Raw genomic sequence first — 52500 nt, 5'->3', positions numbered from 1 at the left:
GCATTCTCGGGCCTCCTCAGACTTCTGGAGCTCCAACAGCAAATGCACTGCATACTTTCAATAGGCTGAGACAACAAGGTAGCAAGTTCACTAGCTAGGGCGTCACATGAAGCTAGCACTAACCTAAGCCCCCCCCCCCCCCCCCCCCCCACACACACACACACACACACTCTCTCCATTGCTCTCCTTAACAGTCTGGAGTTTCTTCGGAGCAAGCAAGGGCTGCTGGGAACAAATGGGGGCTTTGTTCTCTAATGGGAACCATGTCGTGCACTCAAGCACATGCACGTTCTAAGAGTACTCACGTTTTCTTGACTCACACGCATAAAAGTGTCCCGTCTTTTTCTCAAAAACAATTTCAGGTCCTGGTAGTTCTGTAGTTTACCACTACAATGATTGTTTTGATTATACTTCAACTATCCATGACATTTCTCCCTCTTAGATAGAATAGAGGTATGTGGAATTTGAAGTACTTCAAATAGGAAGTGGATGACGGGAAAGACCAGTGCAGGATATCTGATGGGCACCGTCTGAAAGAGGGACATCAAGACCTTGTTTCCTGCGGGCTACAGAATCAGTTGGACTGAAACTACCAGTCTAGAGCATGTTGCTGTAACCATATACCAGTGCAGTACATTTCACAGTACAAAAGCTCATTTCACTTGGTTAAACTGAGGTTTAGATGTTCATATAAACAGTCAAAGTGATAGTTCACTTTTTTTCACCTTAGAGTCAGATGGTTCCTTTGAAAGTAGTCCATGGGCCAGGAGAAGCTGCAATCCATGAGAGTTGTTTAAAAAGCCACGACTAACTTCAGCTAACCTTAATCACAGCGAAGAGAAAAACAATTGGAGTGATGGGGGGGGGCAATTAGACAAAGTTCAATATTTGTCGACAAATCACCTCAAAGTAACTACCAACTATGTCAGAAAGTTCATTTGAGTTGATTTGGCTATGCAATTTTGAACTTCGTCTGATTGCCATCACTCCCAGTGTATTTTTGTCAGCTATGGCTAAACATATCTGAAGTTAGTAGTGGCTATTTTAACAACTCTGAACCATGGATTACAGTTTCTCCTGACCCATGGACTACTTTCAGGATAAGGAACCGTCTCACTATAAGGTGTAAAAAAGTGAACTATCCCTTTAATAATTGCTTACAGATTTACATAACAGATTTGATTGCGTAACGTCTGTATGCATGTAGAAGAGTCAAAGGCTTAGTTGTAGTGGTTTTGATGGATAGTTGAATGGAGGGACTCTGCTCTGTTTGTGAGAGAGGAAGGTCCTGCTGTGTGTATGCCCCCAATGTGCCTTCAGTCTGGCTGACAATTGATTTATTCTCCCTAAACACTGACAGGCAACTGTGGATATCACCACAGACACATCCCAGCAGTCCTCATTGGAGATGATGGGAGAAGACAAGGAGGGAGAAGGATGGAGGGAGGAGGAGAAAGAGAAGAAGAGGAGAAGAAAAGCTTGGCTAGTGTCAGGAAGTCAATCATGGTTCCAACCCAGTGGTGCCTATTGTCAATCCAGCTGAATGAATCATGTGTTTAACTAAACTTGTTCCATCTGGGAACATGCATGTTAGCCATGTTGATTCAAACAGTAGGTGTTGCAATATGTACTATGAAATGTCTAGTCAGGTCAAAAATGGTCTTAAAGGGTCTAATGAACTGGGACAAAAGCCACCTGTGGATGGATTCATTTCAGTAGCGCTTAATCCAAAACGTGACTGTGGGCTGTCTGAACACAGTGCTACTGTATAAGCCCCAACCCCCCAACCACTGCTCTCTGCTGACTGAGAGTGGGAGGATGATGAAATACTCTGATGAAGGTCTGAGCAAGAGTGTGATGAGGCTAGAGAAATACAGTTACAGTACATAGTGTAGCTCAATGGACAGATGGATAATAGTCATCTTAAAAGAACATGTTTTTTTTTTTACCAATATTTAGGTCTGATCTTTGGCTGATCATATCATATCTCATTGACACAAGAGGTGTGTTGATCCTCCTCAACTCTCAGAGTCACAAAGAGGTAGACCACACCCCCCACCCGCGACACCCTAAGAGCAAACACATTGGAGAAGACAGATATCTCTGGAAACCACAGGCATGAACGCCTGAGAATCTGAAGACGCAACGGTATCTCATCTACCCTAAGAATCTACTAGAAGCGGGTTGGCTGTGGGCTTTTATAGATAGTGCACTTACTTGTCTACACAGCTGTCAATAGGACAGAAGAAGAAACTGCCTGTTCTGGATGCTGTATTACTATTTTGGTGAATTGTTGTTCGTAGACAATAGTTTCACGTCTGCTTGGCACGCACCATTTCTCAATTGTCGGCCGTCTATGGGCGAACATGGACGAACACGTCTTTGTCTTTTGACAAATAAGTACGCAGTCATCTTTTCAGGGAATCACATCGCTAAGCTTTGTTGATAGATTGTATTATGTTCGGGGATCCGATTTATGAAGACTTAAGTCATATATGACAGTGGTAAACCTATGATGATAGTGTATTCTTACCCAAAGGGAAAACTCTGATCTAGACAACAGTATCTTTCCTTGCCCGTGTTGAAGGACTAGATTTACTGCCAACGCCATCCACTCTCTAATACAATACAGCCAAGCTTGTGCTGTCGACACATGCAGAGGAACTATTTGATCAAGAACATTTTACAAATGTAATTATAACTGTCACAATAATAACTCACCTGCCAAAACATATTTGCCACAGGGAACCTCAGGGAATAATGACGGTGGATTTGTGACACAGCAAGAAACAGCCTAAATCATATTTACACAAATAGCCCTCTAGGCTGCTATCAAAAAGTAGTCCACAGATTTAACAATGCTGTTTTATTGAACTATAATTTGACTTGCATTGGAATGGACCTCAAACAACATGGCACTGAGATTGTTGATGACATGATTTACAACATGCCAAGGGAAGGTTGAGAGTGGTATGGATAACTGACATCCTGTCAAGACACAACAACCTATGATAAGCAGACAAAGGACCTTTGTTTGCATAAGGAACATTCCAACAAGTGAGGCTTGTATCTAGGAAACTCCCATAATACCGTAGGTCCAATATTTGTATTTATGTCATATTGTAATCATCAGATTTTCCAATAAAGTAGGCCAGTGAAGTAATACGAAAAATGGAACAAAATTTTGCTAAACAAAATCCATTATTCCTGTCAGTATCGCAACTCTGGGGAAGAGAGAGATGGCACTGGATTGTTTATGCATGTTCCACATACACAGGGACACAGTGTTTAGAGAGGGATCCAGAGAGACTGATGATGATTGACCTCTGACCCCCTCACCCCCCTCCCCAGGATATCTCCCAATGCCTCTGGGAGACACATACACAACACTGTCAAAACCCTGGACCTCTGGCATAATTGAACCTTAATGTGTGAGTCTGGATCTGTCCTAATGATTGGGCCGAGGTAACGTTCACCAGGCTAATGCATTTTGGGATTTCAGCTGGGGGTGGGAGGAGGAAGAGGAGGAGGAGAAGGAGGGAGGGGGGGACCTGGCATATGGACAAAGCCGAGTTAATGCCAGGCGGTTTGGCCTAAACCCTGCAATTTCAGAAGGAGAGAAAGAGAGAGAGAGAGAGAGAGAGAGAGAAAGAGAACGAGGGAGTGACAGGGGAGAGAGGCAAACAGAAGCAATCTAAAAGGAGTGAGGTGGAGCGAGGGAGAGTGGAAGGAGAGGAGAAGGAGACTGAGCCTTCAAATGAATGCCAGAGAAAAGACAGAGAGAGGGATGTCGAAGTAAGGCCCTTTGGCACTTCTCTATATGACTGTAATTACACACCTGTCCTTTGATGTGCTAAACAGAATCCACCTCTGCCTCAATCTGATGGAGTTCTTCACAGTCCAACAATGCTGAGAGAGGGTTAGGTTATGTTCACCTTGATGACTAGAGAAAGGCTGACTTTGATGAAGTGAGATTTTCAAGCGATGGAGAAAAAAGGGAGTTTGTGCAGGCCTATCTGTCCTGTTCTTACATTGAGTGTGTGTTTTTTCATCTTCCCAAGCACATTGAGGTCTCCACTATGTGCAAATAAATCCATCAACTGCCATCAGGTTTCCACCCACCGTGCAAATACAGTATGCTGGGGCTCATCTGTCTTACTGCACCACTTGTATGGGAGGTATACGCCGGTTCTGCGTTGTTGTAGAAACAGAAGCCATAAACAGCACAGGTAGAGGGATAAATCACAGAACACGTTCGACACACACACACACACACACACACACACACACACACACACACACACACACACACACACACAAACACACACACACATACGTGCGCTCACACATACACGCACACACATACACACACATACACGCACGCACATACATACACACATGCACGTGCGCACACAGACACACACACACACACACGCACATGCACGCACACACACGCACACACACACACATGCCAAATGTAATCATTCATAGTGTTAAGTCACTGTTGGTTTTAATGTCAGGTCAATCTACCGCTTGCTCAGCTGTAATCCTGGTGTGTCCTCAGTCAAGGCACAGATTGTTTGGTTGGGCAAGCAGACACGTGCAGAGTAGCTCACTGTGTAACAGTAAATTAACTTCACTTTCTACTTTTCATTTCATCAGCTCCATATGGCTGCCCCACTTAGACCTTTATAAAGGGTAGGATGATGGATGGAACTTATATGTACACTCACAGAACACTTTATTAGGAATTACTGTACACCTTCTCATGGTGGATGTGGTGCAATAGTGTGGGGAATGTTTTTTTGCCACACTTTGAGCCTATTAATACCAATCAATCATCGCTTGAATGCCACAGCCTATTTGAGTATTGTTGCTGATTATGTGCATCCCTTCATGGCCACAATTTACCCATCTTCTAATGGCTACTTCCAGCATGATAATGCACCATGTCGCAAAGCAAAAGTCGTCTCAAACTGGTTTCATGAACATGACAATGAGTTCAGTGTTCTTCAGTGGCCTTCCCAGTCACCGGATCTGAATCTAATAGAACACCTTTGGGATGTGGTAGAACGGGAGATTCACAGCTTGAAAGTGCACTCGAAAAATCTGCAGGAATTGTGTGATGCAATCATGCCATCATGAACCAGAATCTCAAAGGAATGTTTCCAACATCTTGTGCAATCAATACCACAAAGAATTTAGGATGTTTTGAGAGCCAAGGGAGGCCTTACCCAGTATTAGTATAGTGTTCCTAATAAAGTGTTTGGTGAGTGTATATACTAGTCCTTTGTGTTAATCAATATGTGGTCTTTTATTCGTTATAGAGCAAATAGAGGATATAGCATTGTTGTTTAACACTCTATAATGCAACCATGCCTTTGGTAAAGAGTTGGGAAGGTGTTCCAACAGTACATATATATCCTAGGAAGCTCTCTTTCAAAGCATGGCTCTTTGTACAGCCAAAGTGAACATGATACGGTTAAAGATCTGAAGTGCACATGTTGGCTTGACTAAAGAAAAAACAAAACCCTGTTGTGGATACGATTTCAAAGCCTGCATGTCTCCTTTAAAGCCCATGCACACACACACACACACACACACACACACACACACACACACACACACACACAAATAGGTGATGGACCACCTGGCCTATAAGCATACTGTATGGAGGACACAGTTCAACAATACGACCACTCGAGATACGAGGGTCTTCCTAAATCAAAGTCCAATACAACATGCTCTCACTGTAAGGCAGAAGTTGAGTGTGTGTGTATGTGTGTGTGTGTTGACTGTGTCTAGCAGTGTTCCACGCTAACCTTGTGTCCTCCATAGGTGAGCCCTGACGAAAGTCTTGCGTTGGTCCACGTCAGAGAGGGCTTCTGACAGACAGATAAACACAGACATCTCCTTGAGGAGTCCATGTGTGCCTGGAGGGAATCTCTCCACAGAACCCCACATTCCTGGAGGAGTGATCCCATTCCCCGCTATGACTACCACTCACACACACACAAACACACACACACAAACACACACCCCCCCCCCACACACACACACACACTGCTAGAGAAGTCCATAGAAAACCCTGTTTTTTTTATGAATGCCACTTTAGAGTAATCCCACCCAGCAAGAAGGATTGCTTGACATTCCACAGACCAACCCAATCTCACTGTGTGTCATTAAAAAACACCACTGTGATTTCTCGCCTTGACTTGGCAGTTTTACTCACTCATAGGGGTAAACACACGGCAGTAGCCTAGCATGTGAAGGGCCGAACGCTGTGCACAGCAGTGGAGGCTGGTGGAATCAGAAATTGGAGGACGGGCTTATTATAATGCATGGAATGGAATGAAGCATGGTATCAAACACGCGTCCTCCGATGTCTACCTCCACCAGCCTCCACTGGTGCACAGTGCAGATTGTATCCAGAGAGCCCCTGTGAGGATAATGCCAACAGGTCAAGCTGTGTCAAACACATTAAACTATGCCAATTCTACCTGTTTATTAAACCTGATCTATAGCCCTGAGACATTCTGACATCTGAGAAGAAATGCGTGTGAAGATTGATTGAAGCAGGACACCCCACCCCCTACTTTACCTCATCTCTCTACCTCTTTCACTCCCGTCCTACAGTACATCTCTCTCTCTCCTCCCTCCCCTTCTCTCTCCCTGTCTCCTCTCTCTCTCTCTCTCTCTCTCTCTCTCTCTGTCTCTCTCTCCTTACCTCCCTCATGCTCTCCCTCCGTCCTCTTCCCTGTTCTCCTCCCTCTTCCCTCTTCTCCCTCTCTCTCCCTCTCTCTCTCTCTCTCTACCACCCAGTATCTTATCTCCATTCCTGGACAAGTGTTAATCAGTGTGTGTGTTTGTCTGTGTGTGTGTGTGTGGGGGGGGTGGGTTGGCGGGGGTAAGGTCAGGGGCATCAGGAGTTGCCTCCTCTCTCTGATGATACTGAAGGAATGAACCATGAAAGGAGAAGATACTTCACAACAACTGATCAGACCCACACTGCTCTACTGTCACCCAAAAATGCTCCATTTTGACTCATTACAAGTTACTCATATCCTACAACCTGAAAAACGTTCAATGATAAGGTTTTCCAAGATATTACCACAGTTGTGTTTTGGCCATGGTTTACTAGAGCCGATAAATTGTCGAAAATGAATGTCAACCTTCTCATGTAGCTTTTCCATTCAAATAGCAGATTGGGTGGGCATGTCTGTCACAGCAATGTGAGAAGAACACAGTGCTTCTGAGTGCCTCGCTCCCTCACACTGTTAAAACTTGGGGCCTCATTCGAGGTAAAAAGGTAAATGGAGTTGTCGTGGCAACTTGCTGTCTGAGCATCTGTGAGAAACCCCACAGAAAGAGATTAAACAAAATGGTTCCTCGATGGGAGCCAAGAGGAGGTTGACACCCACTTCAATCAGCATTACTATTGTGGGGAAACATTCAAAGCACGCCTTGGTGGGCCCATACCTTTTCTACTGTCACTTTCCCTATTTCAGGCCCCCCAATGTATTAAGAAAGCTTTTAAGACTAGTATCTACTTGTTCAGACTGACAGACAACAGCTTTAAACAGTTATAAGACAAGTTAAAGACTCTCAGTACTTAAACAACTGATACTATGAGGTCAAGTCATCGGAACAGCTACCCTCCGTCTGTCTTATCTGAGAGCCATAACCTTCACCTAAGTCCTTTACTTAAACCCAACAAAAAACAATAGGCTTTGCAAGGTCATTATTACTAATGTGCTCCTTCATATCGATGTTGCAAAAGATAAATACTGCATGCACAGATTGCATACTGCCCTGAATGTAGGGTATAGGTCTTTATATGACCTAAAGCAACAGTTCAAACCCTGTATGTAGCACAGAGACAGCATGTGTGTGTATGTATGTGTGTGTGTGTGTGTGTGTGTGTGTGTGCGTGTGTGCGTGTGTGTGTGTGTGTATGTGTGTGTTCTACTGTCTGACTTTGTGTGGTTCTACTGTCTACTGTCTGCCTGGTTTGAACACTAAAACCCATTCCACTGGAGAGATTTTTAGATTTTTTGTAGAGGCCATAGTGGGACCATACTATTCCGCATGAAACTGTGAGAGACATCTGTGTTAACAGGCACTTGTCTGTGCACAGGGTCAATACTCCACTCCACTATCAGCAAGTGAGCTCAGGGATGCAGACTCAAGGAGGAGGCGGACATCAAAAGAGGCCTTCGACCTGTCTCCCAGCAGGTGGGCCTTGCCTGTAATCAGCCTGATAAAAGCTGGATTGTTGGAGAGGGGCCGCTGAGTGATGTCACAGGTAGACAAGGTCTGGAATTCCCATTAGGAGAGAAGAGGACCTGGCCTGTCCTCTGTCTGTATGGCAGCTGGGTGACGTGACAGCTCTCTCTCCCAGCAGAGAGAACAAAGAAACTATTGCTGGAAACGACATCATACTCCTCTTCATCTCTCTTCTTGTTTTAACATATGGGAGTGTTCACTGATGGTCCAGATTCTTGCAAATCTAAATTCAAAGTGCACAGTGGGCAGAAAAACCCACTGAATTGACTGTTTATTGTTTCTAAAACATCAAAAACGATTGAGTCTAAAACATCCAAATCGCAGACATGTTATGGCAAAAAGCACATGACTCATACTGACTAGGAGAGGACTGTATTATGGCTGACTTGATATCAGATTTGGTGTACCACACAATTAAGTTCTTCAGATGTATCACCATGAGTTTACTCAAACACAGCCTGATCGGCAGACAATAGATAAATACGTTATTGTCCTCAAGGAGAAACATTGCAAGGCTTACTCATCATAGACTCTCTCTGGGCCCACTAATGCCAAAGCTGGGATTTCTCTCTTTTCTCTCTGTTTCTCTCTGTCTGTCTCCCTTTCTCTCTCTCCCTCTCTCTCTCTCTTAATAGGATTCCTGCACCACCACAACCTATTCAGCTTCACAATCGCAATATGCCCTTGGATTCCAAGAGGAGCCTCTGGGACTTTTCCTTTTGTCTTGTGTGACTCACCCCTGCCAGACAGTGCGTGCACCCCTGTCCCTGCTACAGATTAAGCCACAATGATATCAGAGGGAATTCAGGGCCAGTTGTTTTCAATAAGTGGAATGAGGGGGGGGGGGGGGTTCCACTGGGCCAATGTTTACCATTGGTCTGGATGATAAGATACTAGCACCCCTTGCCTTGCACATAATAGGCCAAATCCAACAATGTAATTGGTATTTCTGGAAGCCACAATAGTGTTAACCAAAAGCAAACAAGACTACAATGTATGAAATGCTATGCTTGCATAGTTTGTGGGAAAATAAATTGGCATCCTGGCATTTCAATGTGCACACTGGCCCAATTTCAGATCAAACAATAGACCTTGCACATGAATAAAAGCGCGTTTAAAACAGTTTAAAACTGACGCTAAGCATGCACCAAGAAATCCAGGTGCAGTGCCATAATGTTTTTGTGCTGTAAGGGTTTCCCAACACTGTCAATCAAGTATCTGAATGTTTTTATTGCGGTAACGCACAGAAGCCTTTTTCTACTAGCATAGAAATGCCTACGAAGTTAGTGTTTGCATAATCGCTAATCATTGTTAGCTACCTTGCCAGTTAAAGCACTGTATAAGGTAGCCGGGCAACAACAGTCATGTCTTTTTCCATTTGCTTTGAAGGCCGCTGTTTCACGTACAGAAGCTGTACGCCTCGCTTTTTTTGTAGGTAAAAGCATGTTTGGTTGACACGGCCCCCAGTAGGCATATAGCCTAACGAATTTGGGAATAATATTTTGAGAAATCAACGCAAATCTGTAAAAAGCAAGACTTTAGATGCACTAAATGTTCTGGTAACTTTTCAGTGTGGCTACCAATGCAGCTGTAGGCCTATAGCCTAATACATTTGGCAATAATATTTTGTGAGTGAAGTCTGTCATGCAGCATCATTTAATGAAGAAACTTGGCCTATATTAATACGGAAGTTGTGTAACCTTGGTTTATATCCAGTCGTATTTGTAACCAAATCATTAGTCTGTGCAAATATTTCTTATCAAATTTGGGAATCATATTTTTTAGAAATCGAAATGTCATCGTAAAAGATTTATAAATAAACTTGCTTCATTCACAGGTTTCTCCATCACTCTCCTTTTATAGAGGGGCGCGACATCGTGTGGGACATCATGTTTACTGTACATTTGTATATAAGAGGTGGTCCTCTGTGGCTCAGTTGGTAGAGCATGGTGCTAACAATGCTTATGTTGGGGGTTTGATTCCCGCTGGGACCGTATATACTGAAATGTGTACACTCACTGCAATGTAAGTTGCTTTGGATAAAAGCGTCAGCTGAATGGCATATATTATATATATATATATATTATTATAGGTGGGTGTTATTATTAAACAGCTTAACGTGGGTACAGTAGGTCACAGTTAGCCTAGCTAACAGCAGTAGGCCTATCACATAATGATAATACCATATTGAAAGTGACAGAAAATGATGATCTTTGATGTCACTGTGGCATCTCTTCCTCCCTATTTGAGACATTGGCCAGTTAACACCAGTAAGGTATTGATGGATACGAGCCTAGGGGAGGACCAATCTACAGGGAGGATAACACACCGTACACACTCGTGTTTGATACCACTCCTCATTCCATTCCTTGCATTACAATGAGCCTGTCCTTCTCCCTCCACCAGCCTCCACTGGTATCCACACTAAGTCTATCCTGACGACAGAAGGACCAGAAGGAGAAGAGAAGCAGTATTGTACACCTCTACCTAGCCCTTCAGCAGTTGACATGCAGAGTCAGGGAAATCTGAGCAGTCACCTGGAGACTCCTGGGGACCTGCTCTATTGACAGCCCCCCAACACCCCCCCCGCCCCCCTTTCCCCCAAACTAAATGTTTCCTAATTGACAGGGCTGGACGCGGCAGGGGTGTCAGCGCTCTGAGTGGTAGGATGAACGTGGTGGAGGTCTAAAAGGTCTGAGAGGTTCATTGTATTCCCATCTACTTGTCCAGAGAGGTCGTTTGTGCTGTGAAGCAGAGCCTGAGAAGGGCCGTAGGCTTTAAAAGCAGCGACGTACCGTTAGCTGCATGGAGCCCAGGCGGAGTTGGTCTGAGATGCTCCATCAACATCATTTTTTTGTCATGTACTGTATGTAAACTTATGGAGAGAGAGGATTTTTTTTTTTTTCATATGAAGCGGTATTGTTTGCAGTCTTTGCCTTTGTGCTGGTGGGTGTTACCAAACAAATGTACACACAGAGCCATCTTTGTGTCTTTCTCCCTGGAGGTTATGTAAAAAAGACTTTGACATTTCTCTGGGAGAAAGGAGCCACATAAAGAAAAGAAAGAGCCTGCTGAACGCATTGCTCGACTTTGTAAACTCTTGCTAAAGCATGGCCACCGAAGACAAAGGTGGGGACAGGAGACCAGGTCTCCCGTTACCTCCGTCAGACTTTAACCACTTGACCTTCTGTCCACCGGTCTTGTATTTGGTTACACATTGTGTGGTGCTGCTGTAAAGGCCTGTACATTTACAAATAGGAGCGACTATATCACAGTAGGATGGCAAGTAGGAGTGATAAAGAAACCGTGATGCTGTTTTCAGTGTATTTCAACAACTCAAGTCATTCTTCAAAGAATCATCTTAGTTACATTTACATTTACATTTATGGCATTTAGCACACGCCTTTATCCAAAGCGACTTACAACAAATACATTTGTTTAAGTAAGTGAATCATCTATCCATCAGTCATCATAAGATAAAGTAATCAATGCTAGGACCAGGGGCTATAGGCAGTCATAATGCCAGAAGAAGGATTTATTATAATTTTTTAGTGGAACCACAAACATATTTGACTCATTTTTCACCGTATGATTTTCTTGGTTAATAGTAGAAGTTTGTGTTGGATCATGAAAGAGAGTGTTGTGACTGCGTCAGCAGCCCTCTCCTGTCCATGCTGCCATTCAGACTTGCCATTTCATTCAGGCCGTCCTTACAAGAGGTGAGCCGATGAGAATGGAGAGAGAAAAGAAACTGAAGATGGGAGAAAAGCACTGGAACTCCTTGTCTCCTTTTCTCCCCCAATGGGAATACTTGGAGCCAAACAATCCCCCTTATTGTCTTGACTGTCTTGTTTCGTCAGTTCTGATTGGTCTGAAATGTCAGTGGTCGTTCAACCGCTTCTATATGGACTCTCTGGTCTTATAAACTGCCTAGAACTGTGATGGAGAGCTTTTCCACCTCACCTTTACCCTGTTGGGTGGTAATATGACACGTTCACTCAGGACAGAGCAGATGGGTGGAGTGGCCCATAATCAAATAACTGTATAATGTTGCTTGCTCTCATCATTCTGTCTGAGATATATTGAATTAGAGGATACAATAACTTGTCATAGCTCATAGCCCAGCTGTTTTGAGAGAGGGAAGAGAGCGAGACAGGGAAGAGAGAGAGAGGGGAGAGAGAGAGAGAGAGAGAGAGAGAGAGAAGGAGGGGGGGGTTATAACAAATATGGGGATCAGTTTGGCTCAGCATTCTAAGATGTCTAATCAGAAGATCAAAGCTAAGTGGATCTCTATTATAAAAAGCAACACCTTAGATAAAGATAAAAGCAAAGATAATTTCAACTCCCTCCTCATTACTCTCAAATACATTTTCACAGCCAATCTGCTAAAAATTCCTTCTTATTGCAGAAAGAAGCAAAATACAAATACTACACAATCCGCCAAGCTTTACTGAAATCAGTGCTTCACACCCTACAGTACACACATAGTATAGGCCTGTTAGTTCAGTGGCACAGAAAACAATGCCCAATGTTTGCCATTTTTTTCAACAAGTCAGTCATGCATGAGCACAAATCAGTAAACACTGCACAGAGCTCTGAAATTCTGTCTGGAAACACACAGAAGAAATAAGGGGGGGTGATATTTACTGAATTTGAATGTTACATGTAGGCATGCTTCTTCAGTTTAGTGCTTAAGAAAACATAACAAGCTCTGTCAGTAATTGCATCCTTCTTGGATGACGACCATTTCTGTAAAAGTGTACCCTCCCTCCCACACTCCTTCCTTGAAGAGATCTGGATGAGAACTGCACAGGCATGCAATTGGAGTAGGAGGAGGCAGAAGGAGCATTCACCTCCCCAGACATCTCTATCAGTGAAAGGTGAAAGGTGAAAAGCTTGATTGATCGAAAACAGGAAGGTTGTGCTCGCTGACATGTGACAGGTCTGCCAATGGGATCTTTTGTTTGCTTGCCCATACCGAAATCTTTTGTCAAGCATTTTCCTTTCACTATCACTTCCTACAAGACCCGCAATCAGGGTGGCCATTCATTAAGGGCTCTCCCCACTACAGGGTTAGGGTTAGGGTTAGTGGGTTAGGGTTAGGGTTAGGGTTAGTGGGTTAGGGTTAGGGTTAGGGTTAGTGGGTTAGGGTTAGGGTTAGGGTTAGTGGCCTTTGCCATATATAACCTTGAATGGCTATAGGTCATTAGAGTGGACCGCTCATATCAGATACACATTTTCCTCTGGTTTTCTTCACATGAAAACGGCTTTGTAAATGGTAAGATAGGTTGGAATGCGGGCTTGTCCCCCCGCGGTGCCCGAGCCTACCTACCCATGTGTCTGCATGACCTGTCCTGCGGCTGGACGCAGCTGTCTCTCCGTGCCCGCCCTGCCGCTCTGGTTCACACTATGTGGCACGCCACACACACTTCACACTGCTCACACTCCACATCCCCCCCCCTCCAGCTGCCCTGGACACAGAGGGAAAGAGAGAGGGGAAAGAGAGAGAGAGAGAGAGAGAGAGAGAGAAAAAGAGAGAAAGGAGAAAACACAGATAGAACAGGAGGTTTAGACACAAAGTGTGCGCCCATGACGATACCGCGGCACTTTATTCTTTAGAAGGTACATTAGTTCATCCCCTGCAGTATGCTTCAGCCTCTTGGGACAGCGAGCGTCTGGCTAGACTGATTCGCAGCGTTTTGGGAGACATATTCTGAATTGCTGCAGAGAGAGAACAGACAAATCCCTGGAGAGACAGTCTAACAGTACACATGACAGGCACAGACATGGAGGGATAAGCACAAGCCCGCTTAAAAAAATAAAGTGAGGGAATTGGAGAGTTCAAAGGGTGATAAAGGCAAGCTCAGTCTCCCACCTAACATAGATGCATATATATATATATATATATATTAATATCTACGCCCTCACTACAAATGTATTAGTGATGCACAGAGCAAAAAGTTCCCCATGTCTCTATTACATCCCATTGTAGGCAATGGTAAGCCAACCACTTCTCTCTCCCTCTGTTGCATTGTGGAGTATGTAGTTGCTGTATATGGGTGGCAGCTGCAGGCTTGGTGATAAGAGCAAAACTCTGCTTTGGGAGAGAGCTTTTGTGTCGCCTCCGCTCCTGGGCAGGAGATGACAAGATGGTGTGTATGTGTGTGTGTGTGTGGGGGGGGGGGGGTTACACAGGGACAAGGTTCAGGCGGGGCCAACCAAATAAAAAGGAACACTTATTTTTTCTTAATTTGGAGGTATAAGAGGACAGCCCCTCCTTACAATCTGAGAGCCAGTTCCACATCTTTTCGTTCCAATTGTGTGTACTTTAAAGAGGGAAACTCAAAACACAAACAATATAATAATACACACACACGCAAAGTCATATTAGACTTTACAGCCTGTGATAGTGAAACATGATAACGGAAATGTTGATATCTATATTTAGCTATATTTCATCTCATCTCGTTATCCATTCAAAGCAGTCTCTACTATACCTTCAAATATCAGAGTGTATTTTCCCTTAGTCAGGGAATATTTATTTGAGTGTTCAGATGGTCAACAGAATCTTCATCCCTAATTAACAAGGTATTGAACCGCCATATTTTTGTTGATGGAGCTGTATCGAAAAGGAACACTTCAGCAATGGTGCAGCAGCAGGCTTAAAGTCAAACTGGGACACACACGCCTTTTCCAAGCAGCTGATACACTTTGAACTGATCCGCAGGTGCAGCTTAATATGTCATCATATTCCACAGCCACAGAGATCAAAGGGGAGGATCAGTGGAAGTCAGTGTCAAGGCAAACCAAATCTGTCATTTCTAAACAATATCACAGGTAACACCTGCCCTTCTACCATACAATCAGACTCAATCTCTACAAATCCTTCTGAAATAGAGAGATATAGTGCCCTCCATAGGTATTGGAAAGAGGAAGCATTTTGTCTTCTTGTAGCTCTATACTCGGAGACAACAATTACTATGAGATCAGCTTTAATTCAACATTTTCTTTTTTCAGATTGGTTTCACCATTTAGAAATGACAACCCTTTTTAGACATAGTCTAATGGAAGTCTCCATGGCAACTTGGCTTGACAGATGTCTAGTATTGATCTAGGCTTTGCATTTGCCTTTGGAGTCAAGGAAGCCATTATGGGGCTGAAATACCAGAAAAATATATCAGAAACATAGCCAAAACCTTAGATTTATCAAAATCAAAAGTTTGTAACATCAATAAAAAAAGAAAGAAAGCACTGGTGATCTCAGCAATCGCAAACGGGCTGGTAGACTTCAACAGTGGATGACCGAAGATTGCTCACCATAATTAAGGAAGCCCCAAAAACAACTGTACCACAGATCACGGAACATTCTTCAGGAGGTAGGTGGGAATGTGTCAGAGACTACCAACCGCAGAATAAGTCACCAGCCAAACTACAGAGGCTTCACTGCAAGATGCAAACCGCTAGTTATCCTCAAAAAGGATGGTCAGAATACAGTTTGCTAAAAAGTACCTAACACAGTCTTGTGGACAGATAAGACGAAAACTGTATCAGAGATTGCAAGAGGAATGAGGTTCTTGGTCACCTCCCTGACGATGGCCCTTCTTCCCCCATTGCTCAGTTTGGCCGGGCGGCCAGCTCTAGGAAGAGTCTTGGTGGTACCAAACTTCTTCCATTTAAGAATGATGGAGGACACTGTGTTCTTGGGGACCTTCAATACTGCAGAAATGTTTTTGTACCCTTCCCCAGATCTGTGCCTCGACACTATCCTGTCTCTGAGTTCTACGGACAATTCAGTTTTTTATTATGAATAAATTAGCAAACATTTCTAAAAACCTGTTTTCGCTTTGTCATTATGGGGTATTGTGTGTAGATTGATGAGGAAAAAAATGAATTGAATCCATTTTAGAATAAGGCTGTAACATAACAAAATGTGGAAAAAGTGAAGGGGTCTGAATACTTTCCGAATGCACCTAATGTAAGCTATGACATTTTGTAGAAAAAGTACGCCTTTTTCTTTATTGACACACTGTGGTGATGTTAAACATGTGGATACTGTAGCCTTTGTTTTGACATGTAGGCCTATAGCTTGTGACAGTATAGCAATACATGCAGGTATGAATTCACAGCTGGCCACCCATCTCTATACATTATACTCTGCTGCCAACCTGTGGTGAAAACTAGAAATGGCCTTGACGTGGGTCCCCATAGTAATATAGTACAGTGCAATAATATTGCATTAATAAGGGAAACAGAAATTAAGGCCATAGATAGGCTTACTTTGTCAGATATGTAACAAAGGTGAACAGCGGTAAACTATGCTCAAGTGATGTGTAACCTTGCCTGTAGTCTAGATTAGATTCTGGGTTCAGAGATTGCCCTTGCCTGAGACTCTAGTTCCCTAGACAATACCAATACCAATACTTCACGTGCCTACAGTACTCTCTCTCTCGCCTACAGTACTCTATAATAAATCATGGGTAACATTTGAGAGGTATTGATACCATTGTAAACACTTTATTGAAATTTAAGGCAGCATGTGATAATAAAAAAGCAACAATAATAATAATAAAACAGTGCAAATGTAAACAGTGCAATTATGCTTGTATATAAGAAATACAAGTGCAGCATAAAAGGTGAGCATAGTTACTACAGCCTAATTACATATAGGCCTACTTACTAGTTTGTTACACATTTATTACATAGGGTATTACACTGGTGTTACTCTAATTGGCCAAATAATTCTAAACAATGAACTCACTGTCTAATAACTCATGTTATTGTTTCTCAGAGGAGTCATGTATGAAAGGATTTGGGTACACTGCCCTTTTTAAAAAAAAATCAATTAAGTTTAATAGATTTTGAGTTGGAACAAGGGAACAGTAATCAGTGTCACCAGAAAAGTGATGCAACCTTCAATTAAAAAGGAAGGATCTAGTTTATGTAACAATGTATGTGTACAACTGGATGTGTGTCAATTGCAATGTAAGTCTGCATGATACAATGCAATTACAATGATCCATGTCATGTCTCAAGCCCCTGTATTGACACCTGTCTTCATCTCATGCCATAATGAGCCATCAGCAGATACATAAGGCACTTGTGGTGAAACATAATGAAAGTTTTCAATACTAGGCTATACTAGTATTCCATAATAGGCTACATATGACAACCATCATTTTAAGGGATCTTAAGTTACCCTACTACATGTTTTTTAACGTGTGACAATTTAACAATGATACCAGATTTTCAAAGACTGTGTAGGTTTGTGGGAGGTGTAATTTTAGACACTTAAAAATACTTATTGCTAATTGTTTACTTCAAATCTTTACCAAATCATATATTGAATATATATTTGGTATATCACATATTACATATGTTTTAGGCTTACAAACCTTACAAACAAGCTTATGCTCATGGGCATTGGGAGGTGTGTGTCCCTTTTTGACCAATGAGATCATTTCTGGGCATTATTTCTGACCCCTTTTGGCTCAAGAGCACCCCCAGGGACAAAATACTCCATAATGTAACTTTAATCTTGATTTAAACCTTGATTTGATCAACTAACCTAAGCCAAGAAAAGACATAAAACGGGCAATCAAATCGGTGTGAGGCTCGCTCTCTGGGCCTGGGCTGATTGTTGGCTGTCCAAGGACTCCTTGAAGCACTTTGACATGGATGGGGTCAGAGAAGTGCCCATCGCCCACAGAGGTGAAGGCCAAGACGTGGATGGTGTACGTCTCTGATATCACCAGGCTCTGGATGGTGGTGACGGTGCTGTTCTGGACATTATGGATTTGCCAGTGACTCATGTCCTGAGATGGGTCCATGGTATAGTACACCCGGTATCCGTTGATCTGTCCATTGGGCTCCTCCGGCTGGTCCCAGCGCACCACCATGGTGTTAGCGGATATGATCCGGGCCTGGACGTTCCGGGGTGGACTGGAGGGGGCTTGTTCTCTGGTCTTGGGCTGGGACGTGACAGTGATCTGTGCCACCGCCTCGATGATGCCCAGGCTGCTCATGGCCACACAGGTGTAGTTGGCCGACTCCCGTACCCTGTTGAGCACCAGAACATTCCGACCCAGAGGTGTCTCGTCCTCTGGTGTCAGATCCTCAGAGTTTAGCATCCATTTGACGTAAGGCATGGGTGACCCTACTGCTACACAGGTAATGTTCACGCTGCCACCTGCCGTGATCTCATGACTGGTTGGCAGGATGGTGAAGTGAGGGGGCATGCGGCGGATTCGCACATATAGGTTAGCAGGCAACGAGTAGTGCACGCCTTCCACATTAGACGCCACGCACTCGTACTTCCCCTGGTCCGTTTCCTCGCTGTTGTTGATCTGCAGGGCCCCGGAGTGAAGCTGTTTGATTCGCCCAAGACTTGCGTTGAGGTCTATGGGCAGGAAGTCCTTGAACCAGGTGATTTTCGGGTCAGGGTTGCCTCTGGCTGCGCAGAGCAGGACTGTCACCCGGGTGAGCTCGACCACTTTAAGTTGGGGTCCCAAATATATGTTGGGGAATCCTGTCGGTAGTGAGTCCTCTGTGATGACGGACAGATTGGCGCTGACACTGACCACGCCCTCGCTGTTCTCGGCAACGCACTCATAGGTGTTCTGATCTTGCAGTGCTCGTAGGGAGCACCGTCCCGGCACCCTCGTCAAACGGAATGATATTAATGCGCTTGGAGTTCACCTTCTTCCCTTTCTTCCTCCAGCTCACCTGGGGCTTGGGGTCTCCCGTCGCTTGGCACACAAAGGAAACCACAGCGCCGGACACCCCAATCTGATCGACTGGAACTGTAGTGAACTGAGGTGGTGATAAGGCATACGAGTGGACGAGCAGCAGAGCACTGAGGGGCAGCAGGGCCGGCAGGGGAGACTACCTGCGGACATATTGCTCCAGGGCTGGAGTGGAGAGTAAGTAATTCCAACTAGTTATGGGCGGCAGATGTGTAGCACACTTTGAAATTCAGTTCTTTCCAAGAAATACTGTTGTTGCATCCGTATAAGATGACAAGTAAACAATAAATCCCAAATGTCAGCGTGCGATGATCAGCAAACGCGTGTACTCTCTCTCCGAAAACAAGGTATTGGTCACAAAGCAAATGCACATGAGAGAAAAATGCTTGCTATGGCTGACTACATTTCTAATTGGCTGAATCTTTATGTTATGTACCGTTCATAGAGGACTCGCGTCATTTCATTGGATACAAACTTGACAACGAATGATTCTATTGGCTAGAAGCTCCGAGCCTTGATCTTGGAAGCACCCCATTGGTTAAGAAAGTAGGTTAGTGGTGCAACGATCATCACAGGAGGAGGAAAGTAGGTCAGAGGGTATTCCTCTGTCTACCACCGCTCTTACTTGCCTGAATATACATGTGCTGCCCTTTCACACGTAAGTACAACTATTAGTTCCATTCTTTGCCGTTTCTAGAAGGTTTCTCTTATTCAAATGTGCTCTGTTGGTTTTCTCTACCGCATCAAGTCAGCTGCCTGTATGCCTTTGTCGAGGAGGTGCAGATATCAGCTTGGTGGTTTTAAAGGCACACTGCCATATGCCGTGAGAACATTGCGGATTTGGTTTTTGGATTGTTCTTTGAAACGTGGACAGGATTTCTGATCATTTTAATTGGGACTCAATTCCATTTCATTGCATTGGGCACTGCGCCTATGCAAGTATTCTCATGGCTCTGGTCGGGATTCAGGTCAAATTGTTGCATAAATGAAGCCATGACGTCGCCTACTATTAGGCTACCTGTTCCAATGATCTTCCATCAGCGACACATTCTCAACCAAGGTTTCCTAGACAGGTGTTGGTAGAAGAACCACAAATACTGTGGTGATGATGATTACACAACACCTATTCCACAGTGACTGCGTACTGTAGATTACGATAAAGTGTCCAGTTGATGTCAAGCATAGAAATGTAAATGGATGTGTATCGTGTGTCATATATGAACGATCTTGTCATTTGTGAACTATGTGCGGCATTTATACGACAATATTGGGATTTTTTCCCTAATAAGCAATTGTCCCCCCATGTCGCCTTCCGTCACATCACCGGTCAAGACAATGCGGGTTTCCCCTCTGGTGTCATACATGCACGACACGTCCTGGTGCAGAATATGCCATGGGATGCCATCTAGCTGCTATTAAATCATCATTTGACACATTTGTCACCATTACATCAGTAGCGTCCCTTGAATGCTCCTAGAATGACATGATTTGATGCATAATGCAATGGGAATGCAGTGTGGAGAAGGGGGGGTTATGTGAGGCACCATGCATCCACTCAGAAATTTCTGTTTTTACAACAACAACAAAAATACAAATACATTGAAATACAGTAGGTCTTAAGATGTGTAATGTGATGGACCAAGCCTGTTTCTGGTACTTGAATCACTCCTGGATTATCTCACTTTCCAATGGCCAGTCTTTTTATAAGCTATTCTTTAAAACCATGGTTAGGCAATTATTTACATGAAGTGGCTCTTATGCCTGTGTATGACATTGTAATAAGCCTACAATAATACTAGGTAATTACTATGTAACAACATGTTAATACATTGTTGTTACTAAAAGGAATATAGCAACTACTGGACCTAAGCAAAAGTATCCTTTTTCTGCTCTGATGAGATTGAATTGAACATATACTGGGAAGTGCCTACTCCAGTACTTAACCTGAACATTACCTAGAATTGATCATCATTCTTTACTGGTACCAGTTATCATGGTGCATGTTGTATCAGGAGAGGTGCCCTATTTGTTCCAAGGTAGCTGTGGACTCATCTTATAGCCTAGTAGTTAATGAACCCCAGAATAACACACCATTTGTTTAAGTCATTTAAGTCAGCCTTTTCTCATGCTGACCTCCTACCAATAGCAAACATTCGGTTTCAAGACACTTAAAAGCAAGCCACGGTGTTTGAACACACGGCCAGTTAATTTGACCATATCAGCCAGCAGGCATGTATAATTGTGTTTGTACTGTATATGATGCTACAGCTCTGTATGGTATTGCTTGTCCTATTACATTTTAGTGTATTATTGTTTGATGTTCAGCTAGCAGCTTTTTTGCTGAGCTTCCTTTTATGTCTCCCCCCGTGAGCTAAGAACATGAGAAGAAATTCACAGCATTTTTTGTCAGGCAGGATTATTATAAACATACTGGAAGCCAACAGCAAATAGGGGAACATGGAGCGATATATGCTGAAGGAGAAGAATGGAGAAATATGACCCTGTATTATTGTACATTACAGGAATTCTATACAATAGACCTATTGTTGATGTGTTTTTAGGGCATCCAGGCAGTGGAAGATGTCATCTACTGTAACCCAATAGTAATCCAAGGCTATAGGTTGTCTCAATATAATGAAGCAAACTAATAGATAGTGTTACACCTGCCACCTAAATCTAGAGTTGATCAGAGATAAAAGTGTTTGCCTATCCTCTCTCTCTCTCTCTCTCTCTCTCTCAAACTCTCTCACCTTGAGTTTTGCATGTGTTTTGTCCATTCTGTAAGTGCATATTTGACAGTTCTTTCTACCCAACACTTTGGGAAGGTGTTAATGAGGGCAGCAGTTTTTTTTAATAGTAAGTTTAATAGTAGCTCTTGAGGATGTAAACATTTCCATTTGGAGAAGGACATTTTAAAAGTGATACTATAACAGAAAGTTATTGTGTTTATGCTGCTGATGAGGTGTGTGTGTGTGTGTGTGTGTGTGTGTGTGTGTGTGTGTGTGTGTGTGTTAGTGAGAGAGAGAGTTAAAGAGAGTGTATGTGTTTGTGTGTGTGCGCGTGTTACGACACATTTTCCTGGTGAGCAGTCGGAGCACATGCTCATAAGGAGGGGGAAAGTAGGGGTGGTTTGCCTCTCCTCATATTGCTTCGAAGGCATAGGTGAACGTCTCAGGCCACGGGCAAAGTGTGAGCGTGTGAGCTGGAAGATTATCGAATTGTCCTTACTGCTTACTCTCAGCTATCAGATTAAACCTATCCTATTAAACATACTGTATGCAATGATATGAGAATGGAGGGAAACCTTTGACCTTTGTCCACACTGCAGTTCATGTTCCCAAGTACAGTAATTGACAATCCAACATTTCAAACCCTACATGTAAGTCTTCATTAGGAGACTCCTGGGCCCAGTCTTTCAAAACTTTTAGATCTAGATCTGAAAGACCCAGATTCTGTTTTGCTTTCCAAGATCATAGCTACTGTATCTGGCAGATTATGAGTAGTATTGGGGAAATCAGACAGCGCCATCTAATCCTGGACTGCAAAAAATCATTCTGATCCAGATGAAACGTTTTGATATACTGGACCCAGGAGACCTGATGAAGAAGACTTTCAGTGAGAGTCGAATCGTTGTCTTGGCAGTGAACATACTTGGGAGCGTAAACTGCAGTGTGTGGAGTGAGTCTTTTTCCTTTTATCTGAGTCTACACCCCCACAGTTGTAGATGTACGATGTTTGTTTGTTCTTTTTCTCGTGATTCTGTAGCCTCCTCCGATCTTTTCCACTGCACACACTATCTACACATCGCCATCTGCCAGCAGTCTGAGCCACCTAAACAAGCCACTTCATCAGAGCAGACTGGCCACCGATCCCAGCTGGACAGTGTGTCCCACAGTCTGACCTGACCTGTTGTCCTTCTCTCCCTTTCCCTCTCCCTCTGCAGGCCCTGCTCTGTGCCTGACCGTTGAGGAGAGCCCGCACTCTTACATCAAGGGGGGGGGGACAGCCCTCTCCCTTCACCGCCCACCCAGGTATGTAGACACACAAGGCTCTGTGTGACGTCTTTGATAGCGAAAGGCTTTGTTCAGCAGCGTAATGATTGACTGCTGCCCTGAGATGAGTTGTGGTGCTGGGTTTGCAATGAGTCACCAATGGCATTTGTGACGCACAGCCATCTCCTGTTTTGGCTTCTAAATGACCACATGAGCAGTGGGCCAAAGAAATGATGGCACACATAGTCATGCAATGGTGGCACTGGAAGAGTCGCATCAATGCTGTGTCAAATGTTCCATGTGTGTCTGTGTGTGTTTGTGTGTGTGTGTGTGTGTGTGTGTGTGTGTGCCCGCCCGTAAACCCGCCCATGCGCTCGCGTACCTAAAGGGACTAGTCGTGATCATCCTTTCTTTGTAGAACATCCTCTGGCTACAATGGCCTTCCCTTCAGAAACAGCCAGCCTGACTTACAACGGTGATGTAATTATCACCACAGGGTCAACGCTTGAACCTGAGCTTTCACAGGAAGGCTCTATGGTCCTATAACAGACCTATGGTCCTATAACAGACCTATGGTCCTATAACAGACCTATGGTCCTATAACAACACTGGTCAACGGACACCCAGTTTCAGCTGGATTTGACAAAAGTATGGGGCCTCTTAAAGGAGAGTGGCGTGGTGAAATATAGGGCTTGGGGGGGCTAACATTGGCGCAGTGTAGTAGCTTTAAAAAACGCAGTGAAAGAAAGCAGTTTTACGTCACATGCTGCTGAATCAGAAGTGCTGTGTAAGTTAACAGGCTTAGCCTCCTAGCTGACTCATAATTCACCTGACCTCGTTGTTCCCTGGCCCCCGCGCTGCTCCTCCACGCCTCCTCCTCACCTCTCTCCTCTCTCTGACTGAGTTGTATACTGAGATGGGTCTGTTTTTCCCGCCCCTTCCCATAGAGCATTCAGCATGGTAACCATACCGAAGAGGCCATTTTCTTTTTAGACACTGCGAATGATCAGAATCCACTACCATTTGCTTACACCTCGACTGATGTTTTACTTGGATTAAGTGGATGGTTCAGTTATGAATTGGTTTAATTTAAATGTATAACATATACCAGTGTTTAATAGTGTTATTAGTGCATGTGTTCTTTTTTTTTAGAGTTGACACCGATATGTTAAAGGGGGAATGCCATAGAAATGGCAACATGATTTAAAAAAAAAAAGAAAAAAAAAAAAGATATATATATATATATTGCTACTGGTTGTACGGTACAGCAGAGAGGTTCTCTTTACTGGCAGGTACTCAAGGAGTTCCTGCTCCTCTGTAGCCAGGAAACCAGAGATGTGCCATCAATTAGCTGATCTGACCTTACAACACTGCTTCCCTTTTCTTCTCTTCAGCGCAGCTGTTTTTTTGCGAAATATTGAGTAGGCGTTAGCCTTACTTTAAAAAAAAAGGGGCCTCTATTCTAAGCAGCAAGTGTTTGTTTTTTTCACGGAAGAAATGTCAAAGCAGAATGACGAATGTTACAGAGGTTAGTCTCCCTTGCCCTGTAGATTACATGGTCAGATCAGATATCTGTTGTGACACACAGCAGAGTACTAGGGGTCAGATTGTAGCAGAGATGACAGTGACGGTAACACAGGGCTCGGCTGCAGGCAAAAGTGATTGGGTTTAATTTGGTTGTAGTTCGATGTAATCACACTCCCCGAAACTGTCACATCAGATGGGGACCGGGAAAAAAAGAGCTGAAGTGGAAAAATAGGTCAGTGGAGAATCTAATTACAACGAGGAGACTTTTGAGGCAGTGGGTGGCGGGCATTAGTTCTAGTCTGATAATAGCAACAGGACATGTCACACTGACCTGAGGTGGCACTAGGTCTTTTTAAAGGTCCTTTTGTGAGCTTTGAATAAACCTGAAAGAAGGTAACAGCGTTGGCTCCCATTGTTAAAAAGCCATTTACCGGGCCCGGGAAGAAGGCCATCTGTGAGGGGGTAAGAACATCTCCTAACGAGGATAAAAGTAAATGGATTGCTTTGTTTTGTAATTGGAAGAGGTTGTGTAGGAAACTGCGAGGAGCACTCAGTGATGGGTTTACTCAGGAGACTCACTTAATCTGTCTAAGTGAGGCTGGGGACAGACCGTGGTTCTGGGTTGGATAATGGGAGCTGTGGAAAATGAGGGTTCTTTATGTAATTTGACCTCTCCCACGCACCGTACACTCTGGGTAACATTAGCCCCGTTGTGTCCTTTATTAGCCTATAATGTTCTGCATTAATCTCATTGAATAATGTACGTGACACGTATGCGTACGTATACGCGTGGCGTGTTACCGTATCACCATTATCCCAAATGACCCAGTTTTGGAACCGATGTCTTCCTTGACGTCAGATTACGTCCTTATGGTTCATGTTTGCCTGAGGTGGAGTGAATAACGCTCCTCAAATACGGCTGTGAGATTTGGAGAGAGAAAGCTTAAGCCTCTAGTTTCTACCCCCGTATGCACACGTCTTTGATCTCAAAACATGCGTATCACCTTGACTGAACTGGCTATCTACATCATCTATGATGCTCAGAGGCTCAGCAGGCTTTGTCATATCTCACGCAGCTACTCCAGTTTCCTCATGCCTCTAGTATATAAGAACCTGTCTCCCCTGCCCTGCCTTGCCTTGCAGATCTGGGTGACTCGAAGCAAGCTGCATGAGATGTTTTGAGGACAACAGCCCTTATGAATATTTGTGGTGAGTAACAGCACCCCTTCTTGAAAACATCTAGTAGGCTATACATTTTTAACGTGATGTTTCTTTTTGCTTTGACAACATACAGTGCCTACTGTAGGGCACAACCTTTTTTTATTGCATTCTGTTGCACTGATTCAGTGTTCATGAACAAAGTAAGTGTTGATACCGTATCACGACAGGTGGTTTTATTTCCGTAGATGACCTAATGGCAGACCAAAGAATGGACATTTCTTCCACGATGAATGAGTTCATGTCCCCCAGATCCACGGATCTGATCAGCAGCTCCATCAACACTGCCGGCATGGACTTCAACCGCAAGAGGAAAGGCAGCTCCACTGACTACCAGTAAGCCTGACTCCTGCTGTACCTGCCACCTGTGGACCTTGCATGTGTTGAATCTCTCCTATTTCATTCATGCCTTGGTTTCACCCCCACTAGATGTGGCTTAGTGAGATGACATTGTTTTGGTGGTCATTTTTGTGTTATTTTGTGACTGATTTGTGTCATTTGCATGGCAGTATTTTTTTTTCATTGATGGAAACAAAGGGGTCTCAAAACCAGTCAGAATATTTTCTAACTGTGTTTCATGTATTTTCACAAGGAGACAAGATAAACGTGTGTGAACCAATTTGGCACAAATGGTAGCATAGCCTTGATTTAGATATATTGTAATATATACATTTTCTTTGCTTTCACAGAATTGATGGATTTTCTTTTGAGTAAGTATCATATCAATATTGACATTTTTTAACATGAACAGAACAATAATGTTAACAGTAGTAACGAGGGTCAAATTCCTGTCTTTGATAAGGTGGCCCTCCATGATCCTTGTTTGGTCTTTGATCAGAGTATACCATTGTGTAGAGTTCATCCTTAGACAGAAGAAAGTAGACCCTGTTTCCCCTTCCTCTGCTAGAGCAAAACAGAAAACAACAAATTGTGTCCCCTTAGATCTGAGGCTTCATGGATGAAATTCCTCATCCCCAACTTAAGTCACTCAAAATTAATGCATCATGGAAATCTATACCCTGAGAGTGACAGGTCAGTGAGTATGGATGGATAGATATTAGCTAGGAGATAGACATGCTGGCTATAGGTTAGCAGGCTGAAAACTCAAAATGGAGGGAACTGAGGCTATTCAGGCAATTATATGAGGTTGGTAGAGGTACAATGGGCTGTTAACCTTGTATCGATCTATCTGTGAGAGGTTGTCTTTGTACTTCTTTCACAAAACACTTTTTCTTAGCTGCCTTCAGCCAGCAAGGTCTACCATTTGATAGCCTTCTCCAGCAAGGTCTACCGTTTGATAGCCTTTTCTTCAGGTCTTCAGAGCCTGTCGATGAAGGGTCATTGTAGGAGTAGCGAGGAAGCCACTAGAGAGCTGGGAGATGAGTATTGAAGTGGTTGAGGTTGTCTGGAGGGTCATGGTGTTGCTTATGAAAGGGCTGAGTGGGAGGGCAGAGTAGCAGCTGTGAACAATGTTGGAGGGAGAGATGAGAGGCACAAGGTATTTTGCTTTATGGAGAAAGGACTCACTTCACACCTGTGTATCATTTTGTATGAAAAATGTATTTAAAGCGATGTTCCACTCCATTTACGTCTTGTAGATGTTTTGCATTTGGATTTGATATCATCACCCACCTATCTTCAGATGCAGCTTTTGGTCAGCGTGTGTTGTCCATTGAAGCCCATTTATTCTGTAAAGATATCTTAAACACACTCCAAGCACTCGAATCAAGGATATGTTACGGCAGTGTTTTTGTAATTTGTCAGTTTTACTTTTTTGATACATTATTGATGAACCAATTTTTGAACCTAATTCAGAAAGTTCCAATCCAAAAGTTTGGGTTTCTCTTTGACAGCGTTGCGCGCCCGAGGCAACCCAATGGACTAATTATTGCAGACAAGCGCGGGAGATCTACATGCGCATTTGTCAGGAAGTTAGTCTGATGTATTGAGTATGTTTTATGTAGAAAATTGTATGTAGAAATGAAAACTGACACATTTTATATTATCGTTGGCAAAGCATTTCAGAGTTGATTTGAATGTTGTTATGGACTTATATGAAATATGGTGATTCTGACAGAAATGGAGATAATCTAAATCTACCATCAGTGCACAGAAACACTGTCTGGGGTGGTGTACTTCAAATACTAGTGCTACACAACGTTTCTTGCAATAAAGTGTGTACAAATAAACAGGCACATTCAATACAGTCACATGTTGACAAGTGCATCAATAAACTGAGCAAATAATAATAAAAAAAATAAAAAAAGATACATTACATGGATATGTCACTAGGGGAGTCAAGAGAGTTCATATTGTAGGATTCAACGGTGCTTAAAAAGTTCCTTGCTTTTGTTTTTTTCATCGCAGCCCTAGTACTCGAACAACTGTACGATGTCATTAGAGTGGAACATCCCTTTTAAACTGTTCTCATAGCACCAGAGAAGAAAACATTGGAATGGCTTGCAACTGAAATATAGTTCAGTTGAAAATGTAGCATGTCAATCAAAGAGTCATACTCCTGAGTCAAGAGTCATAATCTGTAAGAATGTGTTTGTTTGTATTTGAATTCTAAAGTAGTTCTTCTCATGTAAGCCTTGTGCTTTATTTCTGATCATTTGTCATACTGTAACATCTGCAACAGAAGCTAACTAACAGGTCTTTAAGTCAAATGTATTGTGTTATTGAGCAGTATTTCTTTGTGCTAATGTTGTTGTTGTTGCTACCCTAAAGGGATAGTATGGACACAGACAAGGACAAAAGGTAAATACATTTTCATTAAATGTTAAGGTCTGCGATTGTTTAGATTTTTGCTGTGTATATCATTGTAGAAATGGAGTACATGTTTGTATCTGCCTGTTCTTTTACCGTGTAACTGCTGCTTACCGCTGTGCTTCAGCCTAGCGACTGTAGAAAGACTGTATAAGACTCTTGTCACATCAGTACTGATCTCAACCCTCTCCTGTCTCCACAGGGAATGTGGTGATTCCCAAGGCAGAATAAAAAATGCCAGGTAACCAGATCTGTTCCCATCTTAAAGTTGTCATTTTGACAAATTAGTTTTGGGATAGTTTATTTTTTTGTCATTATGAAAATCCCTGTGATTATTTGAGATGGCGTGTTGAAGTGAAATGTTAGAAGCATACATGTGGATGTACTGTTTGTGTGTGTTAAGTGTTTCTGCGTCTGCTGTTTGTATGGCAGGGAGGCTCACAGTCAGATTGAGAAGAGGCGCAGGGACAAGATGAACAGTTTCATCGACGAGCTGGCGGCGCTGGTCCCCACCTGTAACGCCATGTCGCGGAAACTGGACAAACTCACCGTCCTGCGCATGGCCGTCCAGCACATGAAGACATTAAGAGGTGAGGGAACGAGAATCCATCGGCTGTTACTATGTTATAACTGTGTTATTACTGTGTCACGACTGCCAAATTCTCACCATGCAGATGATCAATAAAGAACATGATGATGATGATAAACCGTTATTTGTAAAGCACCAATACATCGTTAGCAGCCCAAAGGGCATAGAACGAAAGAAATCAAGTCATAAATACAAGAAAACATATGTATGCACATAGAAATACATAAACTGAAGAAGAATGAGATCTTGAAGTAAACAATATGTATTTTGTGACGCATAACAGGAGCCGCTAACCCCTATACCGAAGCAAATTACAAGCCAGCCTTCCTGTCAGATGATGAGTTGAAGCACTTGATACTGAGGGTGGGTGTCCTCACAATGTGTCGCCTGGCTACGTTTCAAAAGAATGATGAGTACACCGTATGTGTGACTCAGTGATTCATTCATTCTCTCTCTCTCCCGCTGCTCTCTCTCCCTTTTCTCCTCTCCACAGGCAGCTGATGGCTTCTTGTTTGTCGTTGGCTGCGATCGAGGGAAGATACTGTTTGTTTCGGAATCGGTCTACAAAATCCTAAACTATAGCCAAGTATGTCCTCTTCTAATATGTTGGTTTTTTTCTCCTTTTTTTTTCTTTCTTTTCAACCCATTTTTAGAACCGTCGTGTTCTCTACCTTGACGTATGACACTCTACATGACAGAGCACATGCTGTTCAGAACATGTCCATTTGTACATTCTGATTCTGTTGATGAATATACCTCAGAACAGACCTTCAGCATATTTATCAACAGATTATATTCACCCGTCACATAACATGGTCTCATCTTGCAGTCTGTGCTCTCTCTCTCTCCCTCCCTCCCTCCGTCCCTCCCTCCCTGTCTGCAGAATGACCTGATTGGCCAGAGTCTGTTTGATTACCTGCATCCTAAAGACATTGCCAAAGTCAAGGAGCAGCTGTCCTCGTCAGACACAGCGCCGCGGGAGCGCCTCATCGATGCCAAAAGTAATGCACCCTCGCCCTGGCCTCTAGGGTTACCAGGCTGTCCTGTCCTCCCCAGGCTGGGGGCTGAGCCCTGGGGGGTGGAGAGCAGCAGAGAGCAGGGACATGGTGTGCCTGGTAGAGCAGAGTAGCGCCAGGCCTAATCAGGACACATCTGCAGCTAAATAAGGCTCAGAGGAGCAGCCAGAATCACTGTGTCATCAGCCTCCTGTCTCCCCAGGCTGCTGGCTGGGCTAGGCTAGGCTAGGCTAGTACAGGGACACACCAGTCTCAATGAGGCCCCCTCCTCTCTGGTTTGCCCTGTTCCGTAGTTGAATATACAGTGATGTTTACTGTTGCACTGAATACCGTTGGGTCTGTAAATGTTAATTCTCTAAATGAAACCCTTTTTTTGTTTTTGTGAGAGCAAGAACTGGTTGGTCTAGGTTACTTTGAGTAAGAGATACATAGTAAAAGTGGTTTATGGGTGACAGTTTAAATATGCTTGGAGTATTCAATGATGCACCTCTCTTCCAGCTGGCCTGCCAGTGAAGACAGACATCGCGCCCGGGCCCTCCAGACTCTGCTCCGGGGCCAGGAGATCCTTCTTCTGCAGGATGAAGTGTAACAGACCCCTAGTCAAACTGGAGGACAAGGAATTCCCCTCCACCTGCTCCAAAAAGAAAGGTAGAGACCTCAGGCCTCGTTTTTGACCTTTTACCGCCTTGCTCCCTTAGGTCAGGATTTGGTGCTCCAGTGCTTCATACAGGACTCCCAGGTTGTGCTTAACACTCACACATGTTGTCCCTGTTTGGTTTTGTACTGATACTCATTTATATCAGTGAATCTCTGGACACCGCAGTTCTAGGATACATCACCAGTTATAACAGATGCATTATACACAATCAATATATACTGTGTGCAATATATATATGAATATAATATGAATATAATGTAATATAATGCTATATATATATATATATATATATATATATATATATATATATATATATATATATATATATATAATATATATATATATTATTTCTTTTTTTTTTTTTAAATAATTTTTAAATGTATTTATTTATAAAATGTTTTGGGAGTGGGGCAGTCCCACTCTTTTTTATCTTTTTCTTTATCGGATAGAGAGAGTGAAGAAAGTAAGGAGGAGAGGGTATGTCAGCAGGGCATGGGCCGGATTGGAACCCATGCCGACATGGGCGTACATGTGCACTGTAGACCGTGGTGCTAGACCACCGGACCACCCCAGGATAAAAAATAACGACAACGATGCGTGTGTGTCCCCCCCCCCCCCCCCCCCCTCTGCCGCCAGCCGACAGGAAGAGCTTCTGCACCATCCACAGTACGGGCTACCTGAAGAGCTGGCCGCCCACCAAGATGGGTCTGGACGAGGACAACGAGCCCGACAACGAGGGCTGCAACCTCAGCTGCCTGGTCGCCATCGGACGGCTGCACCCCCACATCGTCCCTCAGCCAACCAACAACGAGATCCGCGTCAAACCCACGGAGTACGTCTCCCGCCACGCCATCGACGGGAAGTTTGTCTTCGTCGATCAAAGGTGAGACATTTGGGATCGTTTTGTTTTTAGTATTTTTTTTTTTCTTATTCGTCTCAATGAATATGTCGAATGACAATGTTATACCGTTCTCATGTATGTACATCATATTGTCATACAAGTCATTTTCCAATATCAACCCCCCAATTAAATAAGAATCGCATTGAAATCCCGCTCGACGGCTCGTCGCCCACCCTGGAACCTAACGTCAAACGGAAAGAGGCACAAACGGGCACGCACGCATGGAAAAGGGATGTAGCAATTGGCCCTAATCAAACGGCGCCCTGGGATGGCTGGGCATCGTGACCGGTTCAGAGCTGGATTTAGGCCAACAGAAAGCTTATGCGAGAGAGAAGGGTTTTGTCAATGTCCAAATTTAGCAGCAGCTAACGGTCCCGGCAGGAGGTCAAACCGAGGCCCGGAGGGCAGACAGGATCCAGAGTAGATACGCTGCCTATAAATAGCCCTCTGCCCTCTGACATAACAATCCCATAACCTCATCACCTCACGTCACTGGCTGGTACGCAGGGAAGCTCTAGATAACGGTCACAAGGTGGAATGCGATGTGGTTTGTCATTGCACCGGTTATGATCAAACAAGTGAATTATGATTGAGTGTTATTGATCAGTTGTTCACATGAGACCTGTTACAGATGTGGGGTTATAATAAAATAAGCATCTGCTAAATCGTTGCTGCTCTGTTTCCTTTTGTAGAGCCACCGCCATTTTGGCTTATCTACCCCAAGAGCTGCTCGGTACTTCGTTTTATGAGTATTTCCATCAAGACGACATCGGGCATCTAGCAGAATGCCACAGACAAGGTGTGTATCAGTGTGTTCAGTGACCCCCCCCCCCCCCCCCCCCCCCCCCCCCAAAAAAAAAAGGTGTTTTCACAGCTTCGGTATTTGTGTGTTGGTCATTTTCAAACAGTACAGTTTCCATAGGCAGTTTTTTTTATTTTGGAATTGGCTGGTCTGGTTCCAAACCAGATGAATTGTCCTAAGGAGAGTGTGGGGCTATATCACTGTTCTGTTCTCTCTCTCTCTCGACCAAGTCAGACCAAGCGAGGCTAGCATGTGGTGTGTCAGTGTCCCCAGGGAGGCCAAGTGTGCAGATGGAGGGTTAGAATGCCTGCTGACCTCACCCCCACACCCCCCCACCCCCCCCCCCCCCCCCTTCTGTTCTCAGTACTGCAGATGAGAGAGAAAATCAATACCAACTGCTACAAGTTCAAGATCAAAGATGGCTCCTTCATCACGCTACGGAGTCGCTGGTTCAGTTTCATGAACCCGTGGACCAAAGAGGTGGAGTACATCGTCTCCACCAACACAGTCGTCTCGTAAGTACACGTCACGACGTCACGCACCCTGTTTCCGCTCTGACGACATTCCTTCCAGATCTAATTCCTAACACAAGCTAACAAAGGCATAACGGGAAGTCTTTATTTTCATTGGCCGATTGGTCGCTACAACTGACAGTGTGCTCAACACATGTACGACGCTATGACGTTGTTTTATTGACACTTGAATGCGATTTGTTCCTTTTGAACCTCTTTTATGCTTGAAATATAATGTCGAAGCCATCACGCTAGAAGTGCCTTGCCTCAGCTGAGGGAGTGTGTGTTGTTTTTATGTGCCTTTTAGTATCTTTATGACTTTTATCTGGCGGGAGCCATGGCTGCTATGCTGTGAATGTTAACAAGCAGGCCAATGAGGTGTGAAGTGATGTGCAGGCCGAGTGATGACTGTTATTCTCCCTCTCTCTCTCTCTCTCTCTCACCCTCCACCTCTTCCTCCTCTCCTCTCACAGCGGCAGTACGCTCGACGGCGCTGACCCCAGCTATCCTCAGCTCTCCGCCTCCCCCCAGAGCATGGACAGCGCGCTCACATCATGTGACGGTAAGCCTCCCTTCCTGCTCTTCTACTACGCTGCGCTCCTCTCGGGCATGACTGGGCTTTGATTGGCTGATGTGTAGTGTGTCCTAGGATGATCTCCAGCCATCCATTGTTTGTATCCTAAATGTTACTGAGCTGTCATTGGTTGTGACTAATTTTAGGGAGCTGTCATTGGTTGTGACTAATTTTAGGGAGCTGTCATTGGTTGTGACTAATGTTAGGGAGCTGTCATTGGTTGTGACTGATGTTACTGAGCTGTCATTGGTTGTGACTGATGTTACTGAGCTGTCATTGGTTGTGACTGATGTTACTGAGCTGTCATTGGTTGTGACTGATGCTACTGGTATTGGTTGTCGGTGCAGGGAAGCGGCCCCTCCAGACAGTGCCAGGCATCCCAGGTGGTACGAGGGCAGGGGCGGGCAAGATCGGCCGCATGATCGCAGACGAGGTGATGGAGATCCAGAGGTGAGGGCAACCTGGCTACCTGTCATATTGATTGTATTCTTCAACAAACGGACATACAATATGGGGCTGTGGGCATAACCATTTTGGACCCCAAGGGTGTGTTTTTGAGCGGGTGTCGGCATACGGGGCAGCGCCGGGTCCTGCTGTTCTGACCCGGGTGTTCTTGGTCTTCCAGGATCAGAGGCTCCTCCCCCTCCAGCTGTGGCTCCAGTCCTCACAACATCGGCACTCCACGCGCCACTCCACCCCCAGACACCTCGTCTCCTGGGGGGAAGAAGGTATGACGGACGTACACACACACACACACTCACACACACACACACACACACACACACACACACACACACACCTCCTACCTGGGAGGAAGTATGCTGTGGTCTCCACCGCTCGCTCGTCCAGATGAACTCATCAATGGGATATTCTGAGTCTATCCATTGGCGTCCTCCTCGCCGTGAGGTGATTCCTGAATGCTGCCGACTCATTATTGATTCTCTCTCACAGATACAAAATGGTGGAACTCCAGACATTCTCCCAGCAGGGATCATACCAGGACCAGACTCCATAGGCTACCCATACTCCAACAACTCCATATTAAGTATGTATTTTGGCCGTCTGAAATTGTATCTGCATGATGACAAAACGATGTCATATACAGGATTGAAAAGAGAGGTTTTACAGACATCGAAAGCACAAAGGCAGCTCAAAAAAAGAGGAGGAATGACAGTTTGAGTAATGCTGCTCCAGTGGTTTAATCAAGACAGTGACACAAAATAAACAACATTTCAACTTGATAATAGCCACATTCAACCTAAAATATGTCCCTCTCTCTCTCTCTCTCTCTCTGTCTCCCTCCCTCCCTCCCTCCGTAGGCGATAACTCCCACATCGGCATAGACATCATGGACGAGCCAGGCTCCAGCAGTCCCAGTAACGACGAGGCAGCCATGGCGGTGATCATGAGCCTCCTGGAGGCTGACGCAGGCTTGGGAGGCCCGGTGGACTTCAGTGACCTTCCCTGGCCCCTGTGAGACACCGCTAGACCCAGACGGAACCACTTCACTGGGCACGGCAGCAGCGGAGAAGGGCCTGGGGGGAGTGGAGGGGGCGGGGGGGGGGTCACAGTATTCACAGGGCCAGTCAATGACCGACGCCAGAGACACTACTTGACAGGGCCCATGCGAAACCTCATCGTCAGGCGAACTGATGTCACCCCCCCCCCCTCCTCCACCCCCCCCCCCCCCCCCGGCGAAGATTCTGGGCTGGGATGCGGGATTGGACCGGCCAATGTGTGTGTGTACTGTACAGTCCTGCCTCCGGGCAGTGCTCGTCCATTCGACAAGAGGAACTGTATCATAACCCCTGTAGTCTAAACATGTACCAGTTCTCCGGGATTTTTCTATGTCCGTTCACCCACCACACCGAGGCATTGAACCCAACTCTTTTTCTAATGGCATCTGACGTTGTCTTTTAGGTGTTTTTTTTGCACTACAAAAGGCATCATACATGTTTATCATATAAGAATACTTTTCTCTAAATATATATGGTGTATTATATATAAGTGTATTGTATCGGCAGTGAGATATTTTTTTTTAAATAAAACCTCTCTATCTTGTTTTCGGACTGTTTTCTAAATCCCGTTCCTAACAGTCAGATTGATATGGTAGTTTCGGATGATCAGATCACCGCTAAATCAACTGTAGAGAACAGTCGTAGTGCAGATATCTGGTTGAAGCTGTGGAAATGGGGGCGGGCCTGTGCTTCAGTACGTCCGTTGTGTGTGGGAATATGCAAAACGAGTGTGTGTGTGTGACGAACATGGCGAGGAGTTCCTGTGCAGGAGTTGCTAGGAGACGGGTTGGTATTGTCCACCCCCACAGAACAACACCCACCCCCCCACTGACCTCCTGTTATGTGTACATGCCCTGTGGAAGAAGGCCATCTCTCTCTTCCTGTTCCTGGACCGTCTCACAGCCACTAAGCAACACACACACACACACATACACAGGATGTCCTTAACAAGAGATCCCTGATGACTCAGCAAATATTGTTGTTCCCTAGCAACAGCAGTCAGATTTCCTCCAAATAACCCAGTTATGGAAAACTTCCCCACTGATCTGAATTGAGGTCAGCACAGGGACATTTCCTCTTGGCTTATATATAAATGTAGGCTAGATGTTGCACATGTACGTAAGCTGCCTTTTTTGTGTGAATATCTAGAAGTCATACAGTAAGTAACTCGTTATGTTATCAGCAAGTTAATCATTTCAAGTACTACTGCGGAGTAAAATGTGAGAAATGTGAAATGTGAAAATAACATTTATTCGGTAGAAAGTACAGTTAAGGGATAAGCACAATCCAAATAACAACACGACACCATACGAAACTGATTTCAATGTCTTTATTTTCAAAACAATGATATTGTTTCAAGCTTTTGAACAAAAATGATCCTGATCACAACATTCCATGTCCTGCTGAGTACAATGGCTAAGGCAGGGCACAGCATCATAACCAAGCCACCTGCTTATTGGTGTCTGAAGAACTCTGAGGGGAATTACTAATTATAACACTGAACGGTGATCATATCAGAGGCTTCGCTCCGGTTCCCCAAGCTCATTCACTAGTCTGGCCTCTCGTTAAAAAAAGCCAAGAAGCTCACAAAGTGAAAATAAAAATCGGGGGGGGAACAGTAACACCACACAGTGCACTGCCCAATATCATATGAGGTACAATAGCCATTGTAAAATAATAACAATTATATTAATATTTCATAATAATAGTAATTACAAAATAAGTGGGTTTGCTGAAATGTATTTCAAAAGAACTACAGTAACAGAAAAATAAATTCCTTTGGTCAAGTAAAAAAAAAAAAAAATTAAAACTAGGAGAAGTCGGCCCTTCAGTCTTGTGTCCCCTGGGGGGGTTGTACAGCCCACCAGGTCCTGGAGGCTCTAAGGCTGCGGAGGAGGTGCCAAGGCAATATGGTTATGGTGCCCCTCGCTCCAGGCTGCTGGAGGGGGGGGGGGGCATTGGGGGTGGAGACGGAGGCGGGGGTCAGCAAGGGGGGGGGGTCTGGGGGTCGACAGCAGCCGAAGGGAGAGGGCGATGTCCTCAGACAGCGAGCTGGGGGGGGGTGGGTGGGCGGGGTCGGGGGTCAGTAGTCAGACGGCGGGCGAGGGGGCGTCCGGGTCGGGCTCCTGGTTGTTGTAGTTGTTGCTGTAGTGCTGGGCCCTGGGAGGGAGGTGGGGCAGGATGTCCAGCTCATCCACCTGGGGCCCGGGGTTCATGACCACCAGCTGGTCCTGAGGGATGTCGGCCGCGGCCGCCGCCAGGTTGGTGATGGACTTGCTCTTGACGCACTGGAAGTCCACGTGGCGGCTCTTGCCCTCCTCCTTCTCCCAGGACATGCGGATGAAGGGCCGCTGGACGTAGTTGTAGATGACCTCCGGGCGACCCCCGGGACGCTTCTTCACCTTCTCCTTATACGTGGGGTAACCTACACGCACAGCACAGACAGACAGTCAGTCAGTTCACAAGAGTTTTAAATATATGTTTTTAGGGCATTTCTGCTTTATTGGGATAGAGAGCGTCGAGATTGACAGGAAGGATGGGTGAGAGAGAGAGGAGGGATGACATGCAGGATATGTCGATGGCCGGAATCGAACCAGGGACCTTGCAATGATATGGTACGAGCCTTAGTGTGCTACGCCACTGAACGCCCCGGTTCACAAGAGTTTACAATGATTTTACATAACACAAAATCTATTAAAAAATCTATCTACGTCGTATTCTTGTCTTCATATGACAGATGCTGACACGTACATTGACTGAGCTCTTACCTTCAATTCCCAACCTGATTTTCTTCAGACCTCTGTCCTTCAGAACGGATTTGGCAACATCTCGATTCTCAATGTACTTGAAGAATCGGTACAGTTTCGTACTGTATATTACTGAAAAAAAAAGATGAAAAAAAAAAATAGACAGATCTTATTAGACAAAACAGAACCATCTGTTCTTCATAAAATCATCGACAGTTTTTTTTTTCTTCTGGAGAGAATGACGTGGTGTGGGTGGGGAGGAGTGTGTACGTGTGTGTACGTGTGTGTGCGTGTGTGTGTGTGTGTATGCGTGTGTTCGCCCACTCACTCTGTGAGTACTCCTCTCCCATCTGCGGCGGGTACTCTTCGTCCCAGTCCACCACGTCATCGTCTGTGAGGACGACGATGTGACACTCCCTCTCCCCGCTCTGGGCGCTGGCCACCATCAGAGGCAGCACCATCTCCTCCAGGTAGAACTCAAACTGACGCCGTGCTCCATCGTTAGACAGTTCGTGCATCAGCGCACCTGAGGAGAAGAGAAGAGAGGAGAGCAGAGGCTCAGTCAGGAGACGTACTTTAGACGCGCGCGCACACGCACACACACACACACAGACACACGCGCGCGCGCACACACACACACGCGCGCGCACACACACACCCCCACACACAGCTTTGTACTGTCACACTAAAATTATCTCCGGTCCACGGAAGGTAATTTATGCAAAGTGCTACAAAGCTTTCGGGAAACCTTAAGAGTGCCAACTCATAGTACGCTGTCCGTGAACTCTGGATGCTATTTGTTGACTGCGCCCTCTAATGGCCAGAGATTGGAAGGTGTCCACAGGCCGGTGTGGTAACAGGAAGGTGGGCAGCAGCTACTCACTGAGATCTCTGCACTTGATGGTGCTGTAGTCAAAGGAGATGCAGAGGTAGTCACATGCCTCTCTCAGCTCGGGGATGGAGATGCCATCGGGGCAGCGGATTATCCCAGATTTGTAGTAATCCTGCCAGTGAGAGAGCACGTCAAACACATTGTAGTCATTACAGACGATCCCTCCCACAGACACCACACAGGCCCTGCACAGACTCCCCTACACACACCGCACACACACCGCACAGACTCCCCCACAGACACCGCACAGACTCCCCCGCAGACACCGCACAGACACCGCACAGACTCCCCCCGCTCATACACCACACATATCATCCCCCCCCCCCCCCCCCCCCCACCACCACCACCACCACCACCACCAAATGTAAAACAGCAGTAACAGCTTTGGTAAATAGCTTTGGTCAAAACAAAATGTGAATCTTTCAGAAACGAAGTGCTGTGTCCCGGCTTATCAAGTCCACATCTGAATCAATCAGCCTCCATCATTTCACATCAGTAGCCTAGAGCCCGTGGTATCAATGTGTGTGTTCATTCTCAGGACATGCAACGTTCAGCCCCTAGGGTGAGTCACGCTATCGGCCAAAGTAAACATTCCTCTTGAGTCTTTACAAACAAGCGACACGTCATTTCAAACAATAAACAACTAAGCGAATCAATTCATGAGTAGTGCGAAGTACGTGTCGCGAAGGAGCAAAGGTTATTGATGATTAGCTTCCAGGAGATGTATTTCTTCAATAATAATGCTTAGTTCCTCATTGACTGACTGATTGGCTGTTAAAAAGGGGGTGTGGTGCTTGGTAACCCGGTGAGGACTGACCAGAATGGCTCTGAACACGGTGGAGCTGATGCCCTCCGCCACATCGTACTCTCCCTTCTCATTGGGCCGTGTGAAGTTGTGTTCCCTTCCCGATCCAAACATTCTGCAAGAAAACCGCAATTGTCTGACAGTTTGTTTGTATTCAAATCGAGGAAAAGATACGATACACATTGTGACGCATAAAAAAAGGGGTGAATTTGGGATGATGATGAGGTTTTAAGCCCTACCTGCCCAGCATGGTGTTGGGCTGTGCGGTGAAGATGGAAGGGTCCACCACGAAGCGGGTGTTGTCGACGATGAGCGTGACCCTCTCTGACGTCCTGATGCTGCGGGTGCCCACGCCCGCGCCCGGGGAAGCGCCCGCCCCCTCCTTGGTGTTCTCGTAAACGAACACCATCTCCCCCACGCCCACGCCCATGCCCACGCCCACGCCCACGCCCACGCCCAGGCTCTTGAAGGCGCCCTCGGTGCTGGACAGGCTGCTGTTGCGGCTGCTGACCACTCCGCTGCTGCTGGACGAGCCGCTGGGGGACACCCTCTGAGGCCGGGGGCTGCTGGGCCGCGAGGACGGACCCCCGTCCCGCTCGCGCTCTGCACACAGAGAGGCCAATCACAGGTCTGCTCACAGCCAATGACACAGACTAACTTCCTACTACAGCCTTAAATGTATATATTTATATACAGTACCAGTCAAAAGTTTGGACACACCTTCTCATTCAATGGTTTTTCTTTATTTTTATTATTTTCTACATTGTAGATTAATATTGAAGACATCAAAACTACGAAGGAACACATATAGAATTATGTAGTAAACAGGTCTAACACAGGTATATCATATATACATACATACATGCATATTCTCAATAAAAGGCATTGCTTCCTTCAACTTGGCAACATTATGATTTCCCAACTTGCTCTCCCACTCTGTAACTGGTTCTTCAGCGGAGTGAGTGGGTTGGGTGTGTGATGTACCCACCAGAGTTGTGCTGGCGGGTGGGCGAGGTGACGTTGCGGATGCAGGGGGTGAGCTGGCCCTCGCCCCTCTCGTGTGACGAGTCCCGGGAGCGGTCGCTGGAACGGCGGCGGTCTCGCGAGCGGTCACAGCCCCCGCTGGCCCCGTGCAGGCTCATCTTCACCACGTCTGTCTCCAGGCGACACGCACGCCACTGAGCGCTGGCTAGAGACGAGAGCACACTAAATACCACTGGCGGTTAAGCTCTGGCCTATATGGTCACTTACAGAGCACACTCACTAAATCAATCTCTCTCTCTCTCTCCCTCCCTCCCTCTCTCTCTCTCTCTCTTTCCTTCCCTCAGGTATTACAGCTTGCAGGTCACAGACCTCGGTGCTGCTGCAGTGAAACTCCAATCCCCTGTCTGCTGTAATTGGAGAGCCAGTCAGGACCAGACACGGTATTGACACCGTCTGCCGCCCAGGGAGTGAGTGCGTGGGTGTGTGTGCGTGGGTGTGTGTGTGTGGGGGGGGGGGGGGTGGATGACGACAATTACTAAGTCTTCCTTCCTGGAATCAGTATTTACCTCTCGAGGTAATTATTACTACACCCTTGGCACACTGTGTGAGTGCAGTCACACACTCACTCTCAATGCCCTGAGGAAAGACAATGGAAAGTCACCTATAAATACAGAGAGCATATAGAGAGACGCCATCAAACTGTGCAGAATGCATACCCCTCGTGAAATAATGTGTGTGTGTGTGTGTGTGTGTGTGTGTGTGTATGTGTGTGTGTGTGGGGGGGGGGGGGGCGGGGGGGTAAGTGAAGTAAGCTCAGAAGCCCTTTTTAGTATAGGACCACTTAGTCCACTGCTAGATCATTTATGGGGAAAAGGCACTAAAACCAGTAGGCTATCAGAAAAGAAACAGGGCCTTTCATCAACTGAATTAATTTCTATGTATACACACTCATGACCATCCTGTGTGAACATGAGTAATAGCACCCCATATAGGCTTAGTATTGAAATATTAAACATGTTGTTCCAAAGATTCACTAAAAGCAGATTACTGTATGGGACAAAGGCCTGTCCTTCAAAATAATTGAAGCCACATGATTTCAGGGAATGCATTAATCATTTAAGTATATAAACTAAAACATGTTGTGTAGCGAGGCATAGGCCTACTGGGACAGTCTCTTTCAACACAAGTTTTTCTTTGCAAGTTACTGAAGGTAGTTTCTAGGGGGCCCTGAAATATCTGAAACACAATGACCAAAAACTTCAAAAGATCTTGTTTGGGTTTGCCAAGCCACTATACATTGAAATGACTTGACACCTGACAACAGTATCATTGCACTGCATTCAATCCTCCTGATCATGCCTTGCCCATGATCAGTACGATTACTGCCTCTCACCTGGAGTGTCTGCAGAGTTTGCGAGGTCGGCTGCTGGAGGTTTTTCGTTCGCCGTTCTCAGTGTCACTGGAGTTGCTATCATACGACTGTCGACGAGCTGCCATCACCCGCCCTGCACTGACATATCCATCCTGGACTCTTCACCCTTCATAATCTGAAGTGACACATTCATTGATCGGATGACTGATATAGGCGTTAGTTAACCAGCCGTTATCCAAAAAGGTTATTCCAGAGGAGCATTGTTACTGTGCGTGGCTAATCAATACATCTCAGATGAATGATCGATCTAACTGCTCATCTAAAACGTTGATCAATGTACAGTACAGTGACTCATACTTAGCTAAATATTAGACAGGCTAGCTACTGTTGTTGTTGTCACTGGCAAACATGACGATCTAGTGAGCTGACAGTCAGCTAGCTAACTGTGACAAGGACACATACTAGCCACTGCAGCTGATTTGACTTAATTGCGTTTAATTAAACCAATCCATCAGCCAACAAATCACAACAAACGAGCTAGGAAGCTAGGAAGCCCCGAACCTGGCTGGGTTAGCATGCTAGCTGCTAATGATAGCTATCCATTTGAGAAATCTTCTTTTTTTTAACTTCCTAAACATCATCCTTACCTTTATGTCAACTTTTGGTTCATTGATAGGAAGCTCACAGCTACACAACAGCGAAATGTAACTGTACAGACTCCCACCCGGGATCAGCAGTCGTTAGTTAACACTTCATCTTCCTTTTGATTTTTCCCCTAAAAGGCAAAACCTGACAGCTGACAGCGGCTCTCGCGAGATTGGGTTGCGTTCCAAATATGCTTCCTCCAGTCCTAGCTTCCTTGTCACCTCTCCTTAGTCGGTGAACACTTTCTTGTCACCTCTCCTTAGGCAGTGAACACCTCCTTGTCGTCTCTCCTTAGTCGGTGAACACTCCCTTGTCACCTCTCCTTAGTCGGTGAACACTTTCTTGTCACCCTTCCTTAGTCGGTGAACACTTCCTTGTCTCTTCTCCTTTGTCAGTCACTACTTTATTCTTTATTTTTTGGGGTGTTTAGAAAAGGTGGAAAGAAACAAATGCGTTGGAAATACTTTGTCTTTTCGAGACAAAGTAAAAAAAACGAGATAATATTCTTCAGCTGTAAACTGGATCATCCACAGGACAGTTTCTGCTTTTGAACACAATCAACATTTGAGTGTCACATCTCAAAACAATAATACAAAGTTATGTTAAGATTGTGCTCTCATATTTTTTATTTGTTCTTTTGAAATAAATTTTAAAAAAGTATGCCACCATCTAGTGTACATCAACATGAATGTACAGTCAAATCATTAATTATTAGAAAATGTAATACAAAAATAAATAATTATATTATTTAAAAAACTATAAGGTTGGTCCTCATTCATGAACATTACATGAAGTAAACTGCCTGACAAACTGTAACAGAGATGATTGAAACAGTATAGCAAACAATGTTGGAGACATTAGATATTACAAAGGAGCAAGACATGAACAGCTCTACACTTCTTTTTGTTGTTGGTACATTAAGTGACCGTGAACAAATATCTAGTATACAGTACATTTCTTGTTAATTAACATTTCTGGAGATGCAGTAAAAATCAGTAAATAAATAGATAAATAAATAGATAAATAAATAGACACATAAATAAGTATACAGTAAATACATAATTAACAATAATTTAAAATACCTACACCTAAACTGACATTCAACATTTACAATCAAAAAGATGAAGTTTGATTGTGAGATCAAAGGGTTTTGCAGGAGGTTTCTCTTGTGTAAGACTGGAGATGAGACAGACCATGGATTTATAGGCTTAACTTGCGTACAGTTCTGACCCTGAGAGATCATCAGAGATGAGACTCCTGATCTTCCCTGGTTGTCCATGTTGAGTCTTGGCTTGTGCGGCTGCTATGATATCCTTTAGCTTCAGCTGTAGCCAGTCCTGTCTGTCCAGAACCTGCTTGTGTGTCCCGATGTTGTGCATGAGCTGGACCTCACTAATGGACCTCTTTCTGTTGACCAGAGTAGAATTGCAGAAAACTGAGTTACACACAACCTGGAAAGGTGACTTTGCTTTTAAATCCCACAATAAAAAAGGAGAAATATTTATCATGAATCAATTCAATTTGGTTGGAATGAACCGGAAGGAAATTCTATATGCAATGACATGAAGTTTACACCATTTGCCAGCTGACCCTACCTCATTGGTCCTGCCTCTGTGTGTAAACTGCAGATGAAAAGTATCAAAACAATTGTATCCAAGCATCTGATGGAAAGCATACTGATCACCTGCAAAACAAGGAAAATGTCACTTTATCTTCTGTGTACCCATTTAACTCAACTTCTCACACTTTATACTCCAAAAGCTTCAAGACAGTTATGATGTTCATCTTAAAAGTCCAGTACCAGATTCTGAACTTACCAGTTTCTCTCTGTCTGTTAATTGCACAAAGTTTGGAGGTCACGTTTGTTGTTCTGTTGTGCTGTGAGAATCAAGTCCAGCGAGTTGATCAGTGTATGATAAGTCCTTACTCTCCCTTCTCTCCCTTCTTTTTATACAGTAGTAGCCCTCCCCTGGCTATTGATGAGCCACTTTCATAATTGATGGTGATGTCACCCCTTCGATGCTTGCGATGGGGACAGGCATCTGCATGACGACACCTCCACCAACACTCATCACTAATTCACCTTTCAACACCCCTGCCAGCAGCCCTGTTGGTCACACTGCTTTTGAACATGTTCCATGTTGGTCCACCACACTGAACGAGGGGGCCTATTTCAATGACTGGTGCATCTATTGACTCGCATGCCAAACTGCGTACACTTGGGAAGTGCTGAATGTTCTGATATCATTTGTTGTATTTTTCACTAACCTCTACACCAAGTGGAATTCAAGGGAATTCATACAAGTACGGCGATGTTAACTTGCTACGAAAATGCTTTTTGAAACTTCACACTACTGTAGGCCCAAATGACAGCACTTGCTCTCGGTCGTGCCACCTAGATTTCTAACCTTATTCAGCTGAATATTTGAGTTACTGTCTCTAGCTGTCTCTAGCTGTCATCTAAATATAGAAACAAAGTCCTTTATTTATTGTCCACGTCTTGCAAGCACGTAAAGGCTAGATGAGGCCTTGAAGAAGCACAGCTGCACAAAGACAAAGGCACAAAGGAACCCATCCACAGGAGGATTTAGAGCCGCTTTTGGCAGAGAGGAAGCTTCCCTGGAGACAACCGTTGGTATTTAGGCACAGTAAGATGCAAAACGTCCTCAAAACGTCCTCACCGAGGCTATGATGTCAAACCTGCCCCGTGTGACTTCAGCCTCTGGCGTTAGTCTCCAGACCAGCCTGGCAGTGTTCCGTCACTCCCTCCGCACTTCCTGTAAAGGTACCCATCAGGGGGTTGAAAGAGCAAAGAGCACAGCATTCGCTTGCATTTACCCATGCTATTATTCACAGCATAAGGCAAATTGATGTCAGACACATTTGCAGCGAGCTATTATAGGTTATACCGTGGTTATAAATGTATTATGAACTCAAACCACAATACGGACCTGGGCAGTTACGCAGAACACCACGTTTGTGTCCGGTCTTTGATTTGGCCCACTACTTGTGACTTACATGATCTATGGGTCGTGGATAACCTTGTCATACTTTCACAGGACGCGTTAGGTAACCATGAGAGAAGTTTTCTAAATGTGGCAGAGGAATAGTTATGCCATGACAGAAGGAGAAGGTCCCACAAAAGGATCAGATCTAGCTGTCACAGACACCTCCACACAGTGGAATGCAATTGGTTTTTGGTTTTGTGTGTTTGTTTTTTTTCTTCTCCTGTCAATCCATCTTACACCTGCTTTCATACAATGAATGACCTGTCTTTTTTTTTTTTTTAAATGCTCTTGTTATTGTTCCAGTATGTTGTTCTTCACTGTGGTTGATGTGAACTATGGGAATAGGACACCTGTTCCAGCCCACATGATTCTGTTTACTGTGCAGTACAGTACAGACGGTAGGGTCAGGATCCTTCTCAAAGGTCAAAAGGTTGATTTGTGTGATGGCTGTCATGTCATGCAGCTGGGAGGATGGCTATACCGGCTATTGGTCAACATGGTGTCAGGTGTGAGGAAGGGGTACTGTAGGACACAGGAAGTAAAGGATGCGTAGAACAATAGAGTTATCTAATGCTGACTCGCCTATCTATACATCCTATAGCTACATATCTCCATTATAAACGGCTTAAAACTCTCCACCTGTGAGCCCTGCCTGCTGGACAGGGTGGGCTGGCACACGTGTAAGTAGTAACCAACTTGTTCTCATTACCTCATGTGGCCACGATGTGAACCATGCGACTAATGGTATGCTGCCTGCTGCAGTGGTGTGCAGGGGACCTCGACAGGGATTATGGTGAAGAATGGTTTACGCCTTACGGTACAAACCATTAAGTTGGGTCACCCCCATGTCACAATGGCAGCAATACACATGGAAATCACGCAGGTCCCTGTCTATATTTGTATCATTGTACTAGATATATAGAACAAAATGAACCTATAATTAACTATTTGTTGTGCTCATAATATGTGGATGTACTAGATTGTTTTGCTGTAACATGCAACTTCTTCCAGCAGGGGACAGACATACTGCTCTCTAACCTCTGCATTGTATCTGCAAAGGTATGGGAAGGCACACAAGCAATGCTTTCCCTGAAATCTATAAACAGAGTTCTATTTTTTAAGAAATTAGGTCACTTCGCTTGTATGTATCATGTAACAAAATAGAATATATTTAGACGTTATTTTTACCATCATCACATCATGCTATGTCACCAAAACAAACAGATTTAGAGTGTATTTCGATCGCAGCGTTAAGATATATGATTTATCACTTTTGAATAGGTTAGAATGCAATGGTGGGCCACGAGCTATTCAAAGGAGTGTATATCACAGTTCTCATGGCCAGCCAACAGCATGTCACGGCCGCCCTCAAGCCCTGTGAACCCCGTTTTGATCTCTGATTTGTCTGATACACATCTCATCAATGTCATCTAATGGTCGACACTAACGCTACCTTCCATCCATCACATACATTTGCCCTACTCCTCTGTCTGACTGCTGGCCACAGGTGCTTGGACAGTCACATTGGGATCTGCTGTTGTTCACAGAGAGCATGGTACACTCACACCTACATACACTCAGGGGATGATAGTCTATGATGAACTCATGGGGCCGTGACTTTGATTGCTTTTGGATTATGGTGTTTATCGGTCAGAAGGGATGGTGCAGAAAATAGTTGTGTGCTCACCGACTGAAAGGTCTCATGGTGGGTGTGTGTGTGTGTGCATGTGTGTGTGTCCGTGTGTGCGTGCGTGCGTGCGTGCACGTCAGTGTAAGTAAAGGATCTGAAAAGGGTTTCAATTTGTCCAGTATTTTCCCCACAGTACCCACCACTGGCCATGAACAGCATATCAAACAGCAGCCTGCTGGAGAAACAAAGTCCAGGCAATGTCTCTGTACCATGCTATCCTGTCAGCTCCTGTCTCTCTCAGCCACAAACATGCTTCCCTTCCCTACTCCAATTTCTTTGACACTGCAGCATCTAATACTTAATTATCCGCTTTGTATTCTCTGCGCATATTTGCTCATATGGCTGTTCCTTGCTTCCTAAGGCAAATCTGCATTTCAGGCTCCATCATTTGATGATGTGAAATTCTGCTGAGGCTGCGGAAATGTTGAAGGGATTCCAACAACGACAGTAATGAAAAGGCAAACAACCCAACATTCAAGCACTAATAAGAACAGGAGCCCTATAAGTCTCAGAGCAGGGCAGCTTCTCAGTATCATACACAAGGCTGCACGCTACAGCACGGTGTCCACAGTATCCACAGTGTGCTGCTGTCTTGTGATGTAGGAATCTGTCTGCATCCCACTGGGAGAGACTAGACTTGCCACACTGCTAATTGCCTTCTGATAACTTATGCAATGCTAATATGTGTAACAATCTGTCAGCTCTATACACATGCTGCAGCAACTCAAGGCGGCTGTCATAGCTTCTACTAATAACACTGAAATAACTGAGACAACTCATTTTACTGTGTGTAGAAAGATTAGGGAGATATACGTAATTACAAATGTCGTTACAGACTTTACTCCCATAACAGTAGAAGCAACTAATTGAAGATGTGCCACACATTTGCATAAACAACAGGCAATTTCATATTATCTCTCCATGTGATCAGAGCATAGAAGCGTCATCACTGCATCGGATCAGAGGAGGGGAGAAGGGGCCATTTACTTTGCGGTTTTCAGCCCCAGGACTGTGATAAACCTATCCACTCAGGCCCTGATTAAGTTACACAAAGATCGAGCTCTCCCCTGTGCCAGTTAAATGAACCTTGATTTCTATCACTGATTCAGACAACTTGGCACTCAGATGCAGGGGAGAGAAAAGCATTACTCAAATATTTTTTTCCCAAGGCAAATGCAAATTCCATTTTTAAATTAGGATTTCATCTGACGGGACAATTTAAAAAGCATTAGCATTCAGATACTGTAACTAAAAAGAGCCTATTAGCTGTAATCACAATTTGAAGAATTATGTGTCCTTTTGTGTGTGTGAGAGAGAGAGAGTCTGTCTGTCTGTCTGTCTGTCTGTCTGTCTGTCTGTCTGTCTGTCTGTCTGTTTGTCTGCCTGTCTGCCTGTCTGTCTGTCTGTCCGTCCGTCCAACCGTCTGTCTGTCTGTGGGACAGACACAGAGAGCAGGGAGACATTTACCCTTTATCATTATAAACCAAAATCCTAATTGAATCTTCCATTGACATCAATGCATTACCTTTTTCAAGTCAATGCATTACCTTTTTCAAGTCAATGCATTACCTTTCTCAAGTAACTCACCTTTGCCATGTCATGGTCTCAGACTCATTCTGCAGCACTCTACACATTTACAATGGAGGGGTTGAACACTCTGGAGGACTGTAAAGGGATACTCCTTCCAGCTGCTTTGTGAGGCCTATCTGACCTGTGAACTGTGTGTTGTGCATGTCTCTCTGTCGTTTGATCCCTTAGCCAGGCTGGGGCAATGTGCCAAATTAACCCTGACAGAGAGGACAAGCAGTACAGGTACAGCATCTCCAGAATAGAGAGAAACACATATAGATAGTCTCGATTCGAACAGCACTGCTCATTAGGATACACAGGGTAGTCCTCTGTGGCTCAGTTGGTAGAGCCTGGCGTTAACAATGCTTAGGTTGTGGGTTTGACTCCCGCTGGGACCATATATACTGAAATGTATGCACTCACTGCAATGTAAGTTGCTTTGGATAAAAGCGTCAGCTAAATGGCATATATATGCATACACATATCATCATCAAGGTGTTATTAGATAGTTACAGAATGACATTGTTTGTGGCCCACCTCATTTTATGTCAGATTCAAACTGACGCAAATGAGTGTAGATGACATGATTACGCTAATTAAGTGCTATTAGTAATGGCACAGTACTCCTGCCACAGCGCAGTACATTGACAACGGAGGCTACGAGCCTGATTGAAGGCACGCACTGAGCCGTACTGGACCGTCTGTCCTCTTACCTGACCGTTCACAACGACGCAACTTCATTCTTGAGCCACTAGAGGTCACTATGGCTCCACATACACACATACCTCTGGGAACTCCAGTGTCCAGAGTACTCAAGTTTACTGGCAAATTCCCTTATTTGGCTGTGACACATCTTCTTTAAGAAAGATGCACATTTTTTTCACTATGTCTTTTTTTATCAATATTTCCAATCCTGTCTGAGGTCCATCGCATGTACTTACAGCTCAGCCAGGGAGGCCTTCTGTTAATTTAATAGGGAGGTCTCGATGATCAATAGGTGTCTAGTAATTGGAATTCAGCTGGCGAGGAAAAGTGGCCTGATTGGTTTCGATTGGGGTTCTGGCTATTATGTTGTTGTGAGATTTATGATCGTATTCCTTTCTACTAGTTCAGGAACTTCTCTCATCCCTCTCATGAATTAGCCGTCTGCGCTGATGTGTGTGTGGCATTAAGTGGTCTCGTCACTTGTTAACGATTTTATATATCACTTGCTTTCATCTTAAATCTCTGAACTTTACGTGACATGATCAAAAGCAAAAGATGAAAATGTTGGAGAGCCAGTAGAGTTCATAGGTATACCCCCTCTGGAGAGGGAGATCTAGCCTGAGTGCATCTCTCTGTCTTGCAGTTCAATACGCCTGAAAAAGTAGAAATGTACTGATGTGAAAAAATATCATGAGAAGTTAGAAAGTTCTGTGGGGAAAAAGCACTTTATTTGTGCACCTCTGGGAGCCCGCTACGCCCGATGATCCCAGTATGGTTCTGTCGGAAATTAGATGGTGGAGTGTTGCATTGTGGGATGCCTGTAGAGGACTGGGGAGGCACGGGGTCTGGTGATTGATGGGCAGGTGCTCTGACAGTGTGTACTCTGAGAGATGGAGGTATTGCCTCTACAGCAACAGCCTGTCAACCCGCTGACAGAGTGACCCTCCTCCCCACAAGTCAACAAACTCTCCTCTCCAAATATTGTGTTCATAGGGCATGAGGTCCTTTTGAAGAGCAACAGCCGAGCCTCAAAAAGTGAACAAAATTGCTGTTATTATTTTTGGAAGATTTCCAAAGGATCAGTACGTCCAATTTGTCCAATGCTCGAAACATACATACAATAGGAAAACCATTGCATTTTTTACATGCTGTACAGTACAATTGTCACTTGTCATAGAATGAACAGAAGCATATGCTGATTTGATCCATGGATATTTACTATTATCTCCTCTACCCACTTATCAACACAATGATAAGCACTGTAAATGCCAACTCATTTGAATTATTCATTCCTAGCAGCTGTGTTGCTGTGATACAGAGTTCCAAACTGTTTTACATATTATTAATTCACTTATCACAAATACGCCTGTGTAATCATGCGGTGTGTTTTGAGCGAGATACAAAACAAAACAACACATACATATCAACTTACTTTTCCTCCTCAGTTCCTGGAATCTAGAGTCCTCATACCCATGAATGACAAGGAAATCAGCATTGGTTACAGTCAGGCAAAAGCCTTGACCCTCCTCAAATGACCCATTGCTGAGCCACTGTGTAACATTGCAGACCACATCCCTTAGGCTTAGTAAGACAAATGCACATCAGATTGGTGGTGCCAAATTACTTTGGCATGCAGGGAACCCTCCTGTCAGGACTGAGAGATGTGGCCGCTTTATCTTCCTCTCTCCGACACAAAGAATTAATCCCTGATTAAAGCACTACTGGCCTATCCAAACTAGGCCATAACACCTGAGCCAGCTGGCAGAGGCGAACAGGAACACACACAGGGAGGGATGGGATGAGGTACAGGAGATTCCGCTTAATCCTGGGTGTTTATTAAACTTTTGCATCAAATGCAACTGTGAAGGTCTTGTGAACTTGACAGAAGTACAGAGCATCACGTGTCAAACCAATGATTGAAATGACTCCAAAGGAATGCATGAACAATTCAAATAATAGGAAATCAATGAATCTGTGCAGTACAAACCCTAAAGATAGAGATCAGTTGAGTTCAACCCAACTGAATACAATTCTGTAGCATTTGGATTATTTTTCACTTCGAGGTGTGACAAGAATGTCTGATGTAATTGCTACATCTTGCATGTTTATTAAGAGGAATGAGTAAAAGCCCATCATTTAGACATGCTGGCACAGAAAAATGGGCCGTCTCTATCCACCAGAATTTAATACCAGGTTGTCAAGTAGCATTTGATTGATATTAGCTGTGGACTGAATTTTAGAACAGAGCCTAAACTCCATGTATTGATCCAGAGAGGTTTGCAACCATGTGTGGAATAAAGAAACAGGGCAACTGTTTCACATACTCAAGCTGGATTTACTGCAGTTTATGTAGTTTAAACACCATTGTCTTGATGACTTTGTGTGTTGTATTGTTCAAAAGGGTTGTGTTCCTCTTCTAGAGTGATGCTAATGTTCCTTTTGACAAGCATTACAAATGAGAAAACAGATCATTATCCGTTTGCGGATTATTCATATTCAAATGAAGTCATACGCAGATGTTTTGACTACCAGCAACACACATGTATTCTTGTTAAGGATTTGCCAGACGATACACAACGAGATTCTCCTCCTCCACCTGACACCAGAGATTACCACACAGTTCTGTAACTCCACTATTTCAATGTCAGAATTCTCAGCACGCGTGTACTATACACTCGACAAATAGACGTTTAAAAACCTGGGAGGATGCCGAGACATTTACAAATGTGTGTGAGAACACAGCCCAAATAAACGCGCCCAGCCCAAGCAAATAGGCGGATCTGAATTTGAAATCCACATGGACGTCCCCAGATATCCTCCTCAGCGTGGCGTGGCGTGGCCTCGGATAAAGATTTGAGAAAAAGGCCCGTCAGTGCTCGGAGCGGCGTTGTTTCGGGCACGGGGAGAGGAGCAGAGGGACACGCCAGGCAGGCAGCGCCAGAGAATGAAATGCTTGCGTGTGATGGCACCAATTTTCAGA

At 44.5% G+C, this 52500-nt stretch overlaps 2 protein-coding genes across 8 annotated transcripts; one reads left to right on the top strand and one right to left on the bottom strand.

Annotated features, from left to right (window-relative positions):
• Positions 1 to 18929: 18929 nt before the first annotated feature.
• bmal1b (basic helix-loop-helix ARNT like 1b) lies at positions 18930 to 35181 on the top strand. Of its 5 annotated transcripts, none has more exons than XM_083691006.1 (21): positions 18930 to 19205; positions 22972 to 23059; positions 25691 to 25756; positions 25954 to 26101; positions 26455 to 26475; positions 26708 to 26797; positions 28496 to 28525; positions 28737 to 28775; positions 28967 to 29124; positions 29407 to 29486; positions 29617 to 29709; positions 30007 to 30124; positions 30638 to 30787; positions 31434 to 31680; positions 32391 to 32497; positions 32865 to 33015; positions 33486 to 33574; positions 33934 to 34036; positions 34212 to 34314; positions 34538 to 34631; positions 34906 to 35181. In XM_083691006.1, the coding sequence occupies exons 3-21, from the start codon at positions 25744 to 25746 to the stop codon at positions 35061 to 35063; spliced, it is 1992 nt and encodes a 663-aa protein (XP_083547132.1). In that variant the 5' UTR covers positions 18930 to 19205; positions 22972 to 23059; positions 25691 to 25743; the 3' UTR covers positions 35064 to 35181. The 5 variants fall into 5 exon arrangements, with proteins under 5 accessions (XP_083547132.1, XP_083547134.1, XP_083547131.1 ...); XM_083691008.1 differs by lacking the exon at positions 18930 to 19205 and adding an exon at positions 19599 to 19686 and having other exon boundaries at positions 26018 to 26101; XM_083691005.1 differs by lacking the exon at positions 18930 to 19205 and adding an exon at positions 19599 to 19686.
• A 1244-nt stretch (positions 35182 to 36425) lies between these two features.
• Positions 36426 to 42692, bottom strand: btbd10b (BTB (POZ) domain containing 10b). Of its 3 annotated transcripts, none has more exons than XM_083690899.1 (9): positions 42551 to 42692; positions 41925 to 42078; positions 40536 to 40753; positions 39787 to 40150; positions 39560 to 39662; positions 38734 to 38854; positions 38179 to 38376; positions 37872 to 37982; positions 36426 to 37528 (listed from the first exon to the last, which is right to left on the bottom strand). In XM_083690899.1, exons 2-9 carry the CDS (start codon positions 42026 to 42028, stop codon positions 37194 to 37196), a joined length of 1554 nt encoding a protein of 517 aa, XP_083547025.1. In that variant the 5' UTR covers positions 42029 to 42078; positions 42551 to 42692; the 3' UTR covers positions 36426 to 37193. The 3 variants fall into 3 exon arrangements, with proteins under 3 accessions (XP_083547025.1, XP_083547027.1, XP_083547026.1); XM_083690901.1 differs by having other exon boundaries at positions 40536 to 40736; XM_083690900.1 differs by having other exon boundaries at positions 40536 to 40732.
• Positions 42693 to 52500: the final 9808 nt, after the last annotated feature.

The sequence above is a fragment of the Argentina silus genome (genome assembly GCF_951799395.1).
Source record: "Argentina silus genome assembly, chromosome: 19".
NCBI lineage: Eukaryota > Metazoa > Chordata > Actinopteri > Argentiniformes > Argentinidae > Argentina > Argentina silus.
The sequence above is the reverse complement of the archived record's forward strand: the minus strand, read 5'-3'. Positions and strand labels throughout refer to the sequence as shown.

Bases quoted from the DNA above. Each gene is read 5' to 3' on its own strand.
- bmal1b (XM_083691006.1), top strand. The intron at 26,798-28,495 runs GTCAGTGAGTAT...GCTACCCTAAAG, and splicing joins CTATACCCTGAGAGTGACAG to GGATAGTATGGACACAGACA. The intron at 33,016-33,485 runs GTAAGTACACGT...CTCCTCTCACAG, and splicing joins TCCACCAACACAGTCGTCTC to CGGCAGTACGCTCGACGGCG.
- btbd10b (XM_083690899.1), bottom strand. From the start codon at position 42,028: ATGGCAGCTCGTCGACAGTCGTATGATAGCAACTCCAGTGACACTGAG. The intron at 40,754-41,924 runs GTGAGAGGCAGT...AGTGGTATTTAG, and splicing joins AAACTCTGCAGACACTCCAG to TGTGCTCTCGTCTCTAGCCA. The intron at 39,663-39,786 runs GTAGGGCTTAAA...GTTTTCTTGCAG, and splicing joins CCCAACACCATGCTGGGCAG to AATGTTTGGATCGGGAAGGG.